This window comes from Topomyia yanbarensis, chromosome 2 (genome assembly GCF_030247195.1).
Source record: "Topomyia yanbarensis strain Yona2022 chromosome 2, ASM3024719v1, whole genome shotgun sequence".
In the NCBI taxonomy this organism is placed as follows: domain Eukaryota; kingdom Metazoa; phylum Arthropoda; class Insecta; order Diptera; family Culicidae; genus Topomyia; species Topomyia yanbarensis.
In genome coordinates this window covers 130,500,629-130,561,576 of record NC_080671.1, presented here as the reverse complement: position 1 = coordinate 130,561,576, position 60,948 = coordinate 130,500,629, and the positions used below count along the sequence as shown (strand labels likewise).

The window sequence follows — 60,948 nt, the reverse complement described above, 5'->3', positions numbered from 1 at the left end:
GTCCGGACGAGCATGTTGCATGACGAGCGAGCACCCCCTGATACAAAACAAGCTCGCGTGACCTGTATATATAACATTCCCGTATGAAATGAAACGCTTACATACTCTTTTTTGAAGGCTCTGCGTGAGATGTGCTTGCAAATTGCGCATTTTCATCGCTGTTTTCGAAGGATTTTCTAAAAATTCTTCTTTTGGTTTATTTATAGTAGTCGCACTAATTCCGAAATTTAATACGAAATACGTGCACGAATTTCCGATCAAATAGTGCAAAAATATTGCGATTTCGATCAGTAGAACGGAAGATATTCGCATTTCAAACCTGGGAAAATTTCTCAACTGAAATTTTTGAAACGGGACCCCTTATTGAAACGTTAGAAGTATTCTACTTCAAAAGGGGAAATTGCCATTCGTGAGGCAGATTTCTCAGGCAGAGTTTACCTTATTACCTACTCAATCAAACGTATGAGCTTATAACTTGGGTCGGACCGCTTCTTGGAAATTGATATTTGGCCACGTTGTAGCTAAAGGTCCCCGGAACAGGTATGACCTGATTCCAGAGGGTCTCATCTCCGACCCTAGAACAATTTTTTTCAAATTTAAAAATTTATGAAAATATCACAAGGCTGTATGATATCCTACTCAATCAAACCTATGAGCTTATAACTTGGCTCAGACCGCTTGTTGGCACTTGATATTTGGCCACGTTGTAGCTAAAGGTCCCCGGAACAGGTATGACCTGATTCCAGAGGGTCTCATCTCCGACCCTAGAACAATTTTTTTCAAATTTAAAAATTTATGAAAATATCACAAGGCTGTATGATGTCCTACTCAATCAAACGTATGAGCTTATAACTTGGCTCAGACCGCTTGTTGGCACTTGATATTTGGCCACGTTGTAGCTAAAGGTCCCCGGAACAGATATGACCTGATTCCAGAGGGTCTCATCTCCGACCCTAGAACAATTTTTTTCAAATTTAAAAATTTATGAAAATATCACAAGGCTGTATGATATCCTACTCAATCAAACATATGAGCTTATAACTGGGCTCAGACCGCTTGTTGGCACTTGATATTTGGCCACGTTGTAGCTAAAGGTCCCTGGAACAGATATGACCTGATTCCAGAGGGTCTCATCTCCAACCCCAGAACAATTTTTTTCAAATTTAAAAATTTATGAAAATATCACAAGGCTGTATGATGTCCTACTCAATCAAACATATGAGCTTATAACTTGGCTCAGACCGCTTGTTGGCACTTGATATTTGGCCACGTTGTAGCTAAAGGTCCCCAGAATAGGTATGACCTGATTCCAGAGGGTCTCACCTCCGACCCTAAAACATTTTTTTTCAAATTTAAAAATTTATGAAAATATCACAAGGCTGTATGATATCCTACTCAATCAAACCTATGAGCTTATAACTTGGCTCAGACCGCTTGTTGGCACTTGATATTTGGCCACGTTGTAGCTAAAGGTCCCCGGAACAGGTATGATCTGATTCCAGAGGGTCTCATCTCCGACCCTAGAACAATTTTTTTCAAATTTAAAAATTAATGAAAATATCACAAGGCTGTCTGATATCCTACTCAATCAAACCTATGAGCTTATAACTTGGCTCAGACCGCTTGTTGGCACTTGATATTTGGCCACGTTGTAGCTAAAGGTCCCCGGAACAGGTATGACCTGATTCCAGAGGGTCTCATCTCCGACCCTAGAACAATTTTTTTCAAATTTAAAAATTTATGAAAATATCACAAGGCTGTATGATATCCTACTCAATCAAACGTATGAGCTTATAACTTGGCTCAGACCGCTTGTTGGCACTTGATATTTGGCCACGTTGTAGCTAAAGGTCCCCGGAATAGGTATGACTTGATTCCAGAGGGTCTCATCTCCGACACTAGAACAATTTTTTTCAAATTTAAAAATTTATGAAAATATCACAAGGTTGTATGATATCCTACTCAATCAAACCTATGAGCTTATAACTTGGCTCAGACCGCTTGTTGGCACTTGATATTTGGCCACGTTGTAGCTAAAGATCCCTGGAACAGGTATGACTTGATTCCAGAGGGTCTCATCTCCGACCCTAGAACAATTTTTTTCAAATTTAAAAATTTATGAAAATATCACAAGGCTGTATGATGTCCTACTCAATCAAACGTATGAGCTTATAACTTGGCTCAGACCGCTTGTTGGCACTTGATATTTGGCCACGTTATAGCTAAAGGTCCCCGGAACAGGTATGACCTGATTCTAGAGGGTCTCATCTCCGACCCTAGAACAATTTTTTTCAAATTTAAAAATTTATGAAAATATCACAAGGCTGTATGATGTCCTACTCAATCAAACGAATGAGCTTATAACTTGGCTCAGACCGCTTGTTGGCACTTGATATTTGGCCACGTTGTAGCTAAAGATCCCTGGAACAGGTATGCCTTGATTCCAGAGGGTCTCATCTCCGACCTTAGAACAATTTTTTTCAAATTTAAAAATTTATGAAAATATCACAAGGCTGTATGATATCCTACTCAATCAAACCTATGAGCTTATAACTTGACTCAGACCGCTTGTTGGCACTTGATATTTGGCCACGTTGTAGCTAAAGGTCCCTGGAACAGATGTGACCTGATTCCAGAGGGTCTCATCTCCGACCCTAGAACAATTTTTTTCAAATTTCAAAATTTATGAGAATACCACAAGGCTGTATGATGTCCTACTCAATCAAACCTATGAGCTTATAACTTGGCTCAGACCGCTTGTTGGCACTTGATATTTGGCCACGTTGTAGCTAAAGGTCCCCGGAACAGGTATGACCTGATTCCAGAGGGTCTCATCTCCGACCCCAGAACAATTTTTTTTCAAATTTAAAAATTTATGAAAATATCACAAGGCTGTATGATGTCCTACTCAATCAAACATATGAGCTTATAACTTGGCTAAGACCGCTTATTGGCACTTGATATTTGGCCACGTTGTAGCTAAAGGTCCCCGGAATAGGTATGACCTGATTCCAGAGGGTCTCATCTCCGACCCTAGAACAATTTTTTTCAAATTTAAAAATTTATGAAAATATCACAAGGCTGTATGATATCCTACTCAATCAAACGTATGAGCTTATAACTTGGCTCAGACCGCTTGTTGGCACTTGATATTTGGCCACGTTGTAGCCAAAGGTCCCCGGAATAGGTATGACTTGATTCCAGAGGGTCTCATCTCCGACACTAGAACAATTTTTTTCAAATTTAAAAATTTATGAAAATATCACAAGGCTGTATGATATCCTACTCAATCAAACGTATGAGCTTATAACTTGGCTCAGACCGCTTGTTGGCACTTGATATTTGACCACGTTGTAGCTAAAGGTCCCCGGAACAGGTATGACTTGATTCCAGAGGGTCTCATCTCCGATCCTAGAACAATTTTTTTCAAATTTAAAAATTTATGAAAATATCACAAGGCTGTATGATATCCTACTCAATCAAACGTATGAGCTTATAACTTGGCTCAGACTGCTTGTTGGCACTTGATATTTGGCCACGTTGTAGCTAAAGGTCCCCGGAACAGGTATGACCTGATTCCAGAGGGTCTCATCTCCGACCCTAGAACATTTTTTTTCAAATTTAAAAATTTATGAAAATATCACAAGGCTGTATGATGTCCTACTCAATCAAACATATGAGCTTATAACTTGGCTCAGACCGCTTGTTGGCACTTGATATTTGGCCACGTTGTAGCTAAAGGTCCCCGGAACAGGTATGATCTGATTCCAGAGGGTCTCATCTCCGACCCTAAAACATTTTTTTTCAAATTTAAAAATTTATGAAAATATCACAAGGCTGTATGATGTCCTACTCAATCAAACATATGAGCTTATAACTTGGCTCAGACCGCTTGTTGGCACTTGATATTTGGCCACGTTGTAGCTAAAGGTCCCCGGAATAGGTATGACCTGATTCCAGAGGGTCTCATCTCCGACCCTAGAACAATTTTTTTCAAATTTAAAAATTTATGAAAATATCACAAGGCTGTATGATGTCCTACTCAATCAAACCTATGAGCTTATAACTTGGCTCAGACCGCTTGTTGGCACTTGATATTTGGCCACGTTGTAGCTAAAGGTCCCCGGAACAGGTATGATCTGATTCCAGAGGGTCTCATCTCCGACCCTAGAACATTTTTTTTCAAATTTAAAAATTTATGAAAATATCACAAGGTTGTATGATGTCCTACTCAATCAAACCTATGAGCTTCTAGCTCGACTTACTTCTTCCGAAACCACGTAGTAGCCAATTTTCACTGGAATAGATATTACATTATTCCAGATACCCATGCAATGATAAATGCTTATCTCCTTAGGGACGGTCTTTTTAAAGCTATTAACGTTCAAATTTAGTGTATTCTTCTTTCCTTCATTCATAGTAGAAATCTTTTAACATTTTCCTGGCATCGTAGAACTAGATTACGACACATACCTTTCTACAATAACTTAAAAGCCAGAACGATTGTAACTCCCAAGTAGATGGCACAGAGAGCATCATAACATCAGAGTGCCAATAATTATCCGAAATACTTTGCTAATCTAAGAGGCTTTCCCTTTCATCACTGACATGTGAAATGTACTGCAAAATATATTTATAAAAAAAACAATTACTCTGTTCAGTCTGCTGTCTGGGACTTTGCATCTCCTATACATTATTGGAGTATTCGGATGATGTCATTCGTTTAAAATTTTATTTTGTTCAGATTGAACAATAATCATTAAATACATACAAATCTATTAAAACTTTATTGCAAACCATCCCTAGGTGTATTTTGTTAAGATTGTTCAATAATTATTAAATACATACAACTCTATTAATATTTTACTGCAAGCCATCTAGATCTAGGGGGCATTTCCGCGGTGGTTGTAGTGCTCACCCACTTCCTACCATAACTTTACATCACCAACATATAAAATGTACTTCAAAATCTATTTAAAAAACTGTTTATGACTCGGTTCAGCCTGCTATCTTGGACTTTGCATCTCTTGTACATTATTGGAGTATTCGGATTATGTCATTTTTTTTTAAATATATTTTGTTCAGATTATTCAATAATTATTAAATACAATTATATTAAAATTTTAGTGCATACCATCCTTAGGTGTAGGGGGCATTTCCGCGGTGGTTGCAGTGTTCACCGCTAGGTGGCGCATTGTCGTGGGTATTTTTCTCCGCTTTGTGGTTGGTGTCTTCGCTTGGTGGGTCAACTTACTGTAGGGGGGAATTCACGGCGGTCTTGTATACATGTTGCAGTATAGTTGTCGAATTAGTCCCGATTGAAATTTCAGATCATATCCAATTAGTAGTTGCCTGGATGGCACCATTCTTTCAATATATAACTACCCCCTAAAATTGGGCCCCGCAGTTGGAACATCGTCGGTTTTTCATTGCCAAACAGCATAAAATTCCAACCGGGAAGAAGAAGATTGCGCAACATATACCGCAACAAGTGTAATCATCGTCCAGCATACCAATGCGACAAGCAGGGCAACCACCCACCACAATGATTTCCTGTGGTATCACAACGGTGGCAGCCATTCCTGGTCCTGCTGAAGTGGCACCGGGTGGAATTACGATCGGACCAGTTGTCGAAGGAACTTTGGCGATACTGGAATCCATCGAGCCATAGCTCGGCATTGGATGTGAAGGAAGAGTAGGATATGGGTACGACTGCTGTTGAGGGTAAGGTGCAGAAGGAGTTACCGTAACTACCGCTGGTATATCTGTGGAAAACAGAAACATCGGAAGATGAAAATGAGTCATACACTTCGTTCGTCTCTAGAAAACAATAGTCGAGCTTACTCTGTGTCATTTGGAAACGATGTTCCGACATTACTTCGTCATAGGTTGGAGGATTCCTTGCATCGGCCATTGTAAACGGGAAGGCAGATTATTTAGCGAGCCTAAGATTAAAATTTAGAACAAAACACCTTTAAAATCACTTGAAACCTTCTCCAAGAAAGAACGTATTTTATTATGATAGTGAAACACAAAATAATAAGCTCTCACCACTATCTCACTACCAGGGATGCCAGGTGATATTTTGAAAAATCTGTGCGCGGCCCATTTAAAAATCTAGGACAACATTACAGAAGGGCGTAAGAGCAAAATGTAAACAAACTGGTTTTATGCTTATTAAAGCTAATACATTGAACTATCATTCTACATTTGAATAACATTAGAAAACGACATTCTGGGCCGCCAAAAATAGATTTATAAAAAGGGTCCAATTCAAATTCACTTGAAGTAGAAGTAGAAGTATGATTAATTTTAGCGGATATATTCTGGTTGCAGTTGATAATCGAAATAGTGTACACAAAAACACAGTGCTGCAGTTCTCCTTTACAAGATCGTCTTGGGTGCTTTTTTGTCAATTTGGCACAATGGCATTAATGTTTCTATTCTTTTTTTTATAGAAAAGGGTAATCCTGACTTTAATAACACAGTTTTGTTTCAATAGTTTTGTTTCAATCATATCGTTTTTTTAATTACAAAAAAATATTTGTTGATTTTCTTTTCTCTCCTTTTGTGTCTGTTGTTCCATATTTAAGATTTGTTGATGTCAACTAATATTTTTAAAACATTCACATTTTTGTCTTAATAGGTAAATATTTTTACTTCTTTCAGATTAGCTGACTTTTTTGTTTCAAATAGAATTCTTGCTTCAATCCTACACATTATTGTTTTTCAACACATCTAATCTGTTGATCTAAAATTTTGTTTCGACCATGCTACTATAGTGAAAATGCAAACATCTAGAGCGTTTTTTCATTACATCATATCTAACAGAAACGTCAAACGGAGAAAATCGCGTGCAAAAAATTCCTTGCAACTTTCAAATTTATTTAACAATTAAAGCACACAGAAGGCATAGGCATAATTCTACTATCACCTCTGCATTTACTCATTGCAGGATCGTATAAGCATATTACATGTTTTTCGTGAAGATAATAGAGAGATAATTGATAACTATTATTTTATTACATTTTACCGATCACTTTTGCTATTATGCTCTTTTACATATGTGGTCTTGGCAACTCCGTTTGTAGATGGTACATTTTACTGTGATGTTTAGAGAGACGGGCTTGTAGTTGTGATATATTTCATGTGCTGTATTGCAACCAAGAGTGTAGATATGAGGTTTGGCATTGGAAAAACATACTAACTACAGTAGACTTGGAGAAACATCACAACGCAAAACATCACATCTACAAAATATTAGCTAAGCTTTGGTATACTATATGTGACATTTTGACTTTAGATTAAATTAACATATATTTTGACTTTAGATTATATTAACATTATATTTTTCTCTATTATTCAATGCTTAGCATTTATTTGGCATAATTAACTCAGTTTGTTTACATTTGTTAGATATTACGTTTTGAATAAACGGTATAGACATAAGTTTTTGTTTAATACAACGAAATGAATATTTTCAATATAATCATGTTTCACTTTGAAAAAAAAATATTCTTCAAGTTTGAAATTCCACGTAACGTCCTCTAGGCCTTGTATTTACATGCCTCACTCACCCAATAAAAAAATTCTTAAATGATTAATCAATCTAGAGATCAAGTTGCGTAGGCCCTTTGGTTAATACATTATACCGATGATATGTTCAACTGGCATCCTTGAATCAGTCAGCTGATTTCATCCGTTTCTACCGTTTGTTACGTTTCGTTGATAAACATGTCAAACTGTCATAAACTTGTACACGAACACACTCTCAAGTTAATAGAGCACAGTATTACAGACACATCGGACATTCTTTTGTTTCACTCGTTTGTTCACAGCGCTGTCAGTGTTCTTCAATTCATACCTCGTTCTAGATTTTCTATTGAGCTTCTGCACGTTACGATTAATTACTAGCAGTTCTCTACGTGAAAAGTGAAAAAATTGAATGCGTAATATCGCTAGTAAATGTTCGTAAATCCTAAATTTCAGCCTGAATTCGTATTATTCATCTACGGATTAGTGTAAAGTTACGTAATTTCTTCGTGATAGGCGTGGAATTTGGTGCGAGAAAACTGCTGCTCGTGGACAGAGGCACTGTTGAAGAAAAATCAACACGATTGCATAAACGAAAAACCACCGAAGGCGATTTTAGCTTTGGAAGTTACTTATTTGTGAAGGCAAGATCTTGGGGATAAAATTTAGATTTCACAGGCTAGGTAGCTGATGTCCCAGCATAAGGGATAATGCTACGGGAGCTGATAGCCTGGGTGCTGAACAATTACCTAGGAAAATATGTGGAAAATCTCAATACAGCCCAGCTAACAATTGCGCTGTTGTCTGGTAAGTGTTTGCATAAAGGTAATGCCAATATTTGCAATCGAAAGTACGTTGAAAATATTTGTGACTCACATGAATTATATACCTAATCTATGATGAAAATGACATCATTCGTTTTCTAAGGAGTTCGAAGAGTAAATCAGTCTATACGGCGCACAAGGCGCTTACAGGCGTGAATCAAAGGTAACACTATAGAAAAGCGCACTTTGTTTGCTTTTTATCCGGGAAGTACTCAGGCCGCTGCATTTAGACATTTGTTACTACGCCTGATTTCATACAAATTGTCGTCATACCTTTAAGTTTAGATATTAAATTGTGTCTCCTTTCTGAATATGATCCATGGATGTTGGTACTTCAGTTAAGCTTCTTTTTTTGTTGTTTTGTTGGGTTTTTGCACAACACGTTGCCGAGCAGGTGCAAAACATTTTCAAAACAGTATTTACTTCTGTTTTCGAGAAAACCGCTTAAGGTAAAACTTGATAAGTCAAGGTTATATAACAACGTTCATATAATGCATCGTTGGAATGAAGCAAAATAAAACAGACTTGAAAAATATTACCTCTGACCACTCAGCCAACGAGGAAAGGTTTTGCATGGTTCAATGCACTTCCCAGCGAAGGATAGTATGCCGTCTTTCATGCTAGGCTAAGCTCGCAAGTTTAGATGGTTTAGATTAATGGAAACTTTTTCTTCTACTTCAACTTGTTGCTGTATCATAATTGTCTTATGTTCTGTGAGAATTTCTTTTGTCTAATATGGTTTTCAATCGATGTACACTGATGTAGTCCGTGCACAGATTTTGCGCTGACGCCGGTTCCAAGCTCTTCTCATAACCTTCTTCATTTTTTCAAGCTCAGTTCTCCACCAAGGGGTTCCCCTAGTCGATTTTACAGTACGAAGTGGACAAATTTCTTCGTAGGATGCTACTATGAATAAGTTTGTCGTATCCACGACGTCATCCAAGTCGTCTAGCCGATAAATTGCTGGAAAATATCCATAAAATTTAGTCGCCAAATTTTCCAAAAGAAATCCCAGTTTATACATTCAGGACTAAGATATGTTACCACATTGAAGGTAAAGTCAAGATCATCGAAAACTATACATTTATGATGTCTTAAAAACGGTTCATTTTCATTTGGAACCTGTCAATTTCCTAGCTCATACAAAACGAAAGAGAAAAGCGTTATGTCTAACACCTCCTCTTTCCCAGACATCGCAAAAGTTTCCCACATTCAGAGTTTCGAAATTTGTACTACTCATGTATCCATCAGTTCAGAGCCTCTCAAATTGATGTCTGAGCTGCCCCAAATAATGTGACGAGCATTTGCATCACTGCCGACCGTGAGCGGAATCCCATTTCTCTTACAATATGATACAACGCTTTTGAAATCATTAGAAGGAGATGACTGGTTATGCGGTAGATATGCTGTTTTTTTTCCTTTTTTATTTCGACTAATATGTAGTCACATTTTCTTTTTTACATTTTTTCGATGGTCCTCACGGTAAAGAGGGACAAGTCTCTCTTTACCAGGGGGCATGTTGGTGGACTTGAATGATTCGTAGTTATGCTGCCTAAGCTCGACCCCCACCAAGAGAAGGCAAAAGTTAGGCATGTAGGATGCTAAACCTGTTTCTAATGACCCTGCCACTTCTAGTTTTCCGATCTGTATGCTTCACATCCTTGCTCTCACTTGAGTACTATGGCTCTATATTTTCATAACTTTCCCTACCAAGTAATGTCTAGCTAATTGAATGTCGTTAAAATATATACTTTTTGTCTATGTTACCGACATTCAGAGTAACTGTGGATGCACAAAAAACGCATGTTGTGAGCTCCAATATGAGACACGCGCCAGCACGAGGCATTTCACGTGGGTTAATTAGTTGATTTGTTAATCCCCTAAAATCATCGCCACAACGCAATTCGACTCCTCTGATTTGTTCATCCCAGGATCTATCATTATTATTACTTGATAATTTTTTTTTAAGTAGGGAAAAGCAATGATCTATCATCTATTGATTATCAGTGCGATTTCAGCGGGTCCACAAGGTCGTGTCTTAACATAGGGATAATGGACAACAGTGTGGTATAAGCTTTCGAAAACTATTTACAATATTCGGAAAGCATTGTGTGATTTAAAGAAAATTTCCGTTGTTTAAGAAATTATAATTTGACCGCTTTTCAAAATCGTTTTCCTAGGATTTGTTTAAAAAAAATTAATTCTATTTACTTTCTTCACTTTTCTTACCAGGTCAAGTCGAACTTGAAAACCTCCCGTTGCGCAAAGATGCACTTCGCTGTCTGGGACTTCCTCTTCAAATCATCAACGGCACTATCGGCAAAGTGAAGCTAACTGTTCCAGTGCGACAATTTCGAACAGCATCCTGGTGTTTGAATATTGACAACGTGAACGTAGTTTGCGGCCCGATCGATCTGAACGAATGGAATAGTGAAATCGAACAACAAACGGAGCTTGACTTCAAAATAGCCGCTCTCGATGGGTTGGAGGCGAAATGGCGGGCCCAACGAGAAACTCCCCAAACGGAGGGGAGCTACTACGCATCTTCTTATTCGGGATGGCTCAGTTATGGTACATCGCTGATGACCAACATTGTCGAAAACTTACAACTCAAGGTCAATGGGATTCACATCCGTTACGAAGATGGACTAACGATTCCCAACCAGCGGTTTGCTTGCGGAATAAACATTGAAGCGCTTTCTGCGCAGAGTTGCGATGCTAATTGGCTCCCTGGACAGACGTCAAACTGGGCTCAACAGCAGGTCACATTCAAGCTGGTTGAGTTGACTAACTTCGCAATCTATTGGGATCCAACCGCCCGAGAGGAACAGGTGTATATTATAAATCCGATTAGCGCCAAAGCACAGTTGAAACGTGATCGCAGTGAAACGCCACTGCGAACCCGCAGTCGGCCGCGGTTGGTATGCGATTTGATATGGGACGAGATAAAAATTACTTTTAGTGATGTAAGTATGCGAACTTATCTATCGCTCACATAAGAGCCCAGATTACGACGGTACGGACTATGTTTATAAAAAATTCTTTTGTTTATAGATTCAGTACAATCAAATGATGCAATGCGTGCGGGGATTAGATGATATCGCCCGCTATCGGCGGTTCAAGTTGAATCGACCAAACTCTACAATACAGGACGATGCAAAAGCTTGGTGGCGTTACGCAGCTCGCTGTCATGGGTTTATCAGGCGTACCCAAAATGATCCTTTCGAGATCGCCAAAGAAAATATGCGCTACATTAAAGTGTATGGTCGAGTGATTGCTAATCCTAATGAAGTACTGTCAAGCGAGAATAAATTTTTCAAGGACCGGATAGAGCGGGAGCGTGAGTTTGATGAACTGCGTCTGCTAAGAGACATCTGCATGATGCAGATGCCCTCGCTGGACACAACCTCACAGATGAATCAGGGAAAAAGTATTCTAGTCCATTTCTTCCCACAATGGTGGAGTGGGTACAACAATAACAATGTAAGTGTGGAAGATTTACCGTCGTCGATAGAACCGATCGAGGACGGTTTCGAACAAAACTGGGGTCAGGATCAGGATCTTAGTCCAGTAAGCAGTTTCGAAGACGAAATTCTCAACGCTTTGGCGGATTCAGTTGACACAAATTCTCTATTAAAACGGGACGCTGTCTTCGGTAAATTTAATTTTGTGCTGAAACGAGGTACGATTGATTTCTGCAGTGCACTGGAAATGACCCCGATGTTGCAATTTCAGTTTCAAAATCTCAAGTTGGACTTAGAGACGAGACCACGAAGTGGTTCACACTATGTTAGTCTTTCCTTGGGATCCATCCTGATCAAAGATCGCATCACACCAAATTCACAGTTTCCGGACTTGGTTAAACCCCAAGCCAAAGAAGAATTACCAATCAATTCTAAGGTAGCTCCAGCTAGATCAAGAAGTCAATCGCTGCAACTTCAACCGATACAACCAATCTTCGAGATGCAATATGAACGAAAGCCTCTTTCGTACGATACAGATTATCGACTAATGGTTAAGTCGCAGTCGTTAGATATAGTTTACAATACTGATGCGGTTAAATGGTTAATAGATTTTCTAACGAAACCTCATCAGCAATACGACACCCGCCGAAAGCTGGAGGATATGAAGAACAAAACTAAAATGGAATTAATGCGTAACTGGAAAAATATTCTGGAAGGGCACTTGAATACCAGGAAAACGTGGACACTAGAGTTCGACATATCCGCCCCTCAGATCATATTTGTGGACAATTTTGCGGACCGTCAAAATAGTACAACTGTTGTCGTAGACTTTGGCCGATTACAGCTTACCAATGGTAACAAAACATTTTCAAAAACAGTGATGAGCAAAAAAACTAACAATACGGATGTTTCACCCGAGGTTAATACCGAAAACGATGAGGATGACGCATTTATGACTCCGTGTTCTACGCCTCCGGGTTCAGAAGCCAGTACAACCAATTCTCCAACATTGGAGACCGCCTTTTCCGAACTACCGGAACTGAATGCAGCGAGCGCGGATACCTTGGATGAGCATGCTCTCTATAAAAAATTATACGATCGTTATCAGCTTCACCTGACCGATCTTCAGGTGCTGGTGTGTCGAGGAAAGGAACGGTGGAACTTTGCTAGTACCAAGGGTACTTCCACACTCCACGTACTGGATCGTTTCAACATATCCCTACAGGTAGAACGACGAGTAGTGTACACAAGTGACCCACAGTATCCTAGTTTGACTATGTCCGGTACTCTTCCGAAGCTGAATGCACACATTAACGAGTACAAGTTGTCTACTTTGTTTACCCTTGTCAATACACTTTCAAAAGTGGGACCAGCTCGGGGAGGTGAGGTACCCGAAGTTATCGAAAAATTTAATTCCAACGGTGAAAACATTTCCAAATCACCGAATGATGAGAATAGTACCTCAGATACCAGTTCGGCCTATAGGAAAGAATCGTCAAATATAATTGTGTTTCAATTCACTATCGATCAGCTCTCATTGGAGGTACAATCCAGGGGTAGAAGCATTGCAGAGCTTCAGGTTTCAGGAGTAAAGGCCGGCTACAGCAAACGACCGGAGGATATTACGTTAACATTATCCGTGCACGGTCTCTTGCTGGCCGATGCAATGCAATCTTTCGGGCCGGATTTCGAGCTTCTGATCGCCAGTCATCGACACGTGGGGTTAGTATCAGTGAATCTGGATCATTTGGTCGATGGATTGATTGACCTTGTTTGTGTTTTTTTTAGAATGGATAGCTTATCGGGAAGTCTGCGTCAAAGCGAACCATGTTCGCCGTGTTCGCCAGGGTCTCCGGATCCGAATGTTGACAGTGGACGACCAACAAGCCCGCTTACAATATCGAAAGCGCTGAACAATTTACAAAGAGGTAAATAGTGCGGGATATGAGTGTATCAATTGTATATCCTACGTTACTGCCCATTTGCATTTGGTTTGTAATATGATTTATCGGATAGAGTTCTCTATGAGGGTCGATGTATTTTAGTTTTTATATTAATTTATCTGACACGACTCAATGCATTAGTTCAAAGTAATTAGCTACGTTGTCTACTAGAGCTTAGGGTTAACCATTTTGCCTTCTATCGGTCAGTTCAGCACACCGCATACGAGCACGGTTCATATCAGCTCTGATTTTCACTTGCCCATTGTCGAACTTCTCTTTTCCCCACTCTTTAATTTTACCCTGAATTTTATCGGATCCTTTCTGTTGACCTGCAGCTGACCGAAAATGGCGACGTTGATATAGGTATCGATGGATTGATGATCCAACCCTAAATTATTCGGTCACGCTCCCACCCAAAGAGTTCTGATTTGCTTGCCCTTTTTGTGACTGTGGTCTACTAGGAGGTTGTACAGGTACAATAGTCTCTTATCTACCTCCGGTCAAAACCAGCCTAGATGCCGTGTGACATCCGATATGGTGAAGTATCTCAGCCAAGAATTGTTCCACAGGGTCCTGCTCCCATGTCTTAAAAGGCGACTGAAAACAACATTCCTCAAGGTGTTTCTCCGTGCAGAGGACTAAAATGTGTCAGTCGTTCGCACAGTGTCGTGGGTCTTACTCTAGTACCCATTTCGTGGTCATGTCCCTATTATCCATTTCGCGGTTCGCTTTTGGTGATTATAAGCCAACGTGTTTGGTATCTTCTATACTATATACTGTTTTTTCACTATTAGGGACCATTCATAAATTACGTAACGTAAAAATTGCCCAAAATTGACCCCCCTCCCCCCATGTAACAAATTTCTCTATCCACCCTCCCCTATTACGTAACAAATTCTTCCAATTTTTTTTCCAAAATCCGGTTAAAACATGTTACGTGCTTGTCATATTTCTGAATACACGCATTATAGTTTTTTTCTCCAATCTACGGCCATTCCTACTTCATATTGTTTATGGGTCTGTCGGGAGTTTAATATTTCGTCAAAAAGCCGTTCCAGTTACTGGTGTAAACAAGTACTTGACCATCAGAATTTTCCCCGCCGCAATTGGTTTTGCCGGAATCCACCGCGAAGATGTACAATTTCGGGATTGAGCGGCTCAGTTATGTGAACTACGAAAGCTGGAGATTTCAAGTTATGAGTATACTGCTGCGGGAGAAATTACGAAAGTATGCAGTTAATCCACCTGTGACCGATCGACGAAATGGCGACGATATAGCACAAGGCACAATATTGTTGTTTATTGGCATCACCCAACACCCACTGATCCGGAACTGTACATCAGTGAAGCAAATCTGAGAAACAATCAGGGACCACCAGAGGACGCCTTTAACATCAAAAGTTTCCATTTTAAAGCAGATTTGCAATCTAACCTACGGATCCAGCGACTGATGAATTCCGGTCTTTAATTAGTAGCTACCTTGGTAGTGGTTTTAGTTTTGCGAAGTATTCGATCGTCATTTGAGGCACTCACAACAGTTTTGGAGAATCGGTCGGAAGGTGTAAGCTGTGTGCTACCACTGTTGGAGACCAGGGTACTCTAAACGAAACTCCCCGTCACTGAAGCAAAAATATGCTGAAAAACCGAAGGGGCTGGCAAAGTATCCGGAGCCGAAAGACCGTTCTGTTAAGAAGAGCGACGTTGAATAATCGTTTGCGTGTTACAGTAAAATGTGTAATTGATATGTTCAGTGGGAGTAATAAGAAATTGGCGTGCACTGCAAAAGGGGCGCTTTTGACGGTTCGCTTGAAAGCTACAATTTGCTAGTAAAAGAATCCCCGCAAGAATCGGGGACAGAAAAAGTTGAAGGAGTACCGTCGATGTGGTGTCGCTCGTCATCGTTTTGGCACACCGTGTGGGCACGTGTCGCGTGGTTCTGTGCAAAATATGAATCAGCAGCGTGCAGGCGATATAGTCCTTCTTTTCTTCTGGTGCCGGCTTTGCTCCATGGCGACGACGATAACGATGGTACTCGTCATTCTGGCAGCTACCAGGTCGCGTTGAACGGTTGATGATTACGTAGTCCTAAAGTTCCCTCGCCTCATGGCGGTCGGCGACGAGAATTCGGGTCATCCAGACGGAAATGCAATCACGCAATCAAGAAGAAAAAACACCCTCCGCCTTAGACTGTGTTCGAAACACATCACTTTGGTGCGTGAGTGAGGAGGTCGTGTTCAGAGCACGTAACCGGAACGGGGAGCCACGTGCTGGAAGAGAGATGGAACCGTGCGATGAGTGAAATCGAAGGAAAGTTGTGTGATCCACGCGCAGTGGCGCGACCGGGAAAAGATACCAGCTGAGTGCTCTAGTAACAATTGTGGTTTTATGGTAGTTTTATAGCCACTGATAAAACTTAGATTGCACTTGTAGCGTGCTCTAAAGCTTTAATTGTTACTTGGGTGTTTCGCGGTCGTGTTTGCAGAAGAGAAAGCGGATCCACCTGGTCTAAAAGAAGGTGCACCAGTGCTGCTGACTCAGCCGACGGGGCATACCAACGTCAGGACCGGGAGTCAACGGAGTAGTGTTCGGTCACGCATAGTTCTGCATCATCAACGGGAAAGAAAGTTTGCACGGCAAGGAGTAACGTATGATCCTGTGTTACGACACGGTGATATCAGACTCGTGAGGTCGGATGATAACCGTCTGATCCAGCAGAGACTATAGGTGAGTGCACTCTGCTTTTTTCTCTCTTACATGGAACATGAGCTTGATTTGTGAGATTTCTGGTGAGAGAGTCAGTATCATAACATGCGGTCAGTATTTGATCCAGTGCCCGAACTGAGATAAAAGATTGGATAATAGATTCGGGGGTCCCTAGTCATATCAGCAGCAAGATGTCTTTTTTCGAAGAAGTGAACCGATTACGGGCATGTCCGTCACGCTTACCGATGGCCGTTTCGCCGGTGGCACGGGAAAGGTTTCCAAAAACCTTTTTTGCAAAGATAATAAGGGTAAAAAGTATGAATTTATTTTATCCGTCGTTCCAGAGCTAGATACCAACCTTGTATCAGTGGGCCAACTTACTGAAGAAGGCGCTGTGGTGAAATTCACTGGAAACCAATGTATTATTTTTTAGACCAATCTAGCGATGGTTGTTTTAGCAGAGATGAATGGTTCAAAGCGAACGAGAAGCTAGTCAAGTTTGAGTCTAGCGTCAGTTCCGAATCTGCACCAAGCCCGCAAGTCGATAAAAGATCAACTGAACAAGACTCCAGATAGAAACGGTGCGTTCGGGAGGTTCGGTGTTATTCTAAACACAGCACCAAGGGAATGCTGCTAACTCAATACAGCGAGACAACTAGCATGGTAAAGAAACGAGTTCCTGAGTCCGCACATACGATGAAGCGGTCAACGGTCCGGTAGGTGACTTCATGAAAGCTGCTTTTGAGGAGAAGCTACAATTTCTGTAGAATCACAACACACGGAAATTAACGAAGCTTCCATCAGGGCGGAAGGCAATTGAGTTCAAATGGATTTTCAAACGCAAAGAAGTTGAGTTGATATAAATATTGAACGTGTAAGGGCCGTTAAACGGTTTACATGCGTCAACCTCCTGGTTCCAGCGTACTGTAGCCTTCGACCTCACGGAGAATGAATACGCCGTGATCGCACCGACTAGCATGCACAAATTCGCACCAACAAATCAGAATCACAGCAGAATCTATCAAAACATTATATATTTGTACTCCACCTCATACCTTTCCTCACTCCTAATCTATCTCTCTTACATCTATTTATCTTGAATACACCACTTTGTTACTCACGGGACCGCGCCTGTCGGCAACATTCCCGTCGATCTTCTTCAAGCACCCAGCCAACTCCCTGGTGTGTGATGCTCGTTGACTGTCGAATCTTCTGTGGCTCTTGCATACAACGGCCTGCGAAGTCAAACTAACACAGATTTCGCTCACCGCTCCACACAGGAACCGTGCCGTGACACCCTTATTGAATCCGTTTGCTCTCGGTTGGCGAATGGTGTCTCCGATGGAATCGAAATGATCTTTGCAGTACAAGTCCAGAAATAAAGGCTCAGATAAACGTCCAAAAATAAAGGTCCAGATGAACCACAGCTTTTTTTTTCAAAAGCACCATCCCGCCCGGTCAATTGTTTTTCCACCAAGTATTTTGCATAATTTAAATGCTGATAATCTAATAGATCGACTTATTTTCTTCTTTTAGAGTTTAATGACTGCTTTATAATGATAAATCGTCGGCAAAGCTGTACACAATTTTTCCTTCGCATACTGCCAAGCATTCAATTCTTACACATGCTCATAAAAAGTAGCTTGAGCCTTAAGCAAGCAGCCCGTGTGTGGGACCAAAACGATCGATTGTGTACTGGGTGCGCCAGCTGGATGTATTATTTTTCAACATTGAACAGCTCCGCCATTTTTCAGCCGATTTTCACAAGTAAACAAGTTTTTTTTAGGATATTTTATGCCATTTATTTTAAACCAGGTTTAGAATACAACTTCGATTAAATGACCACCCCATTTGATACACAAAAAGCAGCTCTTTTGCGGGCATTTGTCATGACATTGGACAGCATTTTGGGCTTAATCGCAGCAATTTCAGCTCGTAGCTTTGAGTTCGTCAAGGTTCTTAGGTTTTCTAAAATAAACTTTACTTCTCAAGTAACCCCACAGAAAAAAGTCTGGTGCCGTTAAATCCGGAAAACGAGGAGGCCATTAAAAATAACCATTTTTTGAGACAACGCATTCTGGGAATTTGCTATGCAAGAACTTGATTGTAGCGGCTACGGTGTGGCCCCCTCTTGTTGAAAATAGAAGTTTTTCAGACCTTTTTTTGCATGTGTGGACAGACAAAGTGCGCCAAAATCCAACGGTAGCGTGCGCCATCGATGGTCTCTCCCTCTTTGAACAAATAAAGACCGATGATTGTTTTGGAGCACACTTCGGCCCAAACAGTTACTTTCTGGTCTTGAAGTGGTGTTTGATGTATAACGTGTGAGTTCTGTGTCCCCTAAATTCGACAATTTTGTTTATGTACTCCGCCAGAAATGATGAAACGAGCTTCGTCCGTCATTTAAATTTGGTCCCAAAAATCAGGCTCTGCATCAATCATTCTTGCCACATTTACATATTCCAAGCGACATGGTATATATACGTTAGTGTAAATCGATTCATAGCTAAAATGGTACTAAATGAGGTTTCAGAATTGTGTTTATCTGTCAAAATCGGCTGGAAAATGGCGGAGTTGTTCAATGTTGAAATAGGATACATCCAGATGGCGCACCCTGTACTTAAGAAGATGGTATTTCAGCAGTCCAAAAATGATTCCTGTCTATACATTCGGCGAAATGAAATGCATCTACTCATAGGATGCGAAAAAAGAAGATCACAAAGAGGATATCAAGCATTTCGTGGTATCGAGATGCACCAGTGCTGGAGTCTCACTCAATAAACTTATCTGGATAAGTTGAGAAGCCTTTTTAGTATGAGAGATGCGAAACCATCCAAAATCTCGCTAACTCCCGGCCACATATAAATAAAGAAGGAGAAAAAAGACAAACTGTCAATCACCAGTACGCAAGTTTGATTGGTGGTTTATTATACGTTGCCGTTAGTACGCGTCCAGATATTGCTGCAAGTATGTCCATGCTTGGAAGGAAAATCAGCAGTCCATCGCAAGTCGACTGTGTTGAGGCGAAACAGTTATTGCGATATTTGAAACAAACCTTAAAATAACAATCTAATTTGGGTGTGGACTACACGTCGTTCTGTGTTTTAGTAGACGCCGATTGTGCTGTTGATTTGAGTGACTGGGAATCAACGTCTGGTTTTCAGTTCCTTTTAAAGGGTGTCCCACATCAAATTGCATTTCGGAAAAACGCTCTAAAAAGTTACCTAGTGGACCGATCCTTTTCAAACTTTCAGACAATAAAATATAACCCATGAGTAAGCTTTTGGCATAGGGGAACCCGGGGCTATTTGGACCTACTTAAGCAAATCGATCTTTTAGGTGGATAGATGTGAAAAAATTTACTGGTCAAAGGTCCTAATTGTTAGTTCGAAACCTCAGCTACATTTTGGTGCCATAAAAGTTCATTTGCACCACTCATTGGCAGCGCTAGGCTACGGTTTGCAAACCTCTACGTTTTTCCATCCTTTTACAATGTAGGGGTAATTCGGACCTCCCTACGGGGCAATTCAGACCGTAAATTTTCTTTAATTTTTTTACAATGGAGTTATGGTTACCTATAAAATATCTATAATAGACACTCCTTACGAAGCAAAAAAATAAATTGCTTTACAAATACTTTACAAATTGCTTTACAAATACTTATGGTAAGTCACAGTTGTCGATTGGCGGCCCATGTGTTTTCTTTGTTGTGGCGTATGCAATGGTGTGCACAACTGCAAGCCGCTGAACGGTGGTTGACGGAAAAGGGGGTCCGAATAGTCCCGTACGCTCATTTCGCACAAAAGTGGTGAGCGTCTCGAAAATATCTGTGTTTTCACCCAAACAAAAATATTTCCATAAAATAAGAGCCTTAATCTTTCCAAAACACTTACCTTTTATTTTTTCACTTTTATTTGTTGCTTTAATCACGGTTTTTCATTATGATGATTTTTGTTTTGAGAATGGCAAAAAAACGAAACACGTTGTATCTCCTTTCTACAAAGAACAATGAAATAAATTCAGCTTTCAAAATTAATGTTTCAGAATAGCGGTTCCACGAATATGTACGATAATCAGAATGTCTTGCTATTTTCTGAGAAATCAAGGGGGTCCGAATTACCCCCACTGTCTTAATAGCCCCTATTTATTTAATTCAGCTTCAATACCATAACCATACGCTCGCACTTTACGCTTAATTCCACTAGTGGTGTGCGCAGCCGCGCCACGCCATCATTTTCAGGTAAAAAAATGTCAGCGCCCTCTAAAATCCACTCATTAGGTTCTGTACATCATCTGACTGCAGCTTCTTCTGTACGGAAACCCACTTTTTCATGTCTTTTTCCGATTTGACCTCCTTAGGATGCTTCCGTAGTGTCTGCTTCATAATTCCCCAGTAGTTTTCTATGGGCCTTAGTTCCGGTGCGTTGGGTACGGAAATGACCTCGTTGGCTTCGTACCACTCCAGGACATTTGAATAGTGACTCGAAGCTAGATCCGGCCAGAAGAACGAATGGCCTTCGTGTTGCTTCAACAGAGGTAGCAGACGCTTCTGAAGACACTCCTTGAGGTTGATCTCCTAGTTTACAGTCCCGGTAGTAACGAATGGCGCACTCCGTTTGCCACATGAGCAGATCGCTTGCAAAATCATGTATTTATTGGCAAACTTTGAAAGTTTCTGCTTCCTTACTTCCTCCGGACATCAAACTTGTGCTGGACGGTGAAGAACAGTACCCCGGAAGCTGCCGGAAGTCCGCCTTGACGTAAGTCTCATCATCCATAATGAATCAATGAGGCTTCGTCAGCAGTGTCCGGGCTCGTAACCTTCCCACCGTATTTTGCCGTTGGTCACGATTTGGAGCCTTCTGGATTTTATACGAATGCAGTCCTTCCCGGTCCTTAGCTCTTTAAGTGAAAGACTTGGACATATTCAACTTTTTGGCCTCATTCTTCACAGAATCATTGGGATTCCGCTTAAATGCTTTCACTATACGCTTGTGATCCTGATCACTAATAGAACATCCATTCTGGCCGCATTTCACCTTCTGTTCGATGCGAGTTTGGTAGTAACGTTTAATCACACGACTCACCATTGACTGCACGATTCCGAGGTGATTTCCGATGTCCCGATGATTGATGATTCTCCAGATGCTTGCACAAAATCAATTCGCGGCGCTATTTTTCGGGTGACACCATTTTTTTCCAATTTTCGAAAAACTGGCAGCGATAAAAATACAGTATAAACAATACACTCTAAACTATATCTAGCCAAATTTTGAAGAAAAAATACCTAATGAATTATTTTCTACAGCGTTTTTTCGTGAGGCAATTTGATGTGGGACACCATTTAGGTGGTGGTTTCCATCAGTTGGAACTCAAAGAAGCGAACATGCGCCACGTTGAGTAGTACCGAAGCAAAGTACGTAGTACTCCCCGAGTGCTAACAAGAGTTTAAGTGTATCCAAAAAATCTTATCTTAGCGAGTTTGCTATCCCATCTTCTCTACCGGTGATCGTGTTCGAATTCTTCAACAGTTGGTCGGCGATCGAATCACATTGACACGAAATACCATTTTCATCGAAAACTTTTGCAGGATGATCAAATCAAACTTCGTTACTGTCCGACAGATGGAATGGTTTCGAACATGCATTTACTCGTAGAGTTATTATTGAAAGTTTTGCTCCGTATGAGTCTTCGGGAAATATTGATAAAGCATAAGATTCGTTCTTGGGTTGTATCCATACACGCCAACCATTGACGTAACTTGCAAACTTGCTTTCAAACAACAACTTCTCTGTGGGGGTGTATCCGAAATTGTCGAAGAATTTGTTACATTTTTGCAAGCACAGTTGTAGCTTTCTAGCCAGGGGATTGGGTACTACGGTGGGATAAAAAATAGATTCCTGCTCCAAGCAACTTTTTGGGTTCCATTTTGATCCTAAAACAACTGTGCAAAATCTTTGCTCGATCAGTGAAACAGTGTATATTTGTATCCAGTGTATATCAAGCACGAATAATGTGCTCCGGTTATTTTCGGGTTTCCCTAGTGAATTAGTGATTCTTTTTCTCTAACTTTTCTCATATCGTGAGGTCTAGCGACTTTTCATCAGTGCAGTGTTAATTGTCACATTGATCGGAATTAAACAAGTTATAAACCATCGATATCGTTCTGCATTTCGGAGATCGCCATGGTCCAGTGAATTATTCAGATAAGTACACGCATACAATATCGATCTACATTAGTGTATAACCCTCAAATACAATCAGACATGTTGTTCTTCTGTATTGTGATCCCTGGTTTGTGATATCCCTGGCGGCAGCTACTTGATCGTAATTTAAACGTGCTGCCCTGTCTCTCATTTTTAAATAGGCATTGCGAGAAGAATATGGATGATCGTTCTTACACCGTTCATTCTGAGGTTTCCTTCCATCGTGTTGTTTTTAGGGTGCACTGTGCGTTGGAGGTCTAAACTGTCTGCAGAGGATGCAACGGGACACATGCCACAGGGAGGGTTCGCTGTGGATTTTCGTCTAGCTATTCTGGCGCGGCCACGGCAACAGCGTGTGAATAGCAGGAACAAAATCCATAGTGAATGTTTCTCTGTGGCGTGTGTCCTGTTGCCTCATCTGCGGTCATAGTTAAAGAAGGGTACACATCGGCAACGTTTGATCGTGCAAGTTATATGGATACAAACTATAACACTTTCTCCCTGTCTGGAACTCATAGGTAGCATTACTCTTGAACGGCTTAATTTATCAACCTATTTATTTAGAAACTACTCTAGTATGCATGCAAATCTTTCGGTATTTGTATTGTGTCGTGGAGTGAGTGCTCTCTCTATCTCTGTCAGTCAGTAACCACTCTGGCCGAGAGATGTTTTGAGTGCGACATCCATGTGATCGGTATCGCTTGATCTTGGCGCTTGGGTGCGTGATGCTTTAGATCTGGTGCGTCGTTTCTGTATGTGTCCAAGGATAGGTGCAGATTTCTGTGCTTGTAGTGAGACGTTGTCATCGTTGTGTTGTATCACATCAGCATTATACAGAGGAATGGTGAAGATAGCAAGTATTGGAAACGTTAATTTCATCCGTGGTTAGTCTGTTGTAAACGAAAGGCGAGGTTTGTGTGTGATTTTTCGATATTTAGAGGTTATCCTGTCCCACCTGTGATTATGGACAATGAAGATGAGCTTCTGGCCATTGTTCAAGAAGAAAAAGGGACGCAGACTCCTTCATCTTTAGAACAAGGATCATCGAAGCGGGCACATGCCTCTCCTATCTTCAATGAAGACAAAAGAGCGCGCTTTCAAATGCTAAACGCATTGAAGATATCGATAAAGAGACCCAATTGTGATGTTGATGCTGATTTCTTCAACAAGCTTTCTCAAAAGCTTGCAACTCTGCAGCAAGTAGTGCCGCTTGATGAGCAACAACCGCTCTTTACCAGTTCCGGGTTCTCACAAGGACTTGCGTGGTTCGCTGCAAAGAATGAACATAGCTACAATTGGCTAAATAAGTCGTTAACAAATCTATTAAACGAGGGTAGTTTACCCCTTTTTGAGGTTATGCCGTTTAAACCTGTGCCTCCACTTCGTCGCGCCTTGATATCGCTTCCAGTCGTACCTCGATTAGGGAAGAATCCAGCGTTCTTGGCTTGATCGCAAGGTTGAACAAAAATTTGAACGTCAAGTATTGGAAGGTAATAAAAGTATTGCCTCCAGAAAACGGCAAACAGCAAATCATCATAGGACTGGATGAAGCTTCAATTTCCCAGATATCTGATCAAAATAATCGCATATTCTATGCTTTGTCGCAAATTTTCGTGAAAATTTTCGAAAGAAACTAAGTTTCACTGCACATTACTGCCGTGATCTGCATAACAGTCCCATTTGCTATGGGTTTCCTATGCAGGTGGGACTGTTATACGTATCACGGCAGATTACCACTGTAATATTTCTTTGAACGAACATATGATTGAAATAAATATTTTGAATGACTACATTGTTTGGATTTGAAAATAATTTTTCTCTTAATATAGATCTTCCAGCTTCAGTTTAACTGCTCCAAATAGTGTGAGATGTGTGTGTATGTGTGTGTGAATCCACCTATACTGCCCATATTTGCATAATTGTCCCATTTTCGGTGGGATTTCCTATCTTTATGGGACTGATTTGACTGATAATCAGTCTTCGTCATCATCGTAAATGAATGTACTCTAAATCTGATTTCAACCCAATTGTGGTAGAGCATGTCTGTCGTGGTGCGCGTAACTATGGTTTTCCTATATTGCGGACTGTTATGCGTATCACGGTACCAGTCTCTTTCAGAAAGATTTCTTTCTCTGTTTGGAAAACTGACATCTTTTCTGTTTTTACATGTGCGTGGCGTCATATTCCCATTCCTCGACCTTATTCACTGATTTCCCTTATCCTTCCCCATCCTTTCCCACAGGAATATGATGAAACCATAAGTATTATGAGGCAAGGTACAAATCTCCGAACAACATGGGGAACGTGCCATTAAGCCAATACTTTCTGATTCCTGATTCCTGATTCCTACCGGTGATCGTGTTCGAATTCTTCAACAGTTGGTCGGCGATCGAATCACATTGACACGAAATACCATTTTCATCGAAAACTTTTGCAGGATGATCAAATCAAACTTCGTTACTGTCCGACAGATGGAATGGTTTCGAACATGCATTTACTCGTAGAGTTATTATTGAAAGTTTTGCTCCGTATGAGTCTTCGGGAAATATTGATAAAGCATAAGATTCGTTCTTGGGTTGTATCCATACACGCCAACCATTGACGTAACTTGCAAACTTGCTTTCAAACAACAACTTCTCTGTGGGGGTGTATCCGAAATTGTCGAAGAATTTGTTACATTTTTGCAAGCACAGTTGTAGCTTTCTAGCCAGGGGATTGGGTACTACGGTGGGATAAAAAATAGATTCCTGCTCCAAGCAACTTTTTGGGTTCCATTTTGATCCTAAAACAACTGTGCAAAATCTTTGCTCGATCAGTGAAACTATATTTTTGCGGCCACTGTTTATAGTTTACATGGAATTTCGTATGGGAAAAGTTGCTTTCACAAAAGAATTCCTCCAGGAGTCGCCCATGTCCTCCCAAAAATACATCATTATATGCTTTTTATAGGAAATTTAACAAAGAAACAAAGTATCGAAGACCACGAAACGATCTAACATTTGTGGAAAAAGTTGTGAAGTAGAAACCGATTGATGCTCTGACGATTGATAAAATATTCATTTTTTCTAGCACCACTGCTTTTGGCTGTCCAATTTTATGCAATTTTGTTTTGATCTTCTCCTATTGTATCTAAATCAATGATCTGAACTGTTTGGTCACTTCACAAGTGTTTTGAGGGATACATTGAGGCTTCTTTGGTAAATAATAAGAGAAAGTTAAAAGTTTTGTATTTAATTCGACCGCCAACAGCAGTGATGCTATAAAAATTGAAATTTTCGTCAATCTTCAGAGTATCAGTCGGTTTTAGCAATTACTTTTTCCACAAGCATCAGATCGATTCGCTGTCTTCAAGACTTTGTTTCCTTGAAAAATTTCCTATAAAAATCGCACAACGATTTATTTTTAGGAAGCAATGGGCGACTCTCGGAAGAATTATTTTGTAAAAGTTGATTCCCCCATACACAATCCCATGTAAACTTTAAACCGTGGGCGCAAAAATATAGTTTCACCGATCGAGCCTAGAATTTGCAGTTATTCTAGGACCCAAATGGAACCCAGAAAGTTGCTCGGAGCAACATACCCTGCAGTAATGTAATTGCGTATCCGGATTTTTGGTTTCCCCACATATACGAACTTATGAACTGCGAGCTAAAACTCAAGGAGATGTTATTGTTACTAGCCCAGTGTTATAAAGCGCAATAGGCTGTACTAATAGGGTTCATTATTCCTTTGGGAGTGAAGAATCCAGGCTGTTCACTTTTTTGTTTTTCATTCATCTCCCTTTCCTTTCCCATCAGAAAACTGATGAGACGACATTGCAAGGCACAAATCTTCTAGTAAAATGGGAACTTGCCAATCGAGCCAATATATTCTGATTATGATACCTGATAATAGTATCCTCGATTGCCTACGATTCTACAAAATCGACAATGTCTATGCATCCTCAGCAGAGCCTTTCATTTTATAATTCCATATCAACATTTGAATAGGGCTAATAAGATTTGTAAACAAACTTTTGTTTTGCTGATTTCTCCTAATTTGTTATCATTTCAACACAGAAAACATTTGAAATTGATTCTACCAAGGATAAAGATGTTGATTCATGTGTATTTTTCATGAAATTCAACTCGGTAGCGGAATAATGAGCGAAATAAGTTTGTTTACAAAAGTCTCATTAGCCCTTTTGAAGAATTACTATTGAATTTAGAACAGCTTTGTTTTTTAAAATTTAAAACTGTTATACGACGCCGTTCTTTTTGTTGCTGATTTTAAAACACGTTTAGAACTGTGTTTTAAATACATGGAGAGTACTCAGCACAGACACTTGGACCCGATAGACTGGGGAAAAATAAATTTAAATGCAATAACGCCGAAGGCATGGCGGGAAATGAATTTTAAACTGAATAGAACACCCACTAAAACTGCTACTGGGGACAGCACATTTTAGTTTTAAAATTTTCAGTTTTATTTTATAGAACTGTCAAAATTATGAATCTACAACTGAAATACTCTTGAACATGCCCTAATGGTGCATATCATTGGAGGGTTGCCCCCCCCGTGTTCTAAATCTACGCTCAATTATCCGGTCACGCTCCCACCCAAAGAGTGCTAGTTGTCCTTGTAGCAGGAAACTCTGTCAATTCGAAGGGTGATTGCTAATTGCCCTTCAGCGTACAGCTGGTCGTGGAAGGTCTGCCGTTATGAGTATAGCTTACAAGTCACTTCACTTCATAATCGGTCATCTGCTCCAAGTCAGACGCTGCTTGAACCGCCCCTAACAATAGGACTCGGCTGAGTTGTAAAGTTTCTTTATTTATCTTCTATCCAACGAAAACATGTCTACTTTCGTGTTGGATCGTTTGCGCTCATCCGGAAGATCGATCAAAATACCGTTGGTCTTGACTAGTATTTTAGGAGAACGATAGTCATACGAGACAAAGACTAACATAGAATGCTGGGTATAATTTTTTCAGTTATATTTATTCTTTCTTTTATTCTGTTCATTTTCTGCTTTTGTTTAATGTTTGGCGTCCCGTAACATCGTATTGGTTGAACAACGAATTTAGAAGTAACTTCTCCCACATGGAATGCTGCTCAACATGGGGATCTAGACGCACTTATCACCGTAGAGATAATATTCGTTAACAGCGAGAAGGTTGGTGATAATCTTCAGGTAGCGAATATTCAGTTCAATAATCTAGATATCATAGGTATGAATTGTGAAAAATAGACGAGAAAACTGCTATATAAAATTTGTAAATACTTATTTTCCTGTTCCAGCAAATCAAGAGACAATCGTCGAGCTTCTTGGGTTCATCAAGCGTGTCATGCCGAAGGCTCCCCCGAAACCACCTGATCAAGCGGAGCCCATACCGACACCGGAAAATAATCAGGAATTATCCACTGGATCGATTGCACCAGTACCCGCTGACAGCGTAAACCCGAACAACCTCGGGCGAACAGAGATTACTTTCGATTTCCATCGACTAAACGTACTGATTCTTCGAGCATTGATGCGTGATAGCTATTTAGTCGGTAGAAAGGTAGGAACATTCACAATGTCCGAAGCTAGGATCCACGCGTCGCTTGGTTCGAATATGACCGTGGAAGGGTCGCTTGGAGGACTGCAAGTACTGGATCTTACACCAGAAGGTATCAATCATCAGAGGATTCTTTCGGTGGGCAAGGATCCCCTAACCGATCCACCCGACATGCGTCGTGGACCAGATTTAATGACTTCGTTGGCTCAGGAAGTTTACGGTGTACAACAAAAAGACACACTAGAAGGTTTACGAGAAGAAAGGCAAGCACTTTCATTTTGTGTGTCCAAAGATGTAAATGCAGTTATCGATGTTCGCGTAAAAATGGCATCTGTATGGTTTATTCATTGCGCTCGATTTATGCAGGAACTTAGCTGGTGTGCAACGGAATTTAAGCACTACCTGAAAAATTTAGCCCGATCCATTAGAGACAAGGCCACGGATATGGCGCTAGGTCTTGTGCAATCCAGAAGTGATTTATCGAGCAGTAGACCTGAGAGTATTTACAATTCGCCGCGTAGAAGTAGACGTCACAGGGTAGTTTCGCTGTCAAAAACTCAAGAAGTTTTGCTCAATGCTGAATACACACTAAAGGTCAACATAACCCTGGAAACCCCGGTATTGATACTACCTAGATCGAGCACTAGTACACAAGTGTTGGTAGCCCATCTGGGGAAAATTTCTGTGACTAATGTCCACAAGTTGGAAGATAGTACTTCCAGTTCTAGTCAAAATGATATAACTACCACGATAATTGCCGAAGAAAACGGCTTTGATGAACATATTACATTCAACCTTAGTGATTTAGATGGCGTTTTCGAGATTCGGAATGAAGAGAAAAGCTTTAAAGAAATTCGCTTCGCTAAGGAGAACTCGATGGATTTTATAGACCATTCGATGGAAAATTTCGACCTCTACAAAATTGATATTAAAAATATCAATCTCTACTCGTTGGATACGACTAACAGAAAGGGGTTTCGATTCTCGGCACTACCTCGAGCGGAAGAATTTTACTCTTGCAAAGAAAATGCTGTTCCAATCATTCATGACACAATATTTTCGTTAGAAATATCCCGAGACAGCACTGAAATCGACAGCGATGGGTTCAAAATTTTCGGCTGTGTTGTAAAACCCCTAAGACTATCGCTTAAACGACAACAGTACGAGCAACTACTGGAAACAATTGACAATGTGTTCAAAATTCCCAGAGATTTGGTGCGACCACCCTCCGAATCCGCGGTGCCCGCCAAGCATCCGGATATAATTGAAGAATCAACCTTCAATGCCTATCCAATCACTGAAAAGGTCCGCCGTGGTCTCATGTATCAAAACAGTTTCGAAGAGCGCCCATCTTCTTTAAACATGAAAGTAAACTTCGAACTACCAGCATTCATAATCCAACTCAATGACGCCAAGAATGTACCTCAGATTCAAATCTCTTTGAGGAATTTCTCTGTGGCCTTCGAAAAACGTAACGTCTATGAAACCCACGTTAAAATCTCACTACGCTCAATCATGATGGAAGATTTGCTGCAGGCGGATACTGCCAAAAACCGGTACATGGTTATATCATCGTCGCAAAGCGACCATTACGGCAGGCCGGCTTCGTCGTTCGCATCGCATTCCTGTCCAAACCTGGTCGGCTTACTAACAAATATAGAAGAGCTACCAAATTCCCTGCCGAACAATCTTGACGACAAAACTGGATTCTACTTCTTAACCGCAAACAAGACGCTATGCCCGGACACTCCTCCACCCTCTCCATCAGTGCAAAGGCTAAACAGGACGGCCGGTAGTGATGAAGAAGCCAATCTCGTTATCTACACCTCGCTAATGATCGATCCTGCCTGCCCGACATTTGCTACTCAGTTCCATTCACTTCAACAGTCCAGTTCGATCGATTTCAACAGTCTCGACCTGATCGTTTCAGTGGAAAGTTGGTTTGTGCTGCTCAACTTCTTCGGGTTACTAAGCGATGGCGAATCATCTAGCAGCATTCAAAAACCTTCGCCCGAGCAAACAGCCCGAGAAGCACTGTCTAGTGGACACTCAAAACTAGACATCTCCATACGCTCGCTTTCGTTAGTTTTGGCTAAACCAGACTATGAAATAGCGAAAGCGAACGTTTCCAATGCACAATTGACTGTGTCCAAGCGGAATCACGCTAAGCAAGTCGAAGGTAAATTGGGATCGATAACACTGAGTGATTTGACGTCTTATGGATTCATCTATCGGGAAAAGTTTATGACTACAGGAAATGAGGCATTAAATTTCATCTACATACGGGACGAAGCAAAATCATATGCAAGGAATTTGCAGAAGGATGCAGTGTTGAAAATTCAAATGTCTTCGGTGCGATTTGTACATACCAAGCGCTTCGTTGCAGAGATACAGCTGTTCTTCAAGGAGTTTTCTCAATTACAAACCGTAAGTTGATGATTAGTTTTCGTTGCAAATTTCTGTTTCATTTTTTTTAACCAACAGCCAGTGATGCGCAAGATTAAACCAACGGATTCTAGAGTGCATCTTAACGAGCGACCAACCCAATTGGGCTTGGAAATCAATGCCGGCGCACCGATTCTGATATTTCCTATGGCTTTCAACAGCGAGAAAGTGATTGTGGCTGATTTGGGAGAGTTCACATTGAAAAATGAATTTCTGATGAGCGATGATCCTGAAGTGGTCAGCATATCCAGCAACAGAAGCGTTAAAGAAGTGCTGGACGTAATGCATGTCAATCTGTTCCACACAGACATATTTGCTGCACACCGAATGCTCAAGCCGGAGGGTCGTCTGGATACAGCAGTTCAGCTCGACGAAGTTGTGGTTGATATGAAAAATTACTGGCTAATAAAGCAGGGTCCTAGTCTGCTCAAAGATACGTGTCATCTGAAACTGCAAGTCGAACGGAATATGGACTCGTGGAATAGTCATTTTGGTAAGTTTAATAGTGATTATTAATAGAAAGTAATTCCGATCAGCAGTTGTGGGAAAGAAGGGAGGGGCTGCTTCGCTAAGCTTCCAGCCATCACATCACATGATTTGGTAGGTTGTACGTCATTTCGCGGAATACCATTTCCCGGTATACCATATTCCGGAAAACCATATCCCAGAATGTACTATTTCCCGGAAAACCATTTCCCGGAATGTACCATTTCCCAGAAAACCATTTCTCGGAATGTTCCATTTCCTGAAAAAACCATTTCCCAGAATGTTCCATTTCCCGGAAAACCATTTCGCGGAATACCATTTCCCGGAAAATAAATTAAACTACGTACCTTGCCACCACTCATTTTGATTACACTTGTTACGCAGCAAATGTCATGCAAAATACGAAATTCTCTCTACTTTAGAACATAAAAAGTAGTTTGGAAATATGTTTGGAATTTTATTGAATTAGAATAACATATAAACAATGCTTCAGATATATTTATTTTGGGATTTTTATGGATTATGCATCTAAAAAATTTGCGGTTTTTCTTTCTTATACATGCATGCTTCCTTGTCGTTATTTTTGGCATGTTTTTGATTTATATGTACTTTCTATTTCTATGTAGTTTCACATTCTTTTAAGTACTCTTTCAAAATATTCTTGGTGTTTTATTGGATTTATGTACTAGTGGTCCTAACATACCTTCCCCATAGAAAATTTGACAGTTCATAAATTTCACAGTCGACCGACGAAAATGGGTGCATCGAGGTCGACAGATTAATTAAACGACCAAGTTGGGTTTCGTCGGTGGACAATTTTCGTCACCATATTAATCGCCAGATTTAATCTGTGTGAATCTGGTTCCAGTTTTAAACTACCAACTAATCGATCGATTTAATTGGTTGAAACAGACCGATTTCAACAGATTTCGTCTGTCATATTTAATCGGTTGTTGAGTCGACTGACGTCCATGTTAAAAACCCATAAGAGTCGGTGTAACAATCGACCGATTAATTGGTGGCATAGTCGGCCGATTGTGCCGACGCAAGCCGATTTAGTCGGTGGGAAAATCGGGAGGATTTTCTATGGGGTTATAACTTTTTGAATTATAATTGTTATTCTATGAGCTTATTCGCCTTCTTTTGGAGATGAGCAAATCATGAAAAATATTTTTGAATTTGTCTTCTTTAAAATTTGAGTACTTTTTTTTTTGGAAATTATTAATTCATAACAATCTTCTTTGAGACTTTGCCTTTTTTAAGCATAATCTGTTTTCTGGTACTGTATTGGTTTATGAGAGCTTGTTTTTTATTAGTATGATCAGAGAGCAAAGATAAGGTGTCAAGCGAACCAAACAAAAACTTGGAATGCAGAAGAATGTCATCATGTTTGATTCCAGCAGAGTCAATCAATATCTATAAAGCTTATCATATCTTGATTGCAAATTTTATTTGTCGCGGAATAATGTGAAATAATGAATAGAGGAGAATAGGTTAGTTTAGTTTAAAAGTTGGTAGCTCTCTCGGTGTTCCATCTAAATATACGTAAATGGAATGACTCCTACCAAACGAAAAATGCTATAGAATACCATATATGTAAGTCAACATAGCTCTGGATTTGTTCTTAAAGTTCAAATTACATGTTTACTTTAGATTTCATTAGTATAAATAATTACCGAGAAAAAGTACATTCCGGGTAATGGTATTCCGGGAAATGGTACATTCCGGGAAATAGTATTCCGGGAAATGGTACATTCCGGGAAATGATATTCTGGGAGATGGTACATTCCGGGAAATGGTTTTCCGGGAAATGGTACATTCCGGGTAATGGTTTTTTGGGAAATGACATTCCGGAAAATGGTTTTCCGGGAAATGGTAAAACGGGAATCGACGTACAATCGATTTGGTTTTCTTAGTATGTATAACAATCATAATTTGAAGTTTAGCAGGTAGTATTGCCGGACACCGTTTCTCATACGATACGCTCGAGTACTTCATTCTACCATTGACTCGCAAGACGCCGTTACTATCGATCCTTGGATTGAGACTGCGTAATCTTCCAATGTATCTGTCCGATGTACCTTGCCTGCTGAATATCTACTAATAGCCATGTAAACAATAGCTTGTAACGAAAACCGTAATTCTGTGACAGTACTCTTGTTCGTTGTCGTACTTATATTTGGCCGTGGAGTGAAGTCTTGAATGTGCGCCACTCTATTTGCTACGTACGTGTTGAGTTGACTTGGCGACATTTCCAACCACCCCCCTAGGGTGATTATTGCATCAGAGTACAGTACTATTCGATCGAAATTCACATTGAGTGCTGTGATAACCTTAATTACCAATCTTAGCATCAAACGAAAACCGCATAGTTCTTGTCTTGGAATGGTGGCATTTGGTGCCAAATGAGACTGCATATTTCGTGTCTAACTAGTGCTAATTTAAGTACTAGTTTAGATACATCGTCTACGTAGACACCCAGTTGGTGTTAGTTACTAACGAGATGAAATACAAAAAATCAAACTTAATTCCATTAAGTTCTTCGTCCCAAGAAAACTTCTCCTTCCACAACTGACGCATTATGAGCTTGGCGGTGACACAAACCGGTGCTTGTAGGCCTATCGGGTTGAAAGATTTGACGATTTCGGACAGAATGTAGAGCTTGGAGATGGGGGTCAGTAGGAGCTATGCGAAACAACAACTGATCGGCTGAAGGGTTCCATAACATACCAAGGGTCTTGATTATATCGTTTACGCCATTTAGTTCGTATAACACTCACTTCTCTTATTGTTCTTCTGGTATCGTGTTAAGGAATTCGACGAAATTCGAGCATGTTTTATGCGGCTCGAAGCCTCCCTTTTTAAGTAAATCCTCTAGTTCTCCGCGAGCCAACAGCAATTCCTGCAAGATGCCAGTGCCCGAAAGTGCATAGTCTATGTAAAAATTGTTTTCAGGACGGCGCCGATGGTTGAGTGGTAAGCGTGACCGTCACTCATTCCAGTTGGCGCCTCGGTTCAATTCCAGCCGAGGTCGTTGAGATTTTTCTGAGGTGAAAAAAATTGTGGGAAGTAAAGCCGTTGGTCTCCGGTCCATGAGTTTGGTGGAACGATATCTAGTCCAGATAGTGGAGTCACCTCTCTGGCGTCGGTAAAGAAGAAGTAGATCCAACTTCTATACTTCTTACTAACAAAAATATCCTGCTCCTGTGATACTTGTGGAGTGCGCAGTAGCATATACGGCCTCTAGCACAAGCAAGTATCGGACTAACCATTCGTTCCCTTTCCTTCTGCGATCTACGTCCGGGCCTGGCCGGCGCCGGTATTGATCAATAAACACTTTAGGACTACCAGGAGTTGCATATTGAAAGATGTTTCGCTACTCCCAAGCATAATTATCTACTTACTCCCTGTGCAACTTCAGCTAGTCCAGATCGATAACGGAGTGGCAGGGGTGGTCGCACAGTTTTGTGTCTAATATCCTATGTTCTTAATAAACCAAGGTCAGGGTTAGATTTTGGCGTAGATAGACACATGTACTCTAAAAAATAACAGTTTTATAGAATTTGGATACAATGAAAAACAAATCGCGATATTCTCATTCAAAATGTTCCCAATCCGTCCAAGTGAAAACTCTTATACCTTGAATAAGTTTAATCCAAATACCGCTAGATCGGCGAAAAAAATCTTGCGCTTAATTGCACCATTTTGTATGTGAGCTGTTTAAGTAATTAGATATTTTTGCTCATTTTACTACATTGTCCGTGTGAAATTCAAACTATTGCAAGGATATTTCTTTTGGAAATAATGGACAATTCAAGGTATGATTCAGGTTTAGTTACCTGGGAAACAAAATGATGGTTATATTAAACCAGAGCGCTCCAAAGCACTTCGTTACCAGCTGATTAATTACGAAACACAGTTAAAGTGTAAATGTTTTAAAATAATTCATCTGAACATTCCAACTCGACAATATTTCAGTTCAAATTTCTATATATAAAAGACCCCCCCCCCCTCACTACGCCCTATTGCTAATCTACCTACGCCCATGAAATTGAGCTAAGGCTTTTGAATAATTCATCCAAACATATCAATGTGGTAAATCTAAAATATATCATGTTATTTTGGTATGCTATATGAAATATCATTGGTACACCCGCAGTGCTGGCAAAAAAAAAGATTTTTGGCATTTAATTCGATCTATCGAACTTTGAACAGCTATACTTGTTTGAGAGACATTCCAACGCCATGCATCCTTTGACAAACTTGTTCAGCATATTCTGGACTACGCTTCTATCTAATTGCTGGCATACTGCAGGAAGAATTGTAGTCTGTAGCATTGAAAATACGAAAAAGTAGATTTTCCCATACTAATTTCCATACAAATTTCAAACGCAATGCGCTACGCCGGCTCAAAACCAATCTACCCCGAATTATGCACAGTTGTTTGGGACCCCAAAAAAGTGCTGTGTTCGGTTGATATGGTTATGATTACGTTTTACATTTCTTATAAAAGAAATGTATAGAATTCGCTCAAACTTTCAAGATTTTCTCCGAGGCCCGGAGGGCCGAGTCTTATATACCAATCGATTCAGCTCGACGATTTGGGACAATGTCTGTGTGTGTATGTAACGGACAAATTCTCATTCGTGTTTCTCAGCAATGGCTGAACCGATCTTATCCAAACCAATTTTAAATAAAAGAACTAAAAACAGTAAGAACGCTATTAATTTGTTTTTGATTCTGATGTTTAGTTTCCAAGATATGAATGTTTGAATGTGTAAGAATGGCGTTTTTTGCAGTTTTTTAAATTATTTGCCGAAATTGACAACATAGAATAACACTTTATATGTTTTTAGACAGCTTTAACAAGTACCTTTCGAACAAGCTATAGATTGTTGAAATCGGACTATTATCAAAAGAGATATTTAACATTAAATGCGGACGAAAGATTTTTATCATTTCCCATTGCCAGAAATATGACCAAAAACATGTAATCTATTATTAACGCCAAAGCGGCTTATTTTAGGTCAATAGTATCTTCGGAGAATATAATGGAGGCAATACGCCCTTTCTTTTGGTATTGTGCTTTTACTGATTAATCTCCCTATGAGTGAGATATTTTCACAAATTTTCTTGGAAGTGATTATATCGAAATGATGCCTTCAGCAAATTTGTAGCTCTTACTTTTGCGAATAACTTTACTGAAGACTTCAAATATCTATTTTGAATACTTTAAAAGTTATGGCTTGTTATTTGTGGATTACCTTTTGTCGCCTATTTAATTTTGTATTTCATTTTTCTATCTACAACCGCTAGAAATAATCACCCATCACTTCCAAGTTGTCTGGAAGGAACTTGATAACTTATCAGTGCAAAAATGTTCATTTGTGCGAACCTTCTGACTGCAATTTTTCTAACTTATAACCATCGGATCGATCTGAAACATATCGGAAAATGAAAGCGAAGTAAATAACTCCATGCAACGGCGTAGCCAAGAGAAGGTTTTGGGGTTCAACACCATACAACTCCCCCCCCCCCCCACCACACAAAAAAAATTAGATTGAAGTTGAAAATTTATTGATGCTGACTGATTTAATTCAATATTACAATAACAATTATCTGATCCGTACATTGATAACCTGTTGATGTAAACATCATGAGGACTTTTGATAAATTGTCGGAATGGAGTCCTGATATGTAACTGATCTATTGGTCTTGATTTCACAGTTGTCTAATAGCATCAATATCAAATTCCTGCCTGAAAACATTCCAATAGAAAATTCCAGAGTTCTGTAATTAATCATAATCCTCAGATTTCTTTTCAAATTGAGCTCGCTTTTGTAGAGATGTACTGTAATAAGGGTCTTTATTTAATAGAAAGCGAAGCTAACATTGATTTAATGTCTATGAAACATAGAACTGCTCACCAAAAAATGCATAACTTTCAACATTTGCTAAAAATGTTTTTGCCTTTCTCATTCACTCAAAAATTCGTCAATCTACTACCGACCCGGAGGGCCGAGTGTCGTATGCCAATCGACTAAGTTCATAGAGATCGGAAAATGTCTGTGTGTATATGTGTGTACGTGGAAAAAATGTGACCTCTGTTTCTCAGAGATGGCTGGACCGATTTGCACAAAAGTCTCAAATGAAACGTACAACCTTCCCATCGGCTGCTATTGAATTTTTTATTGATTGGACTTCCGGTTCCGGAGTTACGAGTTGAAGAGTGCAATCACACAGCAAATCTATCTATCTATTTCTATCTATATTCTATATCTATATATATATAAAAGTCAAAGTTTGTATGTATATGATTTATAGACTCCCAAACGGCTTAACCAATGGCCGTCAAAATTTATACATAGTAGGCATTTGTTCTGGGGCGTGTTTGTGTCCTATTGGTTGGAGGTTATCTGCCCGCCAGATGGCGCTTCGAAGAAAATTGTATTTTTCTCCTATTTCGTTGAAAGTCGCAGCAACGCGCGATGGGTATTAGCTAGTCTATATATATATAAAAGTCAAAGTTTGTATGTATATGATTTATAGACTCCCAAACGGCCGATTTCCGTAAAAATTTGCACACAGTAGCTATTTGGTATAGGGCGTGTTTGTGTGCTATTAGTTGGAGATTATCTGCCCGCCAGATGGCGCTTTGGAACAAATTGTGTTTTCCTCCTATTTCGCAGAGAGTCGCAGCAACGCGCGATGGGTATTAGCTAGTTCTCATATAAACTGAAATGAAAAATTTTCAAAATCAAATTTGTATTTTTGATGCCAAATGACTTTATAATGCATGAAATATTGAGATTGGATGTAAACTCGAAAAAATAATGTTTGACAAAAATTGATTTTTTTGGACTTTGGTACATTTTTGCCTTTCTCATATAGAAAGGTTATGGAATCACTCTAAAAATCGCCAATCATACCGGCCCGGAGGGAGTATGAAGTGAGGGGTTGCTACTTTAAAATTAAAACTAGTTTAAAATTTCTTAACAAGTTGAAAATTTTCGGGGAACCCGAACCTCCCGGATCTTTCTCCATGATCCGCCGCGATGTTTCAGTATCGACACATAGTATCTTAAGATCGTGGCTGTCGATCCATTGTATGTATGTGCAAATCGTACTGAACATGTAATATTCATTTCCACCATTATATTGAACATAACCAGCCATGGAATCGTAGTCTGGACAAATGAGAAAAGCACAATTGCACCACTAGGTGGATTAAAACAGGTTTTTATTTTGGGAATGCGTCGAGTTGAGACGAAAACGTAATATGATTAATAACGAGGATAACACTTTCCGATTTCCATTCGACTCTAGCAGGTCGTTATCGATTTTGATGAGTGTAGAGTTGCAGAGAGCAAGGTCACTTTAGTTTCTTCGATCTTATTTTCACTGAGTAGGGAGAGGAATGTGTGATATACAAGCAAGATTTCCAGTGCGCCCAGTACAACGAATTATTTTTTTTATTTCGTATAATTATGGTTTCTTTTATTTTACATATGATATTTTGACCTTGCTCTCTGCAACTCTACAATGAGCATTTGATTTTTGTTGTATGACCAATTATATGTATAGGTCAGATGTTCAAAAACAGTAATTTAAGGTCAAGATAGCATCATTTTGAAACCGCCAATTTCGGAGGTTTAGTATCTTCGATGAGTTTTACAAACGTTAAACAGTGCATCATTTGATAAAATAATTTTGACGGTAAATATTTTCTGAAAAATTAATTCTGCATAATTTTAAAACTTCAAAAATTACGGTTTCGGAATTATGCCGTTTGGACAGTAAGATCGATTTTCACCAAACCCCCACCAATTGTAAAATTTGTATTGTAAAAAAACGTAAGGGCGATACTTCAATGCTGATAGGTGGGACCGGAAAAGTAAACAATCGCCAAAGGGGCGATACTATCATTTTGTCAATTTCAATAGCAAACACAAATTTTAGTTTAATAATTTCAAATACTTCATGAAGTTTTGATTTTTTTCACTGTTGATTTTCTTTGAATGGTGTCACTGCTAGTATCGCTTTTTTCAAGAAAAAGCGTTGATTTCTTAGTTCTCAGTCGCCTTGGAAATTTGAGTAAAGTATAAACTTTACTTCAAATCGTTTAAAAAAATTCGATTTTTTTGGCTCAGTACAATATACATAATTTTTATTACTCCTGACTTCTTACCAGATACATGACAATCACGGTCATCCCTAAAGACATTGTAATTGCTTCCGAAAACTTCTTCACTTCTCACTGTTTCGTCCCAACTAGTCTCAGTTGCTAAAATTACGGAATAATGACCACCTAATATTTTGTTTTGAATCACATTCATCTTAGCTGCACTTTTCATGCGATTAAAGTTTTGGCAATAGACCAAGATTTCTGTTCTTGACTGAGATTCTCTTGGAGAAGTGTTAGTTGAATGGGAATTAATTAGACCTAGCTTCATCTTGAAGCACAATATGATTTGTCAATTCATTACTACCTTGCTCTAATCAGTGCGTCAATTGCGGCAAAAATACTGACAGGCGCCAATTCCGGAGGGGTACATAGGTGTGGCAGCAGCTGTTCGATGTGAGGTGCTAGGTTGGTCGGTAGGGCACGGGTTTAAAACATCGCCTCTCTGGAATGCAATGGAAGGTCTGAAGGAAGTTGAAGGTGGCCTCGAAAAACGTTCTTTTGCCTCAGCCAGTAGCTCTCTATCCAAGGGAAGATTGTCGATGTCGCGGCGTTTGTTGTCATGGTACGCAAATCTGCTGTGGTTGTAATTATATCCGTTATTTTTGTCGAAAATTGTGTGGTGCGTGTAACCGTGATTCTTGCGATGCTTGGTATTATTATTACTGTTACGGGTGGTGTCAAGTGCATTAGCGGGCCTCTGTTTATTCCGTTTCTTCTTTATTCTTGCTTTCACCGCCGCTTTTTGTTGATTGAGACGATGCAATTTACGTGCGTCGTATTCGGACCAATCAGCCTTCCATACCTAAGAGTTGCCAAGGAAACGCCAGCCTGAGTTACTGGCTGCCTCGACGGACATCTCAGCCTCTAAACTAGGGGAGGAATCTGTTGTGGGTGAAGCAACAGACTTTTGTTCCAGTGAGTACTGCGCTAGAAATTTGATTTAACTCATCGATAATATCATCCGTGAAAGTTGGGTTTACATAACTCATATTCTGTGCCGAACAGTTATTAGCCATGTCAGTTATCATGCTGCTGACCTTTTCAATTTCTGAACAAATTTGTTTCAACTCGCGTATCATATCGGTGGTCAGTTCATTGACATAGGCTGCGATGTTGTTTTTCGTAGCTTTCATCGATATGTCGAATAATGATGTTAAGTGATTTTTTGTGGCAACGACATCAGTTTTGCCAGTTTTGTTGGAAGCAGCCAGCTCATTCCACAACTCCGAGGTTTTGGCTTTGTGTGCAACCGCGTTATTATGATTAGCTGCAGTTGTTTTAATTTCGCCTTTCAACTCGTTTAAGAGCATTTCGATACATTCAAATCCATCTCGGACATTGAAGTTGCTAAATGTGGATGCGAGTTTGTGATTCGACTCCATAACTAGCTTGTTGAGGTTGATGGCTTCTTGTTGTTGTCTGTACAGTTTATCGAAATTTAACTCCATCACGAGACGCTTCTGGCACTCGTAGCATATTGGCAGCATGTATGTTAGTATTCTTTGCTCATGATTCCTCTGAGCACCAACGCATGCAGCGTGGAATTTTTTCCCGCATGATCCATGGCAGTACCACACATGTTTGTCGTCACTCACTGTACAATTATTAATCGCGCACGGCATGTTTTACTTACGCAGCAATGGCAAATGAAAACAATACAAATTAAAACACGCACGGTTAAACTTTAAACGGCGCAAATGGAAACGCGACCGAACTGTAACGACGACTTGAATGCAATTTGAGACTAAGTTGATCAAATCGGTCTAGCCATTTTCGAGAAACCAATATAACCGTTATTCTGAATTTGGATGCTTCCGGATCCGTCGATGGTGGCCAGTGTGGCCAAAGAGACTTTGAATGACTGTTGGTGACCTAGATCTACAAATTCAACAGTCGTGTTTACATTTTGGAAAAAAATTCATCTTTTTACATTCATCGCAGAATTCGTTAGAATCGGGATTTGCTGCGTGATCGTACGTATCACCCTATAATTCAGGAACCAGAACTCGGATCCACACAAAATTCAACAGCAGCTGATGGACCTTTCATTTAAAATCAAGTTTGTCAAAATCGGTTCAGAAAATTCCGAGAAACCGATGTGGACAAATCAACAAATTTTATTTTGTAACCATACTCTTCAACTCGTAATCCGGAACAAGATGTTGGTTGAAAATGAAATTCAATAGCAACCTATGGGAATATTATACCTTTCATTTGAATTTTAGTTTGCAAAATCGGTTCAGCCATCTCCGAGAAACCGATGTGGACATTTTGTTAACAAATCCGCACATACACATACATACATACATACATACATACATACATACATACATACATACATACATACATACATACCTACATACATACATACATACATACATACATACATACACACAGATATTTTGCGATCTGAGTCGAATGTTATATGAGACTCGGCCCTCCGGGTCTCGGTTAGAAAGTCGGTTTTTGGAGCAATAGCATAACCTTTCTATATGAGAAAGGCAAAAGAATAATATTTAATTAGCTTAATCAGCATGAGTTCGATGTTATCTTCATGTGATTATATTTTGAAATGTTGGTGGAATGGGTTTGAAAGTGGAAGGAATGGGGGGTTAGTAGAGTGGGAGTGGAGGATGCGTCATAAATCCTTCATCTTATTTCGGTATACGGGGTGGATGAAGGAAATGCGGGCGTGAGGGTGGTCCAAGGGGAGGGGAGTGATGAAGGAGGGAGGTGTAAGGGCAAGGCGGGGGGAGGGACGCAATGCTCAACTGCATATTTTGCCTTCCATTTGAGACTTGATTTGAGAAAATCGGTTCAGTCATCACCGAAGAACCGATGTGACTTTAATTGTGGAATATGCCCGGAATTCCGGACTTCTGGAATCGTCGATAGTGGACAATATATTCAAAGAATGTTTAATTGGCAATCAGTGATCTAGATCTGCGGTTAGAAGTAATTTGGTGACAATTTCAATAGTTTTTAGCCTCTGAAGTATTATGATTGTACCGATTTATATGGGAAATTCCAGTGTATCCTTACTAACACCCCTGTAACTCCGGAAGCAAGAGTCAGAACCGAATGAAATTCAGCAGCAGTCAATGGTATTACTGTATCTTTCATTTGAAATCAAGTTTGTAAAAATCGGTAGAGAATTCGTTGGGGAATGGGTGTGATATTAGCTTAGGAACTTGGCGGGTTCCCCGGGGGCGTCATGAACCGTCATAGGTGGCCAGTGTGGTCAAAGCTGCTTTGATTGATAATTAGTGATCCAGACCCGCAAACTAGAGTAATGTTACATCAATTTTGATATGTTTTACATCATTTGAACATCATAGTGGTACCAGTTTATATGGGAATTTGCCGTGTGACCGCACTCTTCAACCCGTAACTACGGAACCGGAGGTCGGATCAACTAAAAATTCAATAGCAGCTTATGGGAGCGTTATACCTTTCAGATGAAACTAAGTTTGCGAAAATCGGTTCAGCCATCTCTGAGAAAATTGTGTGAGTTTAAATGACACACACATACACACACATACATACACACACAGACATTTGCCGATCTCGACGAACTGAATCGAATGGTGTATGTCACTCGGCCCTCCGGGCCTCGGTTAAAAAGTCGATTTTTACAGTGATTGCATAGCCTTTCTTTATATGAGAAAGGCAAAAAACATTCACGTAGTGCCCCTTCACTTACAAAAACTATGTCCAAACAGCGATGCAGACGATAAGGACTTAGAATAACCTCTCACAGTCCACTCTCGCTGTAGTAATGCTGATTGAATAGAACTGGCGTAGATAATGCATGACTAATCACACTTATCACAGTCACACTATGGAAAATACTAAAAAAGTTTAAATTATTTTAGATGAACTTCAACAAATTTTTCATATGAATTCAGTTTAACAATGCCTAGAGCACATCGGACGCCTCTGAACAAATGCCACCTAAGAATAAACACGACAGTAGTTCCCATTCATCTCCATTTCTATTTGTTATTACCTCGAACGTTCATGTTTAGTAGACGCCATCTAGAAGTTAAGATGTTGCTTATGCAGTGTATATTTATATTTCAGTTCCAGATATCAGCGTACATGGGACGCTATCCAAGCTGGAAGCGGTGCTAGATCTGCAACAGTACCGACTAGTGCGTGGATTCTTATCGTACAATTTAGGTGAAGCTTTGGACGAGCTGTACCTTCGACCGATTTACATTCCAAATAGTACCCTAAGTTTGAACACCGACTCTGATCTGATTGAGGAAGTTTGGAAGAATCTTTCCATCCACTTGGAGCTTCAAGACGTGTCCGTACGTTTGGAAGCGTTGGACAGTGAGCGGAAACCCACCCCTTTAGCATGTATCAACTTCATAAAATCTAAGCTTTTGGTAGATACTTTGAGTGATGGAGCACAAGATATTGATTTGGTCTCACAAGAAATATTGATCAAAGATACGAGATTTGATAAACCTCAGTCGCAGGATGAAGTTAAAAACGTGTTTCCTGATATCCTTCAACCAATCGTAACCAATCCGGCCGACGGTCAAGTGCAAGCGGAAATACATAGCAGACGTCGAAAAGACCTGACCAAATTTACCATCCTCCTTAACAATATGCGTCTGATGGCTATTCTTGATTGGCTAGAGAATGCCAAGGATTTTATACTGCAACAGGAAGATCAACCACTAATTGGTTTGGAACTGAAAGCTAACGAACGAAGTGTCTCGATGGATACAAGTAAGCGTGCTCCAACACCCACAGAGGAAAATCGCATGGAGCTGAAGCTAAACATCACCGATTCCGAACTAGTATTGGTGGAAAAAACGGACCAGCACGACACCAATGCCGTCATCCTTAAGGTAGGTGTTCAATTTAGAATTTAAAACACATGTTTCTGCGCATATTAATGCTTTTTTTTATCTAGAGTACAACCGTTGTATCATACCGACCGTTTGAAAGTTCCAAAACTATGTCGATAAATCTCAACCATTTAGAGGTATTTTCCTGTGTTCTCGGATCCGAGGACGGCACCGCATTATCGATAATTGACCCGGTTACGATTAACATGGATCTTCGACGGGGCGTTCTAGATGTCCAAATGCAAAAGCAACTATGCATACGGTTGTCCTACCACGACGTGAAGATGTTCCAACGTATGCTGGAATCGCTCCCGGGTCAGACAAAGTATGCACGAGACAGCAAACAAGCGAGTGTGGAAGAGAGTCAGGAGGCAAATACGGCCGTTGAGAAGTTAGTTCTGCTGGGCTTTAATAGGAGTGATTGCCTGAAAGCACTTGAGAAGTGCAACTCTCAAATAGATGAGGCAGCACTTTGGCTAACGCAGAACTCCGAACCGCAAAGATACGTATCGGACAATCCAAAGGCTATCGAAGCGATTGAACTGAAAGCAGCATGCATATCGATATGTGTGATCGACGATTGTAGGGATGCAGATGTACCATTCGTGGAGCTTTCGTTAAGTAAACTGGATCTACGACAGGAATTGGGTCAGTGTACGATGATAGCTAATGGAAGTGAACAGGATCCCACTAATGCTATAGAAGCATTTTCGACTACCTTCTCTGGTTTCAAGGCAGGTCGAATGACGGGAGTGTTTGCCAGTGATTATTATAATCGAGCTTTGAGTGGCTGGGAACCACTGATTGAACCGTGGAAAGCTGAAGCGCAGTGGGGCTATAGCCTAGGGCAGACTGGTGCCAGTAGAAATCGGTTAAACTTAAAAATTGAAAGCAACGATACTTTAAGACTGAATATTACTAGTACGTCGATTGACTTGTATCAACTTGTTAAGGAAAATTGGACACAGGACTATTATAATTCCACAAATTTGGCATGTAAAAGCCCAGTGAACTATCGAAGAAGGACACCGTTTGTCCCTTTTGCAATCAAAAATGACACGGGTGTAAAACTTTGGTACACGACGATTGTGTCAACGGAAACTTCGAGATCCAGTACAGTGACGGATACTGACACCCAATGGACTCTTGTCGATACTGGAGGGATTTCAACATTCTCTTATTCTACAAAAAGCAAACAACGGCACCGAGATACACACAAGTTCAACTTGCATCAAATAGCTGTTCGATGTGACGGTTGGCAAGAAGTGGGACCAATTTCTGTAGATCGGGTTGGTACATTCTTCCGGCATGCCCGATCCGATCTGGTTGATGACTACTCGCAGGCACCTAGAGCGAGAATAGTATTTGGAGTGTCGTTGGAAGGTTCCGCTCAGAAACTAATCACTGTTCAATCTGCCTTAAAGTTGATCAACAAGCTGGACAATCCGGTACTTGTTAAAATGGAACATCTGTACGGACATTTAAACATCCGTAACTGGCCAGACACGAAAACGCAAATTCTCCACTCAAACGAAGTTCTTAATGTTCCGCTGACTCACGTGCACGCCATTCTATATTTTAGACCTTTACCGGCGAATCTTGCTTTGCTGGAAGACGTGAGTGCTAATCATTCCCGATCGGAGGAATTGAGCAATTCGAGTGACGGGTGGACATTGTTGCAAAAATTTGATATTCACAAGTCCTTCAATAACAACAATAACAACGGCTTTCAATTTACCGACAAGGGTGTTCGATGGAATGATGCGATCGAGACAGGGGAAATTTACCAGGAGCTGCGAACGTGTCGTGGTATACGCGAACGATCCTACAAAATGCTGATTTCCATCCGGAAAGAGAGCTACCCCTCAAGGGATGTAATTCTGTTACCCGGACATACGATCACGCTTTGGCCGCCGATTAGAATTCACAACCTGCTGCCATGCGATTTGTTGTATAAACTACCTTCCGGGACGCAGGGTAGAATATCAGCGTCGAAGACAGTAAAAATCACGGAAATCGATATGGAACAACAGGTGATGTTGACGATAACGTTGGATAGCTATCCAGAAGCGGGTCAGATCACTATTCCCGCGGGTTTCTATGGATCTACGGAGTTGGATGTGAGACTGTTTGATACCAAAGCTAGAATGTTGAAACTGAGAGCCGTTATTCATATTGCTAAAGGTCGTGGTATACAGATTTCTATCAGTGCTCCATTCTGGTTGGTCAATAGAACTGGTATACCTTTAGTTTTCCGACAGGATGATTTGGATAGTGAGAGCTCGGGACAGTTCTCCGAAAATGAACAAGCCCGCATGATCTCTCCTTTCATGTTTGCGTTTTCGGATCCATCGAGTTCGGGCTGTCTGACTATGCGTCTAGGAAGGCGTTTCGGGCAAGGATTGAACTGGTGTCAACCCTTTAAGTTGGAACAGGGTACGAAACATAGACAATTAGTCAGCGGTAATGAATCATTTATTATTGGAATTGAGGTACGGCGAGCACGGGGTCGATACAACCAGACATCCATAGTGACCTTCTCCCCTAGATACCAACTGTACAATCGAAGTTCGTACAAGCTACAAGTATTACAAAAATGTTTCACGGAAACGGTGTACGATCCCGCTGCTAAATCTGCCTTCATTGAAGCTGTTCCTGGTTGTCATATAGCATTTCATTGGCCGCGGTTGGATAAAGAACAAGAATTATGCGTTCGCCTTCCAGAAGTACCGGAATGCTTATGGTCCGCCGGTATTCCAATATACGAAACGCAAAGTCTGTACATCAATCTGCGAACAGTGAACGGAGCTATGCAATTTCTACGTTTAGAAACGATTCTTCATGGTGCGACATACTTTATGATTTTTAGCGATGCTCAATCGTTACCACCCCCCATCCGGCTTGATAACTATTCCGAAGTTCCTATCCGATTCCACCAGGCAGCCGCTAAACACCAGTTCAAGACGACGGTTAGACCGCGAAGCTCGATTGCTTACGTTCTTGACGATCCACTGGGGAACAAATATCTGCAACTAGAAGCACCTGGCGGTGATTTCGAGAACTGCTCACTAAACGGGTTTGAGAACTTCAGGTTAACCTACGAAAACTTTATCTATATTGCATTCAGTCAGACGTTTGAGGCAACTCCATCGTTTGATTTTGGAAACTCCAACGATTGGGATGTGAAAACACAACAGCTTGTCCTGGGTGTAACGGATGGTCGAGTAGTTCTGGTGCGGAAACAGGCAGGGGATCGATCCCAGTTGTGGAGAATGAATCACGAAAAACAATTGGAACATGAAGGCTCTTCACCACCCAGTGAACCAGGGAAAAAACAAGCAAGGTTCGTGTTGGATTTGGAAAGACCACCTCAACCGATGCAGTTCATCAATTTGGTCGTAAGGCCGACAAATCGACAGCGAAAGTCAACGCAAACTTGGCGATTCACCGAAGAAGGCCGTCTTATGTGTGAACACTCGAACATGTGCGTTCAGGCGAAAGGCGGTATCTTTGGGCTTCAGGCCGGTTCCGAAGCAGTATTAGGAATGTGTGTTTCCGAGACAAAAGCGTTGAATAGGTATGGAGTTCCCTACGACCAAGCCATTGAAAGGCAGAAATTAAGACCTGGTTCGGGCTGTCTTTCCGTAACCTACCGTATGGATGGACCAATAAAATGCATCCAAATCAAAGATGTCAAAAATCTGTCCGGCGGAGCTCTTGCTTTCGATACTTCCTGGATGCATGTGTCTCACATCCTAAGTGAACAACCAGGGCGGAAATCATTCAACGATCAGACTAAGGTTACTAAGGAACAACAGGAGTACTATGTTGTACTTAAACTGCGGAAAGGTATCGGGCTATCCCTGATCTCCAGCTGCGAAGAGCTAGCTTATGTAACGCTCGAAGACATCAACATGGAACTCATCTCTACTCCTACCGTCCTTTCGCTGGACTTCAGTGTAGGAGATATGCAAATCGACAATCAGCTTTTTGAAACATCCTGTCCAATTACTTTGTACACAATCAATCCACCGTCATTCAACGAATCCCCGAATCGAGCAGGTTTACCATCTTTGCAACTGAATGTAAAGCTACTACCAAGTCCAAACACGAATGCCATCATATTCGAACATTTTATACTAAGCATCCGCCCGGTAGCAGTCTATCTAGAGGAACGGCTCATCCTGCGACTGATCAAGTTCACCGGTTTAGCCAAAAATCCCGTTGATCCGACTGCTCTTCCCGACGAATCTGATTATGAAGCACAAAAGATTGTCTACAAGGTTCTCGATGCTAACGTGAAGCGATTTTATTTTGGCGATCTACAGATCGTTCCAAGTCAAATAAGACTGAGCTTCATTACCGCTTCCAAACTGGCACCCGAGTTCGCCGAGGTAAAGAGAAATCTCGGATTTACCTTCATTAAGTTCGAAGACGCGATTATTAACTTTGAAAAGTTTACGCACAAATGTCATTTCGAAACAATGGATGCATACTTAAATGCAATAAAAATGCACTACAAGCAAGAACTCAAATGGCAGGCTGCGTCCATTCTTGGCTCCGTAGACTTTTTGGGTAATCCGCTAGGCTTCGCCAGTGATCTTACGGAGGGAGTTTCTGGTTTGCTGTTGGAAGGATCAATATCATCACTAGTCAAGAATGTTACACATGGGATATCTAATTCAACGGCTAAACTCACTGAGACAATATCCGATGGTTTGGGCAAGGTGGTATTTGATGACGAACACGTTGAAGCTCGTCAGAAGATCTTAGATGTGTCAGGAGGTAGCGGAAGCACAACCGGTGATCATTTAGTTGCAGGTTTCAAAGGATTCACCTTCGGTTTGGTGGGAGGCGTTACGAGTGTTGTCAAGCATACCTATTACGGCACAGTAAACGATGGCTTTTCTGGTTTCATAACAGGTCTTGGAAAGGGCTTGGTAGGAACTGTCACGAAACCAGTGATTGGAGTGCTCGATCTGGCATCGGAGACTGCGAATGCGGTTCGAGAACAAAGCAAAAACTCTAGTCGAATACTACCCGAGCGAAAAAGACACCCACGAGTTGTGACAGGTGGCCCTGGGGGACTACTGCCACCGTACTCAAGTCTCCAAAGCAAAGGTCAGCAGTACCTTTTTTTGATTAACAAACGAAATTTTGCCGAACAATTTATGGCATATGAACCCTGTCTGTTAGATACCAAAGAATCAAAAATGAGACTTCTTGTTTCCGCTGAGAACGTTTGGGGTTTCTCGAAAAACGAAGATACCACAACAATTGTTTTCCACTATCGGCTCAGTGAGATTATCTCGTGTCAGCCGGTGATTAATCCTCCACCAACGGCATCGGATCCAAACCCTCGAGCGAAAAAGACAACATACATCGAGTTCTGTCTGATGCTTCCCTCTAAATCCCTTACGCCAAGTGCACCGGAGATGGTGAAGAGACCTCGTGTACGCTGTCAAAACGAGGAGATTGCTAAAAAAATATGCCATCACGTGAGTCATACAAATATTATGTTTAATTTAATAATCTATCATTATACAATTATGTTTTTCAGATCAACTTCGCCAAGTGCATATACGACGAACGTGAACAAACCCTAAACTCAAATGCTGTGATTGAACCGTGAAGTGAAACAAAACGTAAAACGTACTGAACTGTACCGGTTAATTGATAGTCCGTGCTCCTTTTGGGGCGATGTTGAAATTTGGAATGTTGAATCAATATTGGAAATGCCTGTTGTAGCTTTGGTTTAATAACAATAATTTTCGTTATTTTTAAAATCCCAAACGAAGCTCTATAGTTTGTTGAATTAAATTATTTTACAATGAACGTGCTTTTATGCTACAGTTACGATTTCGAAATCCCTCTTTAGGAGTTCATATGCATAGTCCATAGTACGCGATTGAAACTGAAGGCGACGCGGTAGTTGTAAGCGAATCGAATGCGTCGGAAGTCTTTGTTAACCCTCCGGAAGTCGCGCTAATGTCTTACTGAACGAGCAGTCGCAGCTGCTCTAAGATGATTTAGCTAGGTTTTCAGAGCAGCATGCACTCAGTGTACTAGCGCGACTGCCGGAAGGTTAAGTGAAAACTAAATCCTGCCATGGTATTAGCGTAATAAACTGGGTGTGAAAACCATATACAGTGCTTTTTCGGACCCGCCAGCGCTTCGCTTTCCGCGTTTGTATGGTATCAACTTCCAATTCAATGTTACATTGTATAGCAATAAGGGCCTTTTAAGTTCCATTTCATATGTACACATCGTCAGTACGGGGAGCCCATGCTGGAGGGGGTTAAGGATGTGATTCAACAGCACAAGAACAATAAAGAAGGACGGTATTGGAGCTGAACACATCAAAATGGGCCAGGAAAGGCTGTCCATTTGTCTCCACAAACTGATAGTCAGAATGTGGGAATCCGAACAGTTACCGTAGGAGTGGAAACAAGGGGTAATTTGCCCTATCTATATCCTTCCGGAAGTCGCGCTAGTGCACGGAGTGCACGCTGCTCTGAAACTCGAGCGAAATCGTCTTTGCGCACCAGATATCCCAGGTTATCTTCCAATGCCTATCCCCTATTACTAATGCGTTCGTGGCAAGTTATCAGGCCGGCTTTTATCAACGGACAACCAGAGCTTCAGAGTGCGGCAAATCCTCCAGAAATGCCGTGAATACCAGGTCCCAATGCACCACCTGTTCGTCGATTTCAAGGCGGCATACGATAACATCAACCGCACAGAGCTATGTGAAAATTATGAACGGGAAGCTCACAAGATTAATTAAAGTAACAATGCAGCGGGTGCAAAACTGTGTAAGGATATTGGGTGAATTCTCAATCTCATTCGGATGCTGTCGGGGTCTAAGACAAGGCGATGGTCTTTCGTGCCTGTTGTTTAACATTGCACTAGAAGGTGTTATGCAGAGAGCCGGGTTCAACAACCGAGGTACGATTTTTACACGATCCAGCCAGATTGTATGCTTTGCGGATGACATGGATCTTATTGGGAGAATATTTGAAGCGGTGGTTGACCCTTACATCTGACAAACGAGAAGCAGCAAAAGCTGGATTGGTGGTGTACACGTTTAAAACAAAGTGCGTGCTTATAGGAGGACCGAACGGGAATGATCTCACCAAGGAAGTAGTGTTGCGATCGACGGGGATGTATTCGAGATATTGGAGGAATTCATATAAGTACCTCGGATCTCTGCTAACGGCTGATAATAATAAAAGTTGAGCAATCCGAAGAGGCATCATCAATGGAAGTCGTGCTTACTATGGGTTCCAAAAGAAATTGCAATCGAAAAAAAACCCACGCACTAAACGTACCATGTACAGAACGCTGATAAGACCGTTGGTCATCTACGGCCATGAAACCTGAACCATGCTCGAGGAGGACCTGCAAGCACTCGGAGTCTTCGAGCGCCGTGTGCTTACGACTATCTTTGGCGGCGTACAGGAGAACGGTGTGTGGAGGCGAAGGATGAACCACGAGCTCACCAGGCTCTACGGCGAACCAAGTATCCAGAAGGTAGCCAAAGCCGGAAGGATGCCATGGGCAAGGCACGTTGTGAGAATGCCGGACAACAAACCTGCTAAAATTATTTTCGGTTCAAATCCGACACAACGAGCGGGTTGACCAGGTGCAGCAAGATCTGGAAGGTATCGGACGCAACCATTGTTAAAGAGAGGCAGTCGTGAAACGAGTGTTATGGGGAAGGAGCGTTGATCAGATTTTGTCAATTATTTATTGATATAACACCATGTAAATAAATAATAACGTACACAACAGGTCTTCGTTCAAATGTTTACACAACCATTTTAAACTTATTTGTTCGACGATGAATGTTTTTTCTCTACACGGAAACGAAAAACTACCTAAAATTGAGTTCCTTTGACTCAATCTCGTGGTATCGTGGGGGAACTTAAAATTAGGTAAACCGTGTTGAAGGTAGTTTCCATTTAACCACGGCAAAAATTACAACTCATTGACAGGTTTTTTATACTCAAATTTAAGTTGAATTTACCCAATTTTGAGTTCAACCCAAACAACTCAAAAGTACCTTCCTCCACGGAAGACCTCGACTGAGTCGAATCTCTCTTTTTGTTTTTGACAACACTATTCTTGTTGCAGTTGAGCGCTGGAAAATCCATCCAGCGACAATCGGTTTTTCTCCTGTTTAGTGCTAATCCATGATGTCGGAAGTAGTGCGCTGGATAGCGCATCATTGTACGAAAACAGCGCACTACTTTCGACGTGATTCCATTGTTTAGAACCAGAGAAAATACGATTGTCGCTGGTTGGATTTTCCAGTTTTCAATCGTAACCAGAATAATAAGTGCGAAAGCGACGCACAACTCAAAAGTAAGTTAAAACAACTTATTCTGCAGGTTGTTTTATTTAACCGTGTACGCCTAGGGCGGTTAAATCAAATGAATCACATAGAATTGTAATCTGCCATAATACTGACATACTAGGTTTGTTCCAGTACATGGAAGTTACTCCCTGTTGCTCCGGAGCAAAAAATTCTTGCTCCTTTTCACTCCGGTTTGCCACCACAAGAAGAAAAAAGAGAAGAAAATAGTACAGGAACGATTTTCTCCCTGTTTGCTCCGGAGTACTTCCAGTTTCTCCTGGTACTGGAACAAACCTACTGTTTCGAGAAGAGTAGAAAGCTTAATTATAATTTCTGGGCGTGATCGGTATGATATGGGCTGGTCTTTGTATGGCCTCATATACCCTATTTTCAGGAATTACTACATATTTGAGTGTAATAACTGTCGAGGCATAACGATCCACAATATCGCCTATAAGATACTCACACTACTTTTACAGTAAAAGGCAAGTTTCGGCGGATAGCCTAGAACAAAGTTTTAATAGCCTACCGATCGTCAGCATCTAGTTTAACCTAGAAAAACTCTAGAAAGAGAACTGCGGAGACTCCATTTTGGATCGATTGGATTCGCGTTTGGCTGTAAAAAATCGAATCCAATCGAACATTGCCTATCCTTCCCACATTACCACGGCAGATGGATAGCTAACCGGAGGCGAGATGCCCCACCTGCCAACACCGATCGCCTCAATACATGCCGACAAGTGACGGGCGAACGAAATGCAGGCTCAGATGCAACAACCAGGCGGATGGCTGCGTTCTTTGCTATGAATATTAGCCCCGCCATTTGCATGCCTTTTGCCTGCCGTTCGCACGCCATCCGGTCGCCAGCATGCCTGCCGGCGGATGGTACCTTCGGGTGGGGCATCCCGCCTCCCATAGAGTAACAAATAATTCAAAGTTGTTCTAAATCGATGAAACGTGTAAAAGCTGTCTGTAAACGTCAAAATTTGACGTTTAATGACAGCTCATACTCCTTTCATCGATTTAGAAATATTATTCAGGAAAAATTGAAAATGTTTTACAAAGTACATTTAATATTAGTTAATCTGAAAAAAAATTCTTAAAGTTTTGTATTTCTGGATTTGTGTGGATAATTTCTGCATAATTTGTTTCGGAATTTTGGACTGCAGTTTTTGAATTTTCTAGTTGTTTAATTGTTTGATTTTTCAGTTGTACTTATTAACATTAGTAACAGTTATACAATGCTCTGCCAAGTGATGTTATGCAGCAAAGTTAGTGTGATGCAGCTTGGCCACACAGCTGCGGCCAAGTTTCCGCTGGAGAACGTGTTTGTAAATCATCCGTCGGAAGTGCAATCAAATCTGTGATCCACTCGTTCGTCTGGTTTACTCAAACATGGGTTATGGCTAGTTTAAAGCCGACTAAGCGGCAGTGAAGATGGATAACGCACATAAATGCAATGTAACGTTGCTATGGATGTAGTACTTTGATATTTTGTATAAATGATATGCTTAGGCACAATCACAGTGCGTTTTTTGTAGATACCAAGTTACTGCAGATCAAATCGATACCGCTCAGTCGGCTTACCCGGTACCTGGTCAAACCATTCGCAATTTGATTCGGAATCCTGAATGAATTCAATATGGAATCCAGTTGAAAGGCAACAACCGATTCCGAAACCTACTGAGTCAGAATAGGTTATTGCATTTGAGCTAAGTCGAAATCCTTATTGAATTCATTCAAGATACCGAACCGGTTTCGGAATCGGTTTGACTGAGTATATTTGAATAAACCGAAGGCGTTAGTACCCTATAAGAACGGTTGGTTTCAAAATCGTCCAATAAAGGACGTTCGTTGGACCAATTTGGACAACGTCCAAATAACCGTTCAACAAACGTCCATCGTTGGACCCGTGTTGAACGGGTTTGCAACAATTTTTTGGACGTCTTAGTGGGTATAAAGGGGCGCAAAGAGTGTGCAGAGAGTGAAGCCAAAAAAGTCTACTTATCGAGCAAAATTGCTACAAAGACGGATTCCAATTGTGCACGATAGGTAGTCTTTTTTGTCTTCACTCTTTGCGCAATTGTTCTCTATAAACTGTGGAGTAAACCGGACAAATAAGTGAATCACAGGTTGGTTTGCACATCCGCCGGCGGGTTTGATAACACCTCTTCAGGTGGACCGTCAGCGGCTTAGTGCAGCTTGGTATCCTTCGCTGCGACTATGTGGTCCAGCCACACAACGCTAGCTTTGCTGCATAACATCACTGGCAGAGCACTACGTCACTGTTACTAGTGTTATTAAGCACAACTGAGGAATAATATATTCAATAATTTGTAAATTCAAAAACTGAACGAAATTCTAAAACAGGATAAATTATGTACATTATAAAAATCAGAATTACAAGACGTTAAGAGCGAAAAATTTATAGTTTTTTGAAAATAAATGACAGAAGTAATAAAAATATATAAATTTCTTGCTAAAAATATCTAAAATTCAAGATATCTGTAATCAAAAATTTAAAAATTTTGAGATTAGAGAATTCCAATAACAACAACAAACATCCACAAAAATTAAAAAAAATTCGATTTCAAAATTAAACAATGTTATAATTAAAAAAGTCTAAAAATCAAATCTTCAAAAATTCAGGAAAGTTGAAGAATTCAAATGTTAAAAATTATAAACTTCAAAAATCGAAATGTTCAAAAAGTAAGACCCAGAAATTCAGAAACACAATGATACAAAAATTCATGTAATGCAATTCAAGTATTACAAATTCAATAGTTCAATAGTTCTAAAATACAAAGATGCAAAAATTCCAAATCAAATTAATACAACCACAATAAAAATACAAATACAAAAAGAAAAAATCAAAAATACAGAATTACTAAAATTCAAAAGCACTAAAAATTAAAAAAAAAAATGAAATGCCCTTTTAGCACAAAATTCTCAAATTCAAAAGATCAAAAATTGAAGACATCAAAAATTCAGAAATTCGAATATTCGAAAATTCAAGAATTCGAAGATTTTTAAATCCAAAAATTGAAAAAGAAATAAAAATTCAAAGATCCGGTAATTCAAAGGTTCAGAAATTCAAAAACTCGAAAAATCAATGATTAAAACATGCAAAAAATTGAAAATTCTGGTTTCAAAAATTCAACAACTCCAATATTCAATTATTAAAAATTCCAAAATTCGAAGAGCAAAGAATTCAAAAATTCTGTAATTCAGAAATTCAAATTCAAACATTCAAATATTAAAAAAATATCAAGAATTCAGGAATTAAAAAAATCTTGTATTCTTATATTAAAAACTTCTGCAATTCAACGCAACAACAACACAAAAATTTACAAACGCAAAAACACAAAAATGCAACAAAAAAAACAAAAATATATAAATGCAAAAATTCAAAGGATCAATAAATTAAAAATTCAAGGTAACAAAATACTAAATATTCAGAAATTGAAAAAATCATAAATTCGAGTATTTAAAAGTTCAAAAAGTCAAAGATTCAAAAATTCAAGAATATGAAAATTTTAGAAATTTCAATAACCAAAAATTCAATATTTCAAAAAATCAACCATTCGAAAATTCTAATGTCTAAAATTAAAAACCTCGAAAATTTATAAAAATCCGATATTGAAAAATTCTTAAGTTCAAAAATTCAATTTTCAGAAAAAACAAAATATATAGATCCAGAAATTCAAAAACACAATAATGCAAACATACTAAAATACAGAAATACTAAAATTCTAAAAACATAAAAATTTCAAAAATACAAGAATCCATAAACACAAAAAATATAAAAATACAGGGATGCAAAAATATAAAAAGTACAAAAATACTGAAACACAAAAATACAAAAGCACAAAAATACGAAAATGTAGAAATACAACAGATAGATAAATACTACAATATAAAAAAAATCCAAAATTCGAAAGTACGAAAATATTGTGTATTTACTCGAAAGCTGACAGCAAATATGTATTTGGCTGAAAGTAAGTGTTCGAATACAGGGGATGTGTGAATGGTGTCTGCTGTTTCGTGCTGTATGAGGTATTGAATCATTACAATTCACATATATGTCTGTAGAAAAAGCAATACTTTCAAAATTTAATATGAATATAATTTATTTCCTAGAATAATGCTTTTATTGATAATGCTTCTCATAATTGCCGGTATTGTCACCCCCGTGCGGTAGAAGTCAAACCAAAACAATCATCACTCACTGGCGGCTGTTTCATTCATTTCGTATAGTCTAATTCATGCGTGGTTGTGTTAGTGCGACAGTTGAGGGGAAATGTTGTTGGACCTTGGGGGTTGAGGTTAAGTTAGCTGAAGGATAACATACTCATTCCACGCCTTTATGCATTATATCTGTATGCAATTCACAGACAGTGAATGACTCGATTAATTTTTGACAAACTGGTTGACAATGAAGTGTCAGCGACTATTCTCGCGACTACTCGACCGAACGAATACTTTAACCGTCCGTGTTCAGAGAGAGATTAAACGCACAATACAAAGATTCAAAAATACAGGAATACTAGAATACAAAAAATGCAAAATACAAGAACACTACACCACAAAAATTCAAAAATACAAAAACACAACAATACAAAAAAACAATAATATAAAAATACGAGATCACAAAAATACCAAAATACAAAAACACAAGAGCATAAAAATATAAAAATACAAAAAATTCAATGATACAAAAAAACTAAAAATACAAGAATACAAAAATACTCAAATACAGAAATACAACAATCCAACAATACAAAAATACAAATATATATATAAATACGAAAGTGCTAAAATAGGCAAATACAAAAATTTTAAAATACAAAAATAAGAAAATGCAAAAATACAAGAATGCAATAATAGAACACATACAAAAACACAAAGATACAAAATCACAAAAATATAAAAACTCTAAATCACAAAAATACCAAAATACAAAAAACAAAAGAGTAAAAAAACGAAAATACAAATATACGAAAATACAAAAATACGATATTACTAAAAATGCAAAAATACCAGAATACAAAAATACTGAAACACAAAAAAAACGAAATGCAAAAATACAAAAATATGAAAATACAAAAATTCAATAATGCAAAAATACAAGATTACAACAATACAAAAATGCTAAAAATCCAAGAATAAAATAATGCAAAAATACTCAAATACAGAAATACAACAATCCAACAATACATCAATTTAATAATACAAAAATAACAAAATACCAAAATACGAATATACTAAAATACAAAACTACGAATACGAAAATACAAAACTTAAAAAATACAAGAATAGAAAAATTCAACATACTGAAACCCAAAAATACAAGAACACAAAGATACAAAAACACAAGAATATAAAAATACAAAATCACAAAACTATAAAACTATAAAACACAAAAATGCAAATAAACAAAAATACAAAAACACAAAAATTCATAAATGCAAAAGTTCAAAGGATCAATAAATAAAAAATCAAGAGATGAAAATATCAAATATTCAAAAATCCATAAATTAAATTATTTAGGAATTCAAAAAGTTAGATTCAAAAATTCAATATTTCAAAAATTCATGAATTTTAGAATTTTAGAAATTTCAAAAATTCAATAATTCGAAAGTTCTAACATTTAATCATTTAAAAAATTAAATATAGAAAAATTTCAAAATTCAAAAATAAAAATTTCAGAAATTCACCACAATACAATACAATACAATAAAAATAAAAATTCAAATTTGAAATGATTCAGAAATGCAGAAATACAAAAATGCAAAAATTAAAAATACAAAAATATGAAGAAACAATAATACAAAAATACAAAAATGCTATAATACAGACAAAAAAATCCAAAATTACAAAAATATTATAACAAAAATGCAATAATTCGGAAAGGTAGAAATACAGAAATACAAAATTTAAAAATACAAAAGTACGAAAACACAAAAATATAATAATACAAAAATAGGAAAACACTAAAATGCAATAAAACCTGTTTTAATCCACCTAGTGGTGTAATTGTGTCTTTCTCATTTATCAAAGCTGGTTACGTTCAGTATAACATTGAGGAAATGGCTATTACATTCTTATTACACTTGGTAAGTATATATGAGTGCACGACTGCTACGAACCTGATGAGCAACATGTCGACGCTGACACACTTGAGACAAACAAAAATATAATATTTAATTAGCTTAACAGCGCGAGTTCAATGTTGTCTTCACTTTAACATATTTTGAAATGCGCAGTGGTGGGAAAGGGTAGGGGCATAATTAGTGGGAGGGGAAGATGCGTTAGGAAAAACCTAACATATTTGGGGTGAAGGGAATGCGGGTGTGAAGTTGGTCAAAGAGAGGGGGAGGGGGGTGAAGGTAAGAGAGTTGAAAAGGGGTGTGAGAGGAAGGAGGGGTAGATGGGGGGTGCAACTTCATACTATGCCTTCCATTTGAGACTAGGTTAGTGAAAATTGGTGCAGTCATCACCGAAGTGGCTCTAGTTCTGAAATATGTCCGGAACCCGGGACTTCCGGAATTATCGATAATGGACAATATATTCCAAGAATCTAGGCCAGCGAATCGAAGTATTTTGATGTTCATTTCAATAGATTTTTAAACTATGAGGTGTTACGATTGTACCGGTTTATATGAGAAATTCCTTTGTAACCGCAATAACCAAACTGTAACTCCGGAACCAAAAATCAAGACTGAATGAAATTCAATGGCAGTCAATGGAAGTATTATGTCTTTAATTTGAAATCAAGTTTGTAAAAATCAGTTAAGAGTTCGCTGGAAAATAGGGGGATATTAGCTTAGGAACTTGGCGGGCTCCCCGGGGGCATCAATAACCGTCATAGGTGGCCAATGTGGTCAAAACTACTTTGATTGGTTTTATTGATATAGAACCGCAAATCCAAGTAATGTTGAACCTATTTGAATATGTATTATATCATTCGGGCATCATGGTGTTACCAGTTTATAAAGGAATTTGATGTGTGACCGTACTCTTCAATTCGTAACTCCGGAACCGGAAGTCGGATCAACTCAAATTTATATAGCAGCTTATGGGAGCATTGGGAGCATTGCGAAATCAGCAAAGTTCCAAAAAGTCTATTTTTCTCAAAAACATTTTTTTCGGTGTAACATAAAATCTCGACGTTTCATAAATTTTAAGGACATTAAAGGAAATACGAATTAAATTTCTGAAATTTCATGGGGTCCCCCCTTCGAAATAAAAATGCAAAATACAAAAATGTAAAAATTCAAAATACAACAACGCAGAAAACTAAAACACAAAAATGCAAAAATATAAAAATACATAAATACAAAAATACAGAAATCCAAAAATACTTGAACGCAAAAATACAAAAATTCTAAATACAAAAATATACAAATACAAAAATACAGCAATACAAAAATTCAATAATGCAAAAATACAACAATACGAAAATTTGAAAATACAAAAATGCAAAAATAGAAAAATATAAAAATGCAAGAATACAAAAATACAAATATACTAATATACAAAAATATAAAAATACCAAAATACAAAAATGCGAAAACACAAACATACAAAAATGTAGAAATACAAAATTACAAAAATGCGAGATTACCACAATACAAAATGGTAAAGTACACAAATACAAAAACATAATTATGTGTTATTAATTACAAAAATATAAAAGATACGAAAATGCTAAAGTCCAAGAAAACAAAAAATTTAGAAATACAAAAATACAAATTGATAAAAAGTACAAAAATTCAAGAGATAAAAATTTGGAAAAAGCAAAATTTTCAAAAAAAAACAAAAATTCAAAAATTTAAAATCAAAGAGCTCAAAAATTTAAAAACTCTGAAAACAAATATTCAAAAATACGCAAATAAATTGAAAATTTCCAAAATTCAACAGCTCGAAATATCAGAAATTGAAGCTTTTAAAAATTTTAATACTCAAAAAAATTTAAAATGATGGATTCAAAAATTCCTTACATTATTATATTTTTAAATTCTTGAATTTTTAAACTTTTAAATATTTTTTCTTAAGTTTTTAAATTCCTGATAAAATGTTCAAAAAATTTTAAATATTTAAATGCTTAAATTTTCAAGATTTGAAGCGTTTAAATTTTTAAATTATTAAACTATTAACTTTTTAAATTCTTGAATTTTTTTTTAAATGTTCACATTTTAAATTTTTTGAATTCTTAAATTTAAAATTTCTTAAATTATTAAATTGTTAAATATTGAAATTTATGAATTTTTAATGTTTTAAACTTTTAATTCTTAAATTTTTAAATTCTAATTTGAAATTTTTTTAATATTGAAATCTTTAAATTTCAAAATATTTTGATATTCAAATTTCTTAAATGTGGTTTTTAAATCTC

General features: G+C 39.2%; 2 protein-coding genes across 3 annotated transcripts; one reads left to right on the top strand and one right to left on the bottom strand.

Moving 5' to 3' along the window:
• Positions 1–4,880: 4,880 nt before the first annotated feature.
• LOC131681324 (membrane protein BRI3) lies at positions 4,881–6,039 on the bottom strand. The gene is made up of 2 exons (XM_058962066.1): positions 5,845–6,039; positions 4,881–5,765 (listed from the first exon to the last, which is right to left on the bottom strand). The coding sequence occupies exons 1-2, from the start codon at positions 5,912–5,914 to the stop codon at positions 5,389–5,391; spliced, it is 447 nt and encodes a 148-aa protein (XP_058818049.1). The 5' UTR covers positions 5,915–6,039; the 3' UTR covers positions 4,881–5,388.
• A 1,790-nt stretch (positions 6,040–7,829) lies between these two features.
• On the top strand, positions 7,830–50,029 carry LOC131681323 (intermembrane lipid transfer protein Vps13D). Of its 2 annotated transcripts, none has more exons than XM_058962065.1 (10): positions 7,830–8,340; positions 10,590–11,323; positions 11,412–13,543; positions 13,610–13,749; positions 27,785–27,883; positions 27,954–30,640; positions 30,698–31,151; positions 43,413–44,194; positions 44,260–49,692; positions 49,755–50,029. In XM_058962065.1, exons 1-10 carry the CDS (start codon positions 8,244–8,246, stop codon positions 49,824–49,826), a joined length of 12,630 nt encoding a protein of 4,209 aa, XP_058818048.1. In that variant the 5' UTR covers positions 7,830–8,243; the 3' UTR covers positions 49,827–50,029. The 2 variants fall into 2 exon arrangements, with proteins under 2 accessions (XP_058818048.1, XP_058818047.1); XM_058962064.1 differs by having other exon boundaries at positions 27,740–27,883.
• The last annotated feature ends 10,919 nt before the right edge of the window (positions 50,030–60,948 follow it).

Bases quoted from the DNA above. Each gene is read 5' to 3' on its own strand.
- LOC131681323 (XM_058962064.1), top strand. From the start codon at position 8,244: ATGCTACGGGAGCTGATAGCCTGGGTGCTGAACAATTACCTAGGAAAA. The intron at 11,324-11,411 runs GTAAGTATGCGA...TTTTGTTTATAG, and splicing joins TAAAAATTACTTTTAGTGAT to ATTCAGTACAATCAAATGAT. The intron at 27,884-27,953 runs GTATGAATTGTG...TTCCTGTTCCAG, and splicing joins CAATAATCTAGATATCATAG to CAAATCAAGAGACAATCGTC.
- LOC131681324 (XM_058962066.1), bottom strand. From the start codon at position 5,914: ATGGCCGATGCAAGGAATCCTCCAACCTATGACGAAGTAATGTCGGAA. The intron at 5,766-5,844 runs GTAAGCTCGACT...TGTTTTCCACAG, and splicing joins TCGTTTCCAAATGACACAGA to ATATACCAGCGGTAGTTACG.